Source organism: Phyllobates terribilis, unplaced genomic scaffold (assembly GCF_046119375.1).
Source record: "Phyllobates terribilis strain yellow unplaced genomic scaffold, ASM4611937v1 Scaffold_8__6_contigs__length_399053987, whole genome shotgun sequence".
In the NCBI taxonomy this organism is placed as follows: Eukaryota; Metazoa; Chordata; class Amphibia; order Anura; family Dendrobatidae; genus Phyllobates; species Phyllobates terribilis.
Genome location: NW_027362768.1, coordinates 370,204,068 through 370,276,156, shown reverse-complemented (window position 1 = coordinate 370,276,156; position 72,089 = coordinate 370,204,068). Strand labels below are relative to the sequence as shown.

At 46.7% G+C, this 72,089-nt stretch overlaps 2 protein-coding genes across 2 annotated transcripts; both read left to right on the top strand.

Annotated features, from left to right (window-relative positions):
• The first annotated feature begins 11,544 nt into the window (after positions 1-11,544).
• On the top strand, positions 11,545-30,669 carry RAB7A (RAB7A, member RAS oncogene family). The gene is made up of 6 exons (XM_073644922.1): positions 11,545-11,702; positions 26,420-26,488; positions 27,215-27,341; positions 27,905-28,123; positions 28,242-28,370; positions 29,036-30,669. The coding sequence occupies exons 2-6, from the start codon at positions 26,436-26,438 to the stop codon at positions 29,129-29,131; spliced, it is 624 nt and encodes a 207-aa protein (XP_073501023.1). The 5' UTR covers positions 11,545-11,702; positions 26,420-26,435; the 3' UTR covers positions 29,132-30,669.
• Positions 30,670-49,914: 19,245 nt separating this feature from the next.
• LOC141157523 (uncharacterized) lies at positions 49,915-52,207 on the top strand. The gene has a single exon (XM_073644920.1). The coding sequence runs from the start codon at positions 50,970-50,972 to the stop codon at positions 51,582-51,584; it is 615 nt and encodes a 204-aa protein (XP_073501021.1). The 5' UTR covers positions 49,915-50,969; the 3' UTR covers positions 51,585-52,207.
• The last annotated feature ends 19,882 nt before the right edge of the window (positions 52,208-72,089 follow it).

The following is a 72,089-nucleotide window of genomic DNA, read 5'->3' as shown; positions in this document are numbered from 1 at the left end:
ATCTATGTACTTTTTGTGTTATGTTGAATTGTCTTTAAAAATGCTGAAAATCTTTAATAAAAATACAGTTTAAAACAACAAAACAAAACAAAAACAAAGCTCAACTAACCTACAGCTCCGTGCCGCAGTATATCTCTTCCAGCCTCTTTATAGAAAGCCCCCTCCTGCAGTATATGTCTCCACACAGCCCCTCTATACACAGCCCCCTCATGCAGTATATTTCTTCTCTAAGCCACCTTTATATAGCCCATCCTGCAGTATATCACTCCTCTCAGCCTCTGTACAGTCTCCTCCTGCAGTATATCTCTCCACACAGCCCCTCTATACACAGCCCCCTCATGCAGTATATTTCTTCTCTAAGCCACCTTTATATAGCCCATCCTGCAGTATATCACTCCTCTCAGCCTCTGTACAGTCTCCTCCTGCAGTATATCTCTCTTCTCAGCCCATCTATACATAGCCCCCTCCTGCAGTATATTTCTTCTCTAAGCCACCTTTATATAGCCCATCCTGCAGTATATCACTCCTCTCAGCCTCCGTACAGTCTCCTCCTGCAGTGTATCTCTCTTCTCAGCCCATCTATACATAGCCCCCTCCTGCAGTATATTTCTTCTCTAAGCCACATTTATATAGCCCATCCTGCAGTATATCACTCCTCTCAGCCTCTGTACAGTCTCCTCCTGCAGTATATCTCTCTTCTCAGCCCATCTATACACAGCCCCCTTCTGCAGTATATTTCTTCTCTAAGCCACCTTTATATAGCCCATCCTGCAGCATATCACTCCTCTCAGCCTCTGTACAGTCTCCTCCTGCAGTATATCTCTCTTCTCAGCCCATCTATACACAGCCCCCTCCTGCAGTATATTTCTTCTCTAAGCCACCTTTATATAGCCCATCCTGCAGTATATCTGTAAGAGGGTGTATAGAGATATGCGTGTTGGTGATGACTGTGAGTGGAGGCCACACCTGTAACGATGACATCTGACCACTAGATGTCAGTGACACTCACTGTTGATCTAAATTTTATTAAGTGTTAACAAAACAATACTTGAATAATTTTATGAATGCTGCGATGCAAATAATAGACGAACTGTGCAGTGAAAATGCAATTTTGCTGCTTGAGTTATAAAATACTTTCATTGCATCATTGCTCTGCCACTCAAGCTGAGGATGGATAAAGTTTGTTTGGTGGAGAGGGGTTGGGTTTGCCAGGGAGATGGAGCTGGGACGTGACGCGTGTGGTCTGGGAGCTCCTGGTGGATGAGAAAAAAAAAGGAAGGTCCGGAGTAGGCGAACCTGGTTCCCCCTTTGGAGTGCAGCGGTTTCGTGCTCCTGTGATTGGTGACGTCTGGGACGATAATCCTCTATTTCTGTTCGGTGAAGAGCGCGGGGAAGTGCAACAGTGGGATAACATTGAAAAGAGCCGGCCATCTTGTGAAGTGTGACACGGCGCCCGCGGAGGGTAAAGCACCCTATGTTTTAAACAAGGATGAGGTACCTCATGTTCTTCTTATTTTAAATTCTCCCTGACCGGTCCAACGAGTTAGTTAGGGTCAGCTAGGTGCTGAAACCAATCTAAATGACTAGTCTCTATGGGACGGTGTCAGTGAGGCACGAACTGTGGTCATGTTGTCAAAGACTGTTGATAGAGCAGTGCGAAGCTCAGAAAGGCCACAGTCCGCGGTGAAGCCCCCGAGGCACCCACCTGTCTGGATTGAGTTTCCCGCAGAGCATGCTAATCAAATCAATTTGCTATCGTCTATGTTCTTGTAAATGGGAATTGAATATGGTTGATTATTTTATATGTTATTCTTGTTAGGTGAAGTTTCGCCTCGCTGTACAGCGGAGTTTGGTCATATTGGGATCCCAGAAAGTTTATTGATTGGGAATAGTATTAAGATTGTGAACCAGGAGAAAAGACACATATTACGGCTTCCCCTTAGGAACTAGCCCTCTTTAAGTCCGGACACATTTAGGGGAGAGGGTGGCATTATTGGTCCAAGGGAAGACATCCCCTTACTGGGACCAGGGATATGTGGCTGTTCTCCTGGTAAGAAAAATCAAACACAATTCTTTTGTTCGAGTTGTTGGATTAAAAATTTTACTGTTTATTTTATTCACTTTTCTTCACCATACAAACGGGTGAGTTTTGTTACAATAAATCTTGTTATTGTTTTACCACCGTTTTTCTTTTGAAGCTCATCTGTCCTGTCAGTGGCATCACTGTATCAAAACGGAGTCTCACCCCCGCCGTTAGTAGTCGCGGCCTTTTACATATCACTCCTCTCAGCCTCTGTACAGTCTCCTCCTGCAGTATATCTCTCCACACAGCCCCTCTATACACAGCCCCCTCCTGCAGTATATTTCTTCTCTAAGACACCCTTATATAAGCCACCCTTATATATATGAGATCTCTGCTACTGGAAGTGGAAAGGAAAAACTAAGACAAAACAATTTAAATAATAAAAATATGGGAGGAAGAGAAACCAATCACAAACTAAAATGTTTTTATACAAATGCACAAAGCATGGGCAACAAACAAGGAGAATTGGAACTACTAATGCAGGAAAAGGAATATGATGTCATTGGAATCACTGAAACTTGGTGGGACGATACACATGATTGGAATAAAAGGCTAAAAGGATACAACTTATTTGCAAGAAACAGACTTGATAAACGAGGAGGAGGTGTCGCATTGTATGTTAGAAAAGAGTATATCTGCACAGAGATTGAAGCTTCAGAGACTGGGAGTTCTGTGGAAACTGTTTGGGTAAGAATACAAGGAGAGAACAACGGAAAGGACACCATTGTAGGCATTTACTACAGGCCACCTGGGCAAGCTGAAGATATGGATGAACTCTTTATGTATCAAATGACCAAGTTCTCCAAAAAATATGACGTAGTGGTCATGGGAGATTTCAACTATCCAGACATTTGTTGGGAATCTCTCTCAAGTAAAACTAACAGGTCAAGCAAATTCTTATCCTCTCTTGCTGACAACTTTATCTTCCAAAAGGTAGGGGAGAAAACAAGGGGATCTGCTACTTTGGATCTAATCCTTATAAACAGGGAGGAAATGGTTGAGGAGGTAAAGGTGGCTGGAACCCTAGGAGGCAGCGATCATGCTATTATAGAATTTTGGATAACTAGAGGAGGAAGACATGTGAAGACTCAAACTTCAAGGTTAGATTTTAGAAAGGCAGATTTTAAGAGACTCAGAAAGAGAATAGGAGGGATCCAATGGCTGGATGTCCTTAAGGACAAAAATGTCCAGGAAGGATGGGAAATTTTTAAAAATGAGATTCTCAAAGCACAATCGTTAACAATCCCGAAAAGTAGGAAGAATGGGAAGCATTTAAGGAAACCAGGATGGATGAACACAGAACTTAAACACATGCTAAAAAGAAAGAAAGAAATGTTTATTAAATGGAAAGAGGGAGGCATATCTAAAGAAGATTATAATGCAGTCTGCAGATCCTGTAGGGCACGTATCAGGTTAGCTAAAGCTGACAATGAATTAAGGCTTGCAAGAGATGTCAAAAGCAATAAAAAAGGATTTTGGGGGTATGTCAAAAGTAAAAGAAAAGTCAAAGATGCTATAGGATTTTTACAGGATGAAAATGGAGAAATGGTAAGAGAGGATGTTGAGAAGGCCGAACTTTTTAATTCCTATTTTGCATCTGTTTTCTCTCAGAAAGAAAATGTAACATCAACTGATCTTCACTGTCCTTTTAAAGGAATAGAGGAATCCAAGTTATCAGTAAACAGAAAGATTGTGAGGGAATATTTAGCTAACATAAATGAGTTCAAGTCTCCAGGTCCAGATGAATTACACCCCAGAGTACTGAAGGAGATTGTAGAAGAAATTTTAGAACCACTCTCCATAATCTTTGAAAATTCTTGGAGAACAGGAGAAGTCCCAGAAGACTGGAGAAGAGCAAATGTTGTTCCTATCTTCAAAAAGGGGAAGAAGGTGGACCCAGGGAACTATAGGCCGGTGAGTCTGACTTCTATACCAGGAAAGATCTTTGAACAAATTATTAAACAACATGTATGTAAGTACATGGATAAGAATGAAGTGATTAACCAGAGTCAGCATGGGTTTGTAACTAACAAGTCATGTCAGACTAACTTAATTTCCTTCTATGACAGAATCACTGACTGGGTGGATCAGGGAAATGCTGTAGATATAGTATATCTTGACTTCAGCAAAGCATTTGACAAAGTATCTCACATCATCCTTATTGAAAAAATGACCAAGTATGCAATGGACCAGGCAACTGTTAGGTGGATTCATAACTGGCTTAGTGATCGGACTCAAAGGGTGGTTGTAAATGGCTTCACATCCAGCTGGATGAATGTCTCAAGTGGGGTACCACAGGGCTCCGTCCTGGGACCTGTATTGTTCAACATCTTTATCAATGATTTAGATGAAGGAATTGAGGGTAAACTGATTAAATTTGCTGATGACACAAAGCTAGGAGGGATAGCTAATACTAGAGAAGAGAGAGAGAGGATTCAAAAAGACCTAAATAAACTGGAGCAGTGGGCAGCAACCAACAGAATGGTTTTTAACAGGGAAAAATGCAAAGTACTACATCTGGGCAATAAAAATGAAAAAAGCATATACAGAATGGGAGGAATAGAGCTAAGCAACAGTACATGTGAAAAAGACTTAGGTATACTAATAGATCATAGACTGAACATGAGTCAACAGTGTGATGCAGCAGCAAAAAAGGCAAATACAATTCTGGGATGTATTAACAGAAGCATACAGTCTAGATCACGTGAAGTCATTATCGGTCTTTACTCCTCTTTGGTCAGACCTCATCTGGAATACTGTGTACAGTTTTGGGCACCACATTTTAAAAAAGACATAGACAAACTGGAGCAAGTTCAGAGAAGAGCGACCAGAATGGTGACTGGTCTGCAAACCATGTCCTATGAGGAACGGTTGCAGGATTTGGGAATGTTTAGCTTGCAAAAAAGAAGACTGAGAGGAGACTTAATAGATGTCTACAAATATGTCAAGGGCTGTCACATTGTAGAAGGATCATCTTTATTCTCATTTGCACAAGGAAAGACTAGAAGCAATGGGATGAAACTAAATGGGAGGAGACACAGATTAGATATTAGAAAAAACTTTTTGACAGGGTGATTAATGAGTGGAACAGGCTGCCACGAGAGGTGGTGAGTTCCCCTTCAATGGACGTCTTCAAACAGAGGCTGGACAGACATCTGTCTGAGATGATCTAGTGAATCCTGCTTTGAGCAGGGGGTTGGACCAGATGACCCAGGAGGTCCCTTCCAACTCTACCATTCTATGATAGCCCATCCTGCAGTATATCACTCCTCTCAGCCTCTGTACAGAGTCTCCTCCTGCAGTATATGTCTCCACACAGCCTCTGTACACAGCTCCCTCTTGCAGTATATCTCTCTTCTCAGCCCATCTATACACAGCCCCATCCTGCAGTATATTTCTTCTCTAAGCCACCTTTATATAGCCCATCCTGCAGTATATCACTCCTCTCAGCCTTTGCGCAGTCTCCTCCTGCAGTATATCTCTCCACATAGCCTCTGAACACAGCTCCCTCTTGCAGTATATCTCTCTTCTCAGCCCATCTATACACAGCCCCCTCCTGCAGTATATTTCTTCTCTAAGCCACCTTTATATAGTCCATCCTGCAGTATATCACTCCTCTCTGCCTCTGTACAGAGTCTTCTCCTGCAGTATATCTCTTTACTTAGCCCCTGTACACAGCTCCCTCTTGCAGTATGGCTCACCCCTCAGCCCATCTATTCACAGCTCCCTCCCTCAGTATATTTCTTCTCTAAGCCACCATTATATAGCCCATTCTGCAGTATATCACTCCTCTCAGCCGCTGTACAGTCTCCTCCTGCATCTCCCCACACAGCCTCTGTACACAGCTCCCTCTTGCAGTATATCTCTCTTCTCAGCCCCTCTATACATAGCACCCTCCTGCAGTATATTTCTCCTCTAAGCCACCTTTACACAGCCTATCCTGCAGTTTATCGCTCCTCTTAGTTACCAGCACAATAGAAGCTCCATTCTAGACACATATAAGAGCAGAGTTTTGCTGGCAAGATGCATCTGAGAGTCTGCGCAGGGTCAACCATGAGCTGGAACTATAGGACAGTTCCAGTGTCAATTGAGGGTAAGAAAAGCCTGTGGGGTCATCCTTAGGGGGTAGAAATGTGCAAAATGGGTCATATTTACAAAGTGGGTCATATTGGCACAAATGAATGCAAATATGTATACATAAGACCATATTGTGATTTTGGAAATAACCCTTTGACATGTCTCTCTATTTGCTAATTATTCTTGCAAAGACACTTGATTACATAAATCTCAACGTCTTTATATTTTCAGAATATCTATAATAAAAAATACATTTCTAAAAAAAAATAAAAAAACAGACTGAGACTGTGGTTTGAGCAGAGTTTTTCTTTCAATATAATTAAAGGGGTTGGCCAACTTCCTGGACTTTTTTTTTATTTTTTATTTAAATGCATGCATATGGGTAAAAAAAATTTTTTGCAGTTGGGCTTCATTAAAAAATGTTGCCCGGTTTGGCTCTTTTTTTTTTTCTTCTGCACATTCAACTTTGATGTGTTTTGTGGTCACAAATCAGCTGAGAGGAGCTCAGGAAAAGACAGAGAAAAGAGATACAAATGAGCTCACTGATGAATTCTCAGTTACCTCCTTCTGCAAGCCAGCAATAGACAATGCAAGGCAGAGGCTATAGAAGCCAAAGCCTGAAAAAAAAAACAAGGCCTCAATCGGCTAAAATCATTATGGCTCCTGGATTAAGGATGGAGGGGTCCAAAAGTAAAAACGAAACAGGCTGCAGAGGCGACGGGTTAAGAATGTGACAATGTAGCACAACAAGTAGATCGGCACCGCTCCAAAAACAGACCAAAAAGGACAGCACCAAATTCTGGCCGGGGTGGTGCTCAGCGCAGCCGCCTATGGGTCACCGCCTGCAAAACCGTTTTTTATTTTCCGTGGTATTTTCCTTACTTTTGAGACTCCCTATATATCATAAAGTTCACCTCTAGGGGGAGCCCTAATTATATGAGACAAATGAAGGCGACGGTGAGGAAATATGTCCATTTGTTCCTATCAAGGGACCCATCTGTAGAAGATCCCTGCCAGTCAGCGAGCGTCCTCCTACCAGCGTTACTGACAGTCCTGATAGTCAGCGATCTGAGATACAACTCCTATCTAATCTGCCGCATTACCCCTCCACCATGCTTTACACTGCAGCTCTCAATGCTCACATTAGCTATGGCTTAGCAGACCTCATCAATGAGTCAGAATATAAAAATCATACAAAAATGACCTCAGTAGGAAGTCTGTACTTATGCTTTATGAGACATTTTTGGGGGAAAGTTATCATTTTAGCGATTAGTCCTGACTCCCGCTTAGGTCATTTTTTTTTTTTTTCATTTTTCTTTTCATTTCGTTTTTTTCAGCAAACTTTTGCACCAAAATACACTATAACAATCCGCTCCGATTATTGCATTTTTTTTTTTTTTTTGCATTTTTCCCTTTTTTATGCATTTTTTAGGGCAGAAGCGCTGCGATTCTGTATTGCAAAACACAACTGCATATCACTTTGCTGATACCAGGAAATCCTTCAGGTTTTGTGACAAAACTGCACAGAAAAAAAAGCGCAACAAAAACACAATTTGTGCACTGGAACTTACTTGGGTTTTGGTTCCCCATAGAAGAATATAGGGAATAAATGACCCAAAAACCGCCCAGTTCAATGGCATCCTTACACAGACGGTCATGAAATCACGGACACTTTGCTTGCAGCAGATTTTTTGCAGAAAAAAAAAAAAAACGCAATGGAAAAAATGCAGCATTTACGGTACGTGTGAACACGGCCTGATGATTTCTGACAAGTCTTTTTTGAAGTTCCCTTGAAGACTGAGAAAGTTTTAAAAGTTTTATTCAACATTGTTTGTGGACTTTTTTGATGCGGCTTTGGCAGTGGGCAGGTCTTGGCATTGTGGGGGCTCTGATAAGTGGGAGATGTGGGCAGCGGTGCGCTCCTCCTCGACTTTGTATCTGCTTCATTCCTATTGATCGCAGCCGCAGGATAACATTCAGTTGAACGTTAATGGATTCTGAAAACTAAATGTATTCAGGTGCTGACAACTCCGACAACCGGAGCAATCACTGGGGGGGGGGGGGGTGGAATTATATACTGGGCAGATCCAAGCAGAAAATTGTATTTTTTGCATACAAACATTTTTGCAATTGGGTTTGGTTAAAAATCTTGGCTTCTACAGCCTCTGTGTATCACTGTACATAGCAGACTACAGAATGAGTTACCAGTAAATCAGTCAGTGAGCTCATCCTTCTAGCAAAGGTTGTAACACTTACACACGTGGTCAAAATTGTTGGTACCCCTCGTTTAATGAAAGAAAAACCCACAATGGTCACAGAAATAACTTGAATCTGACAAAAGTAATAATAAATTAAAAATCTATGAAAATTAACAAATGAAAGTCAGACATTGCTTTTCTGCTTCCGCAGAAGTAAAAAAAAAATTAAACTCATTTAATCGGCCTGGACACAAATGATGGACCCCTGAAAATAATGTGACAAAAGGGACATGGTAAATCAAGTTGTGTCCACTAATTAGCATCACAGGTGTCTACAATCTTGTAATCAGTCAGTGGGCCTGTATATAGGGCTACAGACACTGTGCTGTTTGGTGACATGGTGTGTACCACACTCAACATGGACCAGAAGAAGCAAACGAAAGAGTTGTCTCAGGAGATTAGAAAGAAAATTATAGGCAAGAATGCTAAAGGTAAAGGTTATAAGACCATCTCCAAGCAGCTTGATGTTCCAGTGACTACAGTTGCACATATTATTCAGAAATTTAAGATCCATGGGACTGTAGCCAACCTCCCTGGACGTGGCCGCAGGAGGAAAATTGAGGACAAATCAAAGAGACGGATAATATGAATGGTAACAAAAGAGCCCAGGATAACTTCTAAAGAGATTAAAGGTGAACTTCAAGCTCAAGGAACATCAGTGTCAGATCGCACCATCCGTCGTTGTTTGATCCAAAGTGGACTTCATGGGAGACGACCAAGGAGAACACCATTGTTGAAAAAAAATCATAAAAAAGCCAGACTGGAATTTGCCAAACTACATGTTGACAAGCCACAAAGCTTCTGGGAGAATGTCCTATGGACAGATGAGACAAAAATGGAAGTTTTTGGCAAGGCCCATCAGCTCTATGTTCACAGACGGAAGAATGAAGCATATCAAGAAAAGAACACTGTCCCTACTGTGAAACATGGAGGAGGCTCTGTTATGTTCTGGGGCTGCTTTGCTGCGTCTGGCACAGGGTGTCTTGAATCTGTGCAGGGTACAATGAAATCTCAAGACTATCAAGGGATTCTAGAGAGAAATGTGCTGCCCAGTGTCAGAAAGCTTGGTCTCAGTCGCAGGTCATGGGTCTTGCAACAGGATAATGACCCAAAACACACAGCTAAAAACACCCAAGAATGGCGAAGAGGAAAACATTGGACTATTCTGAAGTGGCTTCTATGAGCCCTGACCTAAATCCTATTGAGCATCTTTGGAAGGAGCTGAAACGTCTGGAAAAGGCAACCTTCAACCACGAGACAACTGGAGCAGTTTGCTCATGAGGAGTCGAGAGGTGCAGAAGTCTCATTGACAGTTACAGGAATCGTTTGATTGCAGTGATCGCCTCAAAAGGTTGTGCAACAAAATATTAAGTTAAGAAGATCCATCATTTCTGTCCAGGCCAATTTCATGAGTTTCATTTTTTTTTAAATTCAGTGGAAGCAGAAAAGCAATGTCTGACTGTCATTTGTTCATTTTCATAGATTTTAAATTTATTATTACTTTTGTCAGATTCAAGTTATTTCTGTGACCATTGTGGGTTTTTCTTTCAATAAACGAGGAGTATCAACAATTTTGACCACGTGTGTATCTCTCTTCTCCTGCTTTCTAATCAGTAAGTAGCAGCTTGTTGATGGTTTCCAGGTAACATCAGATTTTCCGATAGAAACAAAGGTGGAGGTGCACAGAAGGGAAAATCCAAAAAGATGAAATAAGACGTGGGGATTTTTGGCGCCCCTGGTCAGACTGGATGTAGAAGATGTCGACCTGCTCTGTGCAGATCCGGAGTGTTGCTTTATACCTGTTGGCAGCTTCTGGGATTTTTTAACAGTTTAACCCCTTAGATGCTGCATCAAACTTGACAGCAGCATTTAAGAGGTTGAAAAAGGGGGAAATGTCCCTTGTGATGTCAATCCGTCCCCCTCCCCCTGGAATATCATATTGGGGTGCAGATGGCATTGTTGGGGCTACTGAGGACCTCCGTGTCCGCCATGTTTGTGCACCTATAGAGGCTGCGGCATCAATACACTGCATTATTACATGAAATCGCAGGTTTGACCCAATAAAAAATGTTAAAAAATGAACATTTTTACAAATATAAAAAAAAAATAATAAAAAATAAAATAAATTAAAAAAGTCTCAATTTTTGCCATCACCATGTGCGGAACTGTTAGTTGGCGCCAGATTCAGGAGCAAAGCGGGAAGAATCGGAAAAAAATGGAAAAGAAAGTGCTGACAACCCGGCAGTCAGGTTCTACCCATTATTTATGGAGCAGATGAACAAATGGGTGAAGGGCTATAATAATATGGAAGGGATTGTTTATCCTCCATGCATACAATCTGGGGAAGTGCATAATACGTGGGGATCCACTGAACAATCGACGCACGAAAATCACCTTTCAGTTTCGGATTTATAACGAGCAAAGATGCGTCCATTATACATACGCAAAACCAGCACCCCCACGACTCAAGTGGACTGACCTTTGCTGCCATAGAACCCTATGGCAATCTAGATTGGTCTCATTTGCATAATGGGGGTGTCCAAGTTCTGAGCCCCAATATACAACCACCACTAGTCAACTGGGCTTAATTTAGAAATGTAGGGTAATCTAGGTTTATCTTTCTAGTACAATGGGGCTGTTCAGGATCTGAGCCCCATAATCAACCCCCACAATTTACATGGACTGAGCTTTGATAGCATACAATTCAATGGCAAGCTAGGTTGGTCTCACTTGCATAATGGGGGGGGGGGGGTGGTGAGGTTAGGGTTTGAGCCCCAATAAAGAACCCCCATAATTCAAGTGGACTGAGCTTATATACTGTAATACTCTATGACAACCTAGGTTCATCCCACTGGCACAATGGGGGTGTCCAGGAGCTGAGCCCCTATTACAGGATACTATCTAACAATGGTTAATCATGACTACTATCAGCATAATGGCAGACTCCAATCACAGCTTATTTATATCCATCCCCAGACAAACAAAAACCCCCTCCCTCTTCTCCATCTATAACTCGGCACCTCGCCTCAGGTAATATGGCGGAGCGAAAGTGACACAGCACATCATGTGATTTGCCATTATCCCCGCCTCCTTCTCAACAGCCACCAATGGACGTGAAGGAATAGAAGGTGACGTCACCAGTCCCATGACTGGTTGGTCACTTCCGCTGGGAAGAGAAGGGTTGGCAGGGAGGAAGCAGAGAGGAGCAGCGGCAGCGGGCCCGGCGGAGAACAGGAGCGGCCCGGCACACGAGCGGACACCCAGCAGCCATCTACTCACCGCGGGTAAGACGAGCGGCGCCTCCCGGGAGCGTGACACGGAGCACCGCAGCGGGAGGGAGGGCAGGCCGCATCATGGTGGACGACCCCCGGGGAGGCCTGAGAGATACACGGAGGCCCAGGGCGGGGACACCCCCAATACAGACCGAGAGAGCCGCGCTCAGCCCTGATATCCCGGGACCCTCCACCGAGATCCCCGCCCGGAGACCCCAATACAGCGTCCGCCCGGGACCGAGAGTGACTGCTGACTACTGAGGGGAGCGGGGGAGGGGCCCGACAACTGCACAGCCGTGCCACAGGCATGGTGGTCACTGCTGCTACCCATCAGACACATGTACAGGAATAACTGCTCTATACTGCCCCCTATGTGCATGAATATAGCTACTATAATACTGCCCCCTATGTGCATGAATATAGCTACTATAATACTGCCCCCTATGTGCATGAATATAGCTACTATAATACTGCCCCCTATGTACAAGAATATAGCTACTATAATACTGCCCCCTATGTGCATGAATATAGCTACTATAATACTGCCCCCTATGTACAAGAATATAACTACTATAATACTGCTCCCTATGTACAAGAATATAACTACTATAATACTGCTCCCTATGTACAAGAATATAACTACTATAATACTGTTCCTATGTACAAGAATATTACTACTATAATACTGCTCCTATGTACAAGAATATAACTACTATAATACTGCTCCTATGTACAAGAATATAACTACTATAATACTGCTCCTATGTACATGAATATAGCTACTATAATACTGCCCCCTATGTACAAGAATATAACTACTATAATACTGCTCCTATGTACAAGAATATAACTACTATAATACTGCCCCCTATGTGCATGAATATAGCTACTATAATACTGCCCCCTATGTGCATGAATATAGCTACTATAATACTGCCCCCTATGTACAAGAATATAACTACTATAATACTGCTCCTATGTACAAGAATATAACTACTAGAATACTGCCCCCCATGTGCATGAATATAGCTACTGTAATACTGCCCCCCATGTGCATGAATATAGCTACTGTAATACTGCCCCCCATGTGCATGAATATAACGACTGTAACACTGCCCCCCATGTGCATGAATATAACGACTGTAACACTGCCCCCCATGTGCATGAATATAACGACTGTAACACTGCCCCCCAGGTGCATGAATATAACGACTGTAACACTGCCCCCCAGGTGCAAGAATATAACGACTGTAACACTGCCCCCTAGGTGCAAGAATATAACGACTGTAACACTGCCCCCTAGGTGCAAGAATATAACGACTGTAACACTGCCCCCTAGGTGCAAGAATATAACGACTGTAACACTGCCCCCTAGGTGCAAGAATATAACGACTGTAACACTGCCCCCTAGGTGCAAGAATATAACGACTGTAACACTGCCCCCTAGGTGCAAGAATATAACGACTGTAACACTGCCCCCTAGGTGCAAGAATATAACGACTGTAACACTGCCCCCTAGGTGCAAGAATATAACGACTGTAACACTGCCCCCTAGGTGCAAGAATATAACGACTGTAACACTGCCCCCTAGGTGCAAGAATATAACGACTGTAACACTGCCCCCTAGGTGCAAGAATATAACGACTGTAACACTGCCCCCTAGGTGCAAGAATATAACGACTGTAACACTGCCCCCTAGGTGCAAGAATATAACGACTGTAACACTGCCCCCTAGGTGCAAGAATATAACGACTGTAACACTGCCCCCTAGGTGCAAGAATATAACGACTGTAACACTGCCCCCTAGGTGCAAGAATATAACGACTGTAACACTGCCCCCTAGGTGCAAGAATATAACGACTGTAACACTGCCCCCTAGGTGCAAGAATATAACGACTGTAACACTGCCCCCTAGGTGCAAGAATATAACGACTGTAACACTGCCCCCTAGGTGCAAGAATATAACGACTGTAACACTGCCCCCTAGGTGCAAGAATATAACGACTGTAACACTGCCCCCTAGGTGCAAGAATATAACGACTGTAACACTGCCCCCTAGGTGCAAGAATATAACGACTGTAACACTGCCCCCTAGGTGCAAGAATATAACGACTGTAACACTGCCCCCTAGGTGCAAGAATATAACGACTGTAACACTGCCCCCTAGGTGCAAGAATATAACGGCTGTAACACTGCCCCCCAGGTGCAAGAATATAACGGCTGTAACACTGCCCCCCAGGTGCAAGAATATAACGGCTGTAACACTGCCCCCCAGGTGCAAGAATATAACGGCTGTAACACTGCCCCCCAGGTGCAAGAATATAACGGCTGTAACACTGCCCCCCAGGTGCAAGAATATAACGGCTGTAACACTGCCCCCCAGGTGCAAGAATATAACGGCTGTAACACTGCCCCCCAGGTGCAAGAATATAACGGCTGTAACACTGCCCCCCAGGTGCAAGAATATAACGGCTGTAACACTGCCCCCCAGGTGCAAGAATATAACGGCTGTAACACTGCCCCCCAGGTGCAAGAATATAACGGCTGTAACACTGCCCCCCAGGTGCAAGAATATAACGACTGTAACACTGCCCTCCAGGTGCAAGAATATAACGACTGTAACACTGCCCCCCAGGTGCAAGAATATAACGACTGTAACACTGCCCCCCAGGTGCAAGAATATAACGACTGTAACACTGCCCCCCAGGTGCAAGAATATAACGACTGTAACACTGCCCCCTAGGTGCAAGAATATAACGACTGTAACACTGCCCCCTAGGTGCAAGAATATAACGACTGTAATACTGCTCCTATGTACAAGAATATAACGACTATAATACTGCCCCCTATGTGCATGAATATAGCGACTATAATACTGCCCCCTATGTGCATGAATATAGCTACTATAATACTGCCCCCTATGTACAAGAATATAGCTACTGTAATACTGCTCCTATGTACAAGAATATAACTACTGTAATACTGCCCCCCATGTACAAGAATATAACTACTGTAACACTGCCCCCCATGTGCATGAATATAACGACTGTAACACTGCCCCCCATGTGCATGAATATAACGACTGTAACACTGCCCCCCATGTGCATGAATATAACGACTGTAACACTGCCCCCCATGTGCATGAATATAACGACTGTAACACTGCCCCCCATGTGCATGAATATAACGACTGTAACACTGCCCCCCATGTGCATGAATATAACGACTGTAACACTGCCCCCCATGTGCATGAATATAACGACTGTAACACTGCCCCCCATGTGCATGAATATAACGACTGTAACACTGCCCCCCATGTGCATGAATATAACGACTGTAACACTGCCCCCCATGTGCATGAATATAACGACTGTAACACTGCCCCCCATGTGCATGAATATAACGACTGTAACACTGCCCCCCAGGTGCAAGAATATAACGACTGTAACACTGCCCCCCAGGTGCAAGAATATAACGACTGTAACACTGCCCCCTAGGTGCAAGAATATAACGACTGTAACACTGCCCCCTAGGTGCAAGAATATAACGACTGTAACACTGCCCCCTAGGTGCAAGAATATAACGACTGTAACACTGCCCCCTAGGTGCAAGAATATAACGACTGTAACACTGCCCCCTAGGTGCAAGAATATAACGACTGTAACACTGCCCCCTAGGTGCAAGAATATAACGACTGTAATACTGCTCCTATGTACAAGAATATAACTACTATAATACTGCCCCCTATGTGCATGAATATAGCTACTATAATACTGCTCCTATGTACAAGAATATAGCTACTGGAATACTGCCCCCCATGTGCATGAATATAGCTACTGGAATACTGCCCCCCATGTGCATGAATATAGCTACTGGAATACTGCCCCCCATGTGCATGAATATAGCTACTGGAATACTGCCCCCCATGTGCATGAATATAGCTACTGGAATACTGCCCCCCATGTGCATGAATATAACGACTGTAACACTGCCCCCCATGTGCATGAATATAACGATTGTAACACTGCCCCCCAGGTGCAAGAATATAACGACTGTAACACTGCCCCCCAGGTGCAAGAATATAACGACTGTAACACTGCCCCCCAGGTGCAAGAATATAACGACTGTAACACTGCCCCCCAGGTGCAAGAATATAACGACTGTAACACTGCCCCCCAGGTGCAAGAATATAACGACTGTAACACTGCCCCCCAGGTGCAAGAATATAACGACTGTAACACTGCCCCCCAGGTGCAAGAATATAACGACTGTAACACTGCCCCCCAGGTGCAAGAATATAACGACTGTAACACTGCCCCCCAGGTGCAAGAATATAACGACTGTAACACTGCCCCCCAGGTGCAAGAATATAACGACTGTAACACTGCCCCCCAGGTGCAAGAATATAACGACTGTAACACTGCCCCCTAGGTGCAAGAATATAACTGGAGGAGAGGGAAAAAAAACAAAACAGCTCACCTCTATGAACCAGCTGGGTGTCTCCGGGATCTGTGATCAGCGCTGCTGCTTGCGCTCAGTAGACAGGTAATAGGAAAGACGATGATCCAGCTCCACAGACTCCAATAGTAAAAACAAATGTCTTTTATTTAGAATTTTTAAAAAATATCCAGATGGCGATAATGTAACTCCAGCTGGTGGAAGAATAATATTAGAAGGGAAACACAGGGGCATCAAAGAGGGGTGCGCTACCAGAAGCGTTTCGAGCGAAGACCGCTCTTAAACTTGTTGTTCATACCAAGCTTAAGAGCGGTCTTCGCTCGAAACGCGTCTGGTAGCGCGCCACTCCTTGGTGCCCCTGTTTCCCTTCGAATATTCTTCCACCAGCTGGAGTTACATTATCGCCACCTGGATATTTTTTAAAAATTCTAAATAAAAGACCTTTGTTTTTACTATTGGAGTCTGTGGAGCTGGATCATCGTCTTTCCTGTTGCAAGAATAGAACTACTACACTGCTGCCCCCTAGGTGCAAGAATAGAACTACTACACTGCTGCCCCCTAGGTGCAAGAATAGAACTACTACACTGCTGCCCCCTAGGTGCAAGAATAGAACTGCTACACTGCTGCCCCCTAGGTGCAAGAATAGAACTGCTACACTGCTGCCCCCTAGGTGCAAGAATAGAACTGCTACACTGCTGCCCCCTAGGTGCAAGAATAGAACTGCTACACTGCTGCCCCCTAGGTGCAAGAATAGAACTGCTACACTGCTGCCCCCTAGGTGCAAGAATAGAACTGCTACACTGCTGCCCCCTAGGTGCAAGAATAGAACTGCTACACTGCTGCCCCCTAGGTGCAAGAATAGAACTGCTACACTGCTGCCCCCTAGGTGCAAGAATAGAACTGCTACACTGCTGCCCCCTAGGTGCAAGAATAGAACTGCTACACTGCTGCCCCCTAGGTGCAAGAATAGAACTGCTACACTGCTGCCCCCTAGGTGCAAGAATAGAACTGCTACACTGCTGCCCCCTAGGTGCAAGAATAGAACTGCTACACTGCTGCCCCCTAGGTGCAAGAATAGAACTGCTACACTGCTGCCCCCTAGGTGCAAGAATAGAACTGCTACACTGCTGCCCCCTAGGTGCAAGAATAGAACTGCTACACTGCTGCCCCCTAGGTGCAAGAATAGAACTGCTACACTGCTGCCCCCTAGGTGCAAGAATAGAACTACTACACTGCTGCCCCCTAGGTGCAAGAATAGAACTACTACACTGCTGCCCCCTAGGTGCAAGAATAGAACTACTACACTGCTGCCCCCTAGGTGCAGGAATAGAACTACTACACTGCTGCCCCCTAGGTGCAGGAATAGAACTACTACACTGCTGCCCCCTAGGTGCAGGAATAGAACTACTACACTGCTGCCCCCTAGGTGCAAGAATAGAACTACTACACTGCTGCCCCCTAGGTGCAAGAATAGAACTACTACACTGCTGCCCCCTAGGTGCAAGAATAGAACTACTACACTGCTGCCCCCTAGGTGCAAGAATAGAACTACTACACTGCTGCCCCCTAGGTGCAAGAATAGAACTACTACACTGCTGCCCCCTAGGTGCAAGAATAGAACTACTACACTGCTGCCCCCTAGGTGCAAGAATAGAACTACTACACTGCTGCCCCCTAGGTGCAAGAATAGAACTCCTACACTGCTAAAAAAATAAAGGGAACACTCAAATAACACATCCTAGATCTGAATGAATGAAATCTTCTCATTGAATACTTTGTTCTGTACAAAGTTGAATTTGCTGACAACAAAATCACACACAAATCATCAATGGAAATCAAATTTATTAACCAATGGAGGCCTGGATTTGGAGTCACCCCCAAAATTAAAGTGGAAAAACACACTACAGGCTGATCCAACTTTGATGAAATGTCCTTAAAACAAGTCAAAATTAGTCTCAGTATTGTGTGTGGCCTCCACGTGCCTCTATGACCTCCCTACAACGCCTGGGCATGCTCCTGATGAGGCTCAGTATTGTGTGTGGCCTCCACGTGCCTGTATGATCTCCCTACAACGCCTGGGCATGCTCCTGATGAGGCTGAGTATTGTGTGTGGCCTCCACGTGCCTGTATGACCTCCCTACAACGCCTGGGCATGCTCCTGATGAGGTTGCGGATGGTCTCCTGTGAGATCTCCTCTCAGACCTGGACTAAAGCATCTGCCAACTCCTGGACAGTCTGTGGTGCAACGTGACGTTGGTGGATGGAGCGAGACATGATGTCCCAGATGTGCTCAATCGGATTCAGGTCTGGGGAACGGGCGGGCCAGTCCATAGCTTCAATGCCTTCATCTTGCAGGAACTGCTGACACACTCCAGCCACATGAGGTCTGGCATTGTCCTGCATTAGGAGGAACCCAGGGCCAACCGCACCAGCATATGGTCTCACAAGGGGTCTGAGGATCTCATCTTGGTACCTAATGGCAGTCAGGCTACCTCTGACGAGCACATGGAGGGCTGTGCGGCCCCCCAAAGAAATGCCACCCCACACCATTACTGATCCACTGCCAAACCGGTCATGCTGAAGGATGTTGCAGGCAGCAGATCGCTCTCCACCTCGTCTCCAGACTCTTGTCACGTCTGTCACATGTGCTCAGTGTGAACCTGCTTTCATCTGTGAAGAGCACAGGGCGCCAGTGGCGACTTTGCCAATCCTGGTGTTCTGTGGCAAATGCCAAGCGTCCTGCACGGTGTTGGGCTGTGAGCACAACCCCCATCTGTGGACGTCGGGCCCTCATACCACCCTCATGGAGTCGGTTTCTAACCGTTTGTGCAGACATGCACATTTGTGGCCTGCTGGAGGTCATTTTGCATGGCTCTGGCAGTGCTCCTCCTGTTCTTCCTTGCACAAAGGCGGAGGTAGTGGTCCTGCTGCTGGTTGTTGCCCTCCTACGGCCCCCTCCACATCTCCTGGTGTACTGGCCTGTCTCCTGGTAGCGCCTCCAGCCTCTGGACACTACGCTGACAGACACAGCAAACCTTGCCACAGTTCGCATTGATGTGCCATCCTGGATGAGCTGCACTACCTGAGCAACTTCTGTGGGTTGTAGAGTCCATCTCATGCTACCACGAGTGTGAAAGCACAACCAACATTCAAAAGTGACCAAAACATCAGCCAGAAAGCATTGGTACGGAGATGTGGTCTGTGGTCCCCACCTGCAGAACCACTCCTTTATTGAGGGTGTCTTGATAATTGCCAATAATTTCCATCTATTGTCTATTCCATTTGCACAACAGCATGTGAAATTGATTGTCAATCAGTGTTGCTTCCTAAGTGGACAGTTTGATTTCACAGAAGTTTGATTTACTTGGAGTTATATTCTGTTGTATCAGTGTTCCCATTATTTTTTTTGAGCAGTGTATAATACCGCCCCCTGTGTACTATACACTCTGCTTTTCTCCTATACGTCTGTTTTCTTCTTTTATCCTGTTCTTTGTTGCACGGTTTCTTACTTTACCATATGATAGCGGTTATATTTCCCCGCTCGCTCTGGATGGTGATGGCGGCCTTTCTGCCGGCAGCGTTGCGTTGTCTTGCAGGTTGTGGGTGTTTTACTCGCTGATGCTTTGTGGACGTCGCCTGTGACTTTTTCATTGTTCTGTGGCATAAACTCCTGAAATGCACGTGGATCTTATATTGGGGGCTGATACGAATCTTATTAGTCAGAGCGGAGCCCCTCTACTCACTGCAGCTTTTTGTTCTGAGGGTCCCGCTGGCCTTTATGTGGGGGGCTCAGTTACCTGGATGGTCTCACAGAAGTGGCCGCTCGTTCGGTCTTTGCTCCTATTGTCCGGTCTCATTAAGCAGCACATGGCGCCCATTGATCTCCATGAATGCCGGCCATTTTGTAAACCTCTTATTGCAGGGGGGTCTCTCAATCATGTCCCCCTCCTCTCCTATATAACTCACACATTTAATCCCTCCCTTCTGTCTTATATTTAGCACGCTACTTTCGCTTTCATATTTTAGTTTTTTTTTTACTTTCGCCTGGATTTTTAAGTTCCATTTTTCCTTTTTTATTCCATAGCCGCCATACTTGATTGTGCCATTGTTTCTTGTCTTTTCCAGGCGTCCTTTGCTTTTCTTGTCGGTGTTCATGTTGTATTGACGAGGAGGGTAATGGAATCCACATCGGCCGCCGCGCTCCGCACCTCGTCCTTCCTCTTCCTCGCTTCCCCTTTCTCACTGTTGTAGGGCTTCTCCGCTTTGGCCTGTCTTTGCTTAGTTGTGCAGTGAGGCCTCCGGCGATCAGCTGCAGACAATCTGGCTGTAAGTGCTCAGTTTTTCCGCTACGCCCCCGTGGGGGGGAATGGTGTATTACACTTGTCATTGGTGGAGCGGACGATCTGTGTTGCTGTTGGGTCCCGATCTGTTTGGCAGCTCATTATCGGGGTGCCTCCTGGTGTACTGCTATGCTGATGTAGTCCTGGAGGGTCTTATTTCTTGGCTGTTATTATTACGACCCCCCATGGCCGGGGGCTCTGTGTTTTGACTCGCAGTGGCTGTAGTTCAGGATTCTGCTGGTGTAAAGGGACCTGGGGAAACGTGACCCGGGCGGTTGGTACATGACACATCCTGACGTTGCGCAATGCTGCGGAGTGCTCGCCGGCTGTTTATTGCTCGGTGATTGGCGGCTTGTGAGGATTTTCCTGATGACGGACGCAGGTTTGTTTTTCTGTTCTCCTAAAAGTCACGAAGGACGGAGCTCCTTGATTTATGGTGGAATCTGTGCGTTATATTCACAGCAAGGTTATTGCGGCATGAAGAGGGGGGGTCCCCTGGTGTTGGACTCGCTAGGTATGGGGAAGCGGGTGGTCCCCTGGGCTTGATTGAATAGGTATGGGGTCCCTGGTGCTAGCTATGGGAGGGGGATCCAATGACAGGACTCGCTAGGTATGGGTTCCCGGGGGCTGGACTCACTCTCTAGGTATGGGGAGGGGGTTCCCGGGGGCCTGGACTGGATGTTGTGGCAGTGGTACTAGACCATCAAGGTGTCACATCGCCCCCTAGCCAGTCAGCAACCAACTATGCGAGCAATGTGGCAGCCATGTTTCCTCCAGTGTAAGGTTATAGCAATGTCTGTCTTTAAGAGGAGGGTTGTCTGTGTATCCTGTACCCCACTCCTAGTCTGTGATGATGTCTTCAGGGGGAGAGACCCTGCCCCCTACATCTGTATGTGACGCCAGCTTCTTACTATAGGGCCGATCTATCACAGAACAGTGTAACAAATGTGAATTGCGCTGAATGGCTGCTGCGGGTAACCACCTGTCGATGTAAATTATTCCTGGCTCATTTTGGATTCTGACAAATCACGTTTTTGTATGTTCCCAGAATAAGACAAGTGCAAATTTTGCAGCTCTGTGTCCCAAACTGACGGCTTGAATAAACCCGTGGTCGGGCCTGGATTGTCCATGCACCCATGTTACTCTCTCCTGAGACCGCCCTGATGCTGTGAATCCACCCCTTGGGGTTAATGTGTCTTCTATTCGATCACTGACTTTTTTTTGTTTTGTGCTATTTGCAATAAAACATGATTTTTGCCAACTACTAAGAGTGCATGCTGGGAGTTGTAGTTTACCAATAACTGGAGATCCTCCGATCGGAGTCGCCTGCTTTCTTGGGCCAGTAACTTTGCAGCAGGTCATAAATGGAGCAGCAGCGGAGAACCTGACGGTCCTCTTCTGCGGTCTGCGCTGTGGCCGACGCTCTCGCCGCGGGGTTTCCCTGCCCATGTGCTGCGGGTTTTCTCTCTGGATCATTCGGCCTTTGTTCACACTGCTGTCCCCTCCCTTGTGACTCAAGCAGCTGATGAACCACATGATTCTCCATACAATAATTAAGTCTGGGGCTACAGATGGCTGCGCGGTTAACCCATCGAGAGCCGCCACATGATCCAGCCTTTTTGCCTCACTTGTATAAATTTATATATATATATTTTAATTTATGGGCCTCATTCCCAAAACGTCTGCACGTGGTGCACAATGGCTGCCCTTCCTGGGGGGCCGCACTGACCCCTGAACAAGGGGGGGGACAGCGCTCACGTAGTGCACATTGGTGCTGCCAGACTTGTGCATGTGCAGTGAACTACGGGTGGTGCTTCACTTACATGGGACTGACCGCTGTTCACTGCTCCGTGTTTGGCCGACGCGGTGCCCCACCCTCTTTATTCACTATTGTGGGGGTCCCACAAGCCAAACTAATAGCTCAGATCTTGTAAAGCATCAGACAGCAGCTTACAGTGCTAGATCTTAGTCCTGATGAAGCTGGTGGACTTATTTTGAAAATCCCCATCAGGATGACTGTATAATTTGTTTGTTTTTTTGTTTTTTTTTCCCCACCGGACATTAAACAGCTCATCCGGATACCAGGATTATTCAGCAATTCTGTCGTGAATTTTCAAAGAAACTGCACCAGCCTCATCAGGTCTAGAATCTGTTTAATCATGCTGCTTTTATTGTGTGATCTGCGGGCAGGTTTGTGGAGACCCTGGATATGTGGCCTAATGCTGCTCGCACAGCGGCCGGGCGCCTGCCTGAGCTTTGTTCTGCTGCCATGTTGGCATAAATTAAGTGTTTCTACTTTTCGCCTGTGATCAGTGCTATGTGTGGGGGAGGGGGCTGGCTGATCTCGTTACCTAAGCCTGCCCCTGTCTGCATTGATGCTGGGACAGAAGCGGGGCTGGCTCACCTGAAATCAGCAGTCAGCCCCCTCCGCACACGGCATCGGTCACAGGCTGATAGAGGAAGCCTTTTCCTGTATCAAACCCAGAATTGGAGCTTCGGGCCACGTTTGCAAAAAGGAAGCAGTCAGCAAGTGATTAATGCAGGTGTTTGCTCTGCTGCCCCCTCCCCTTTAAGCTTAATTGACATAAAATTGGAAACCCCCTTTAACCCTTGCAAGGTTCTGCCGCAGCGCTGCCCATAGATATAAATAGACCTCGGGGAGCTGCATTCCTGGAGGGACATCGATGAGGAAGTGATTCTGGTGACGCGGCTCCGTCCTCATTGTCATGGGCCCTGACTGTATATAATGGTGGGGGATGGGCCGGACCCTTCCTTTATCAAATCTGAGTGACGGGTCCAGCAAAGCGCCTTCACTGCGGCCTCAATCACCGGCAGCAACAATGGGCAGAATCTGACGGTACTGACGTATCGTGCCCGGTGCCAACCTCAGGACAAGGGATGGCTGCCTCTTCATGGACTGGGATGAGCAGGATGTAACTGTACACAGTGACTGCACCAGCAGAATAGTGAGTGCAGCTCTGGAGTATAATACAGGAGGTAACTCAGGATCAGTAATGTAATGTATGTACACAGTGACTGCACCAGCAGAATAGTGAGTGCAGCTCTGGAGTATAATACAGGATGTAACTCAGGATCAGTAATGTAATGTATGTACACAGTGACTGCAGCAGCAGAATAGTGAGTGCAGCTCTGGAGTATAATACAGGATGTAGCTCAGGATCAGTAATGTATGTATACAGTGACTGCACCATCAGAATAGTGTGTGCAGCTCTGGGGTATAATACAGGATGTAACTCAGGAGCAGTACAGGATCAGTAATGTAATGTATGTACACAGTGACTCCACCAGCAGAATAGTGAGCGCAGCTCTTGAGGATAATGCAGGATAATGTCTGGTATGTCCGTCTACTTTCTGGTTCCTGTCCCCGTCTTTCTGGCTGTGTTCGGTGACTCAGCCGCACGTGTCGGGCAGAGCCGGTGTCACATTCCTCTGTCAGGTCAGGCAGGTGTGCATTCGGCTCTGCTGCATCGTCCGGTTGTATAACCTGCGGCTGTTGATGTGACGTCCGCTCTCCTGGTATTTCTGGCCGCTCTCCGGCATTTTTCTCCATTACTCACCTCTGTCCTGTCAGTGACAGTAAATGTTATTTCCGTTGGTCCCGGCCTTGTGCTGCTCACAGCGGACGGCTCGCATCGGGGTAGGGATCTTCTTGTCGCGCTCCTGGACCCGGCTGAGGTTTGTTCTGCTGCTTTACTTGTGGTGCAGGGGATTGCCGAGGCTGAGGGTCAGCAATCTGGTAAGTCGGGGAGCACAGGGCCGTGTGATGTGCAGGGGGGGATATGATAATTAAGCCTATAGATGGGGATTTCTTGGCTTCCGGGGGACACCAAGCCTGTGCATGATGGAGTTTATAAAAACACTTTTCTCTGCAATCAGACCTCTGCTATGGGCCATACAGGTAAGTATAGATTTACTTTTCTATCACCTGTATGCCCATTGTAGAGGTCTGAGATCGCCCAGGGGGGTGACAGATTCCCTTTAAAGGATTGATTGTGACTTGTAGGATTGCTGCTTCCGATAGGTGGCGCTATAGAGTTCAAGTCCTCTTTTTGTCTGAAGAGGCAATTTGCATAGAAGTTTTCTTAAACTTTCCTGTAAGTACTTCTAGGAAGTGTAGAGCCTTATTCTAAGAATGGAGCTGAGCGTGTGGTCAGAAGGATGCGTCATGTCTGAGGGTCACTGACCCTGCTGCAGATATTCAGGGGGTCCCGTGGGGTGGTGGTCCATCTTCTATTCATCCTGATTGTTCGGTTGCTAGATTTCCGTCAGTAACTGGGACTTGCACATGGCTCGTGTTACTCGCCCTCGTCATCAAGTTCTTAGTCACAGTCCTTCAGTTCCTCGAGCACTCGTGTTATTGACCCCACGTCCTCTTGTGTCCAGGAAGAGGAGGATGGGGGTTGTTTACTTGGCCGGAGTCCTATCCCTCTCTCCATGCTGACAAGGACGCGATCGCCGTTTGTATAACCTGTCGAAGGGGCAGAATAATGGCGCTACCAGGAGTGCCTCGTGTCTCCATCAGATGATTGCAAATCCTCCTCCTCCTGAATTGCTGCAATCCAAATAGTGGTCTGATGTGCAATTCCAGGCACTGCCTTTGGACAGGAGAGGCGCTGTTGTGCTCCGTATATTGCATTATCTTTGCACACCTGGCTGCCGCCCGCGGTATGTAGAGCTCGCTGATTTTGCTCAGGTGTGACCGGTGACGGCTTTGTACGTTCACGCTCCTCTGCTCTTAAGACTCAGCCCTTTAATCCTCCTCCCCTGAATGGAGGCGCCGGTGTGCACAGCCGCTGTCATCCTCGCATAGGAGTAAATGGCTGATAACAGGGAACAATAGATTGCTTTGAACTAGACACAACACTCGGAGGAGATCTGATTGACTGCAAGAAAAGGGTCCGTTCATTACAAAGGTCCTAAACGGCGAAGATATTAGAATAGGCTTACTGTATCGGATCAGTGGGCGTCTGACACCCGGCACTGCCGCCGATCAGCAGGTCCTGCGACAGCCGGATGTAAATAGGCGCAATGCCGTACACTCTGCAGTGGCCGTCCTCGGTACTGCAGCTCAGCTCCTATTGAAGTAAATGTGATCTGAGCTGCAGTACAGAGAACGGCCACTGCTGTGTGTGGCGCTGTTCGGTATCTGGCAGCTGGGTGAACGGATTGTGCGGCTGCTACAGGATCGGCCATCAGTGTCTTGTGGACAATCCCTTTAACTCCTTGCCACCAGGTTTTGCTCCCTGTCCTTGTGTTGCATATATTGAGGCTAGGCGAGCGAGCGCCGGAGGTTCAGGAGATCTCATGACAGAAGCTGCTGCAGACCTCTCCTGCCGGGGGGCAGCGGAGACGCCGGCGGTATATAGTGACAGCGGTCAGCTGATTAGTGTACGCAGCACCCGCTGCCGTTGTGAATGATTAATATCGGGGTGACGTCACCTGTTACCTGACACCTCCGCCGTCCTTCCCTGATCTGCCCTCATCTCTGACAACTTGTTTTTGTGCCATTTATTACCCTGGTGTCATTAACATCATGTGAATAGATCACTCCTAAAATACTCTGCACTGCTGTCCAACATGTCCCTTAATGCAGGAGTGGACGGGTCACTGCAGGATTAGCACATTGCTTAAATACTTTGTGCTGTGACACCTTGCATCTGTTATATTTGTGACTTTTGCATCATGGTGCCCACCCCACCCCCACAGCGTTGGTCACAGGGAGGGTCAGACAGAAGGTTTAAAAGGGGGAATCCATCCCTACGACACATCCAGGGGCTGCAGGACCCGATGTATGGTATCGGTGGCAGCCGCAGAGGTCGGCCAGACATGGTGGAAAGCATTTTGTGACTTATTTTCTGAGGGTCCCGCAGTCGTGTTGCTCTCGGTAATCGCTTTTCCTTCTCTCCACAGATTATTTTCTTGAAAGATGACTTCCAGGAAGAAAGTGCTTCTGAAGGTCATCATCCTGGGAGACTCTGGGTGAGCGAGCAGCCTGTGTGATCCTCGTCTGCACCAGATGGAAAAGCTGCGGATTTTACCTGCAGATAAAATCCGTAGTGGAATGCAGCAGGCGAGAGGGGGGGGGGGGGGTTCCACACGGGGATCGTCCTGCAGTGTGCATGGCTAAATCTGCAACGCGTCCATTTCTGCAATTGATCCTTTCCCCAGAGTTTAGAGACAAGATCCCCGCTCTATAGCAGATTAGTTAACTTCTTGGAGATGTGGCTTTTTTTTTTTTCTTTTTTTTTTTTAAGATAGATTTAGTTAAGTATTATTTTAATGTATTTTATTTTTTAAACTTTAATTTATTTTTAAGGTTTTAGAAATAAAAGCTGATTTGGTTCCAGTATATCCATCAGTGCTAGGAGACGGAAACCGCAAAAGTCCTGTTACTGCTGCACTTTACTCTCTGCAGCATCGGCATTAATCACACTCCATAGAAGACTATGGGTTTCAAGGGGCAGTGGGGAATGGCTATTCGGTGAAGGAGGTTGGTCCTAGATTTAGAGTGGCCTTTAGTGGGGTGGTATGAAACTTGATAAAGAGATCTGCTGCCACTCCTGGCCTTAGGCCATGTCCGGTACTGCAGCTCGGCATTGTGAAATAGATTCCAACATATCTGATCACCCCCAGATATGGCTGCAGTCTAGCTTTGCGTATCTGAGCCGTTGTACCCGGTGATGACTCACGGTGTTAATGTTTCAGGGTTGGGAAGACTTCGCTCATGAACCAGTATGTTAATAAGAAGTTCACTAATCAGTACAAGGCCACGATCGGGGCGGACTTTCTGACCAAGGAGGTGATGGTGGACGACCGGTTGGTCACAATGCAGGTAAGGGGTATTTTGGCTTCAGCTTTTTAGGGTTGGGCCAAATTGATCCAATAATATCAAAATCACCTTTAAGGGGGGGTCCTGTCCTCTAAGACAGTGGAGGTGAATGACTGCTGATGTCTGATCAGTGCCGGCCGACCCCTCTAGAGGGGATGTGGCACTAGAAAAGCGGCTTATACTCTTGGACAACCCTTACAATGGCCTATTACGATTCATCATCAATATCAGATTTGACGGGGGTCCGACACTGATGAGCTGCCGGGTGTAATCTGTGCATGGACCTTATAGTGGCCGCTCCGGGTACTGCACCTCGGATCACACAAGAGCTGAGCAGCAGTACCAAGAACGGCCAGTACATGGGGTATGGAGCTGACAAAGGGAGAAGTGAGGCAATAAAGTGACAAAGGGCGACGTAGAGTAGATCTCTGCTTCCTGTGATTGGTGCATTAGTCGCCCGGGAATTAGATTTGGGATCAGACTTTGAGTTTGCACGGAGCAGTGAACCCATCCGTAAGGGGGCACAAGGTGTAAACATCCGTCCTGTACACGTTCCTCTCTTGCAGATATGGGACACGGCCGGCCAGGAGCGCTTCCAGTCTCTCGGGGTGGCCTTCTATCGGGGGGCCGACTGCTGCGTCCTGGTCTTTGACGTCACCGCGCCAAACACCTTCAAAACCCTGGACAGCTGGAGAGATGAATTCCTCATCCAGGCCAGTCCCCGAGACCCGGAAAACTTCCCATTCGTTGTCCTGGGAAACAAGATAGACCTTGAAAACAGACAAGTAAGGGGGTCTTCATAATGTGGGGTCAATGTAACCTGAGGCTAAAATCCTTCATGGTGAATCAGCCCTGAGGAGTTTTACCACTGTCTATGGTAACTTTTTTTTTTTCCCCTTTCAGGTCACCACAAAGCGGGCACAAGTGTGGTGTCATAGCAAAAACAATATCCCGTACTTTGAGACCAGCGCTAAGGAGGCGATAAACGTGGAGCAGGCATTTCAGACTATTGCACGGAACGCACTTAAACAGGTAAGAAATGGCGGCTAAAATATAGAATAAAAAAAATATAGACCTATTCTAGTTATATCACTGCCTCTCTTCTGCTCCACAAATGCTATAGAAAGTGAGAAAATCATCACATAAGTCCTACAAACGTGAACCGTGCCCACAAAACAAGCCCTCGCCCAGCTCCATCGACGGAAGAATAAAAAACAGTTGTTGGGTCTCAAAGTAATGAACAAACTTTTTACCATTAAAATAGAAAAACAAAAACTTTGGTATTGCTGTAATCGTACTGTCCTGGAGATTAATTTTCAGAGGTCATTTTTACCATACAAATAACCCACCCCCTAAATTTTATTTTTTTGCAAAAATAGTAAAATTAATGGTGTCAATTAAAACTACAACCTATCCACAAAAAAATAAAAAAAGCCTCAGCTCTGACGCAACAGTGAAAAATGTTATGGCTCTTGGAAAAGAGAATTGAACACATGGAAGAAAAAAAATTGGGAGCAACAAGGAAGGATACATTTGTTTACCTGTAGCCACCACTAGGGGGAGCTGACAGCATAATTGAGCTCCATGTATATTTTCGGTGCACTGAGCTCCCTCTAGTGGCGGCTGCTGGCAGCCAAGATGTTGTCGTTTTTACCACTAAGACGCCTAACGTGACCGCTTTTCTCCTCCCGCACCAGGAAACAGAGGTGGAGCTGTACAACGAATTCCCAGAGCCCATCAAACTGGACAAGAACGACCGGGCAAAGGCGTCTGCGGAGACCTGCAGCTGCTGAGGGGGGGAGAAGGTGAACCCGGAGTCCTTCACTAACAGATATCACACTTAGGCCTTCGAACATGAGACCCCTCTCCCCCTCCCTGCCCAGAGTGTAAAGGATAAATATTAATCGCCTGCACCCTCTCCAGCTCCCAGGCACCGGTCCAGACGGAAAGACACCTGTATTATAAGCAGATCACCACCATCATCCTCATCATCACCCCCACCCTCCCTGTGGACTACGCGCCCATGTTGGGTTAACCCTTGTCTCGCCAGGCGGCCTGCAACCATCAGCGTCGCAGGCCTCTTTGGGGCGCGCAGCGGTTAACGTGAGATACATTCACGGTCTTGTTTGAATATAAGTTAATTTTTGTGGAGAGACGGGATTTTTTTTTTTTGTTTTTTTTTTTTTTTTTCAATTCTTTTTACAGTTTTGTGTATAATTAACATATATGACATGAAGTTAAATAAACCTTTTAATAGTTCGGTGTCCCTGGGAAGGCGCCCGTCGGGAAGGCCGCACATCCTCAGCGCCCCGCTGTCCACTACTCGGTTCTCTTTGAGTTTTGTATCGTATCTGTTAATTGCTTTATTACTTTTTAACTAATCAGAACTTTTTACAGAATCCATTTCCGATGTAAGGCTTCCTCTAGAGCAGAAACCAGTGAGAATCTTATAGTACATGTTAATATATGCAACCAAGTAAATGTATAAATTAGTGTAAGAATAATATTATTTCTTTGTTGTTTTTTTTTCTTGATTTAAGTAATGAAGCACACGTAGAAACATAAGGACGCCTCCTTACAATGTGCGTGCTCTGCCTGCAAACGTTTTATGGCTTTGTCGGAGCCAGTCTGCCCGTCCTCCTGGCCTCAGCGGGCGCGGGCAGCTGCCTCAATATTCGGCCAATCTGTTTCAATGGGAGCTAGTGACCGCCCCAGAGGAGCCAGGCAGGCAGCTGATAGGCTGAATGCTGACTCCGCCTCCAGCGGGTAGTGTTTGATCAGGCTGCTGCCCTTCCCTCTCCCACTGTCAGTGGCTCCATGACTGCAGTAGGTCTGTAACCATGATGTGAATATTGGACTTTATTTGTATGGTTAAGTACCGGTATTATTACACCGCCATCTTCTTTTTATATAATCTTATCACGTCTGCAGGGGAATCTTGCTACGCTCAGATTTGGGGGGAGTAGATTTCTCCAAATATCTTGTAGAGTTTGAGTGCTATTCCCAATCTGGGGTGTAATATATTTCATTCCTTCCACTGGCAGGTAACATGTAGTATTAGAAGCCCCTCCCCCTTTTTCCTAGACCCTCCCCCGAGGATCAGACTCTTGTTATAAAACCTTCCTTGGCCGTTTAGCTTCCCTAATGTCTGCTTTTTCAGTTTGTAGCTTGCTCCCATATTCCCATAGAGCACTTCTACTACTTTTTTTTGTTTTGTTTTTCTTTTTTACTTGTTTTTTTCTTCTCTTCCATACAGTCTACATTGTACAGTGTAGGCTGGGTTCTTCTGTAAAGATGAAAAATGATGCCAATAAACTTAACAAGAAAAGTCTATGGTGTGTGATTGTCATTTTAAATATGTAAAATTAGCTCTTCCGGAGGAAGGCGGAGTCTCTCTAACTCCTCCTATCAGAGGTTAATACTGGAAGTCGTCCTACAGGCAATGCTCCATGGGAGAAGGCAGGCAAATTAGCTCTCCTCACCTGAACTGTCTCTGCAGTGCCACCTACTGGAGGTGAATGGAAATATGGAGGTAAATATTATTCGTATTCTTCTCCAGTCGCATTCAAAGTCATTCCTGGGGACCACTGGGTGCGAAAAAAAAAAAACAACATTCCCCATGTGTATTGCAAAAGTTTGTAGCACCTACCCTTTAAGTGCCATTGTGCACTCGGTTGCCTGCAGGAAGCTGATGTTGCCGCACATGTTACAGTGCCACCTAGTGGCAGAGGAACATTCTACATTATAGAACGTCAACTGCAAATGTCTCATTGTCACGGGTTTCCTCTGTGTCGGCAGAAGTTCTGTGGGTTGGATCAGACTCTGACGTATGGGGCGTGTGTAATAGACACGTGACCTTTCTGCTTTATTGCCGCGGGTTACTATATTATTTCTGTACATAGTTAAAAAAAAAATAAAAAAAAAATTGGGGAAACTCTAAAATCTTTGTTTAATATAGTCCTGCTATAAAGCCTATATCTTTGTGGTTGGGGGGGGCTCCGCACTGAGCTGCTTGTGAGGATGCTACGTAACTGCTCCCTGCAGCCGCCACTAGGTGGAGCTCATTAAACACATATATAGAGCTTCCATTGATGTATCAATCCATATACAGTGAGCTCCCCCTAGTGGTGGCTGCAGTTAGTCAGAATTTTATCTTTTATGAAGTCAGTGTTCCCTCTATGCTGATGACTTGTGTATCCCCCTTTCCCAATTGTTTGCGCTCTTCTAGATGAGTTTCTTCACCTATTTAATGGAATGTGTAACCTCCACGTTAATCTGATGGGGAATATCGTCATTCAGCCACAATATCTGACGCCCCATTTGTTTTCTGGGCGCACTGCATCGATGGAGCCAGCAGTGTTGTACAGCCGGCACCTGGGTCTACCAGCCGTGACTCTGTTGCCCTGGAGCCGGTCCTAATTGTGTCATCAGTTCTCCTCTGGGAGCAAGGCCCCCTCCCCGATTTATCAGATGATCATCAACATTAACAGAAATAAACATGTGAAATAGATCCCTCTGTGTGTAATGACTCTATATAATAGATCCCTCTGTGTGTAATGACTCTATATAATAGATCCCTCTGTGTGTAATGACTCTATATAATAGATCCCTCTGTGTGTAATGACTCTATATAATAGATCCCTCTGTGTGTAATGACTCTATATAATAGATCCCTCTGTGTGTAATGACTCTATATAATAGATCCCTCTGTGTGTAATGACTCTATATAATAGATCCCTCTGTGTGTAATGACTATATAATAGATCCCTCTGTGTGTAATGACTCTATATAATAGATCCCTCTGTGTGTAATGACTCTATATAATAGATCCCTCTGTGTGTAATGACTATATAATAGATCCCTCTGTGTGTAATGACTATATAATAGATCCCTCTGTGTGTAATGACTCTATATAATAGATCCCTCTGTGTGTAATGACTCTATATAATAGATCCCTCTGTGTGTAATGACTCTATATAATAGATCCCTCTGCGTGTAATGACTCTATATAATAGATCCCTCTGTGTGTAATGACTCTATATAATAGATCCCTCTGTGTGTAATGACTCTATATAATACAGGAGTTTCACTTTTTATATTGAAGAACTGAAATAAATTAACTTTTTGATGATATTTTAATTTTGTGAGATGCATCTGTAACTTGATTAGGCTGGAATACCCTTTTAAAGAAAACCCGTCATTTTAATATTTTCACCGACACCATGCCGAAATAGACCACCTGGAAGAGTTACCATATAGTTACCGCATAACCCCTGTAGGATCAATGGTGCCAGCTGTATGCTAAGTACCACTAAAGAGTCAGGTGGGCGTTGCTGTATGCGGGAGAGTCACTCCAATGTCTATTCCTCCTTTCCAGTCTTGATTGGCATTGTGATGTCGCTCTATATCACTACCAGCTCCCTCCACATCGTGGGCATGCGTGGTCCTGCCAGGTGTACTGTACCCAGCTCCATCACTACATTCTATAGCAAATTCCAAATCCCATTCTCTGCATGTATAGCACTGTTCTGGTGTGAATGAAGCCTACCGGATAATCAGAAGCACAAGATGCCAGTGTTTTAGCACATGCACAGTACATCCCGCCGCACAACATATACAAATGTGTTACTGGGTTAACAACTGGCTCACTGATCAGAAACAAAGATTGGTTATTAATGGAACACACTCTGATTGGGTCACAGTTAACGGTGGTGTACACAGGGGTCAGTGATGGGCCCTCTTCTTTCTAACATTTATTAATGGTCTTGTAGCGGACATACAGAGTACAATTTCAATATTTTCAAGGTAATCAACACACAGGAGGATAATTTAATGTTACAGAGGGATTGATATAAGCTGGAGGCTTGGGCTGAGAAATGGCAATTGAAGTTTATTGTAGATAAATGGAAGGTTGTGAGCAGAGGAAATAAAATGTGTAATTAAGTACTAAATTATAAAACTCACTGAAAAACCTGGGTGGATGGCAAACTCCATTTTAGGGACCAGTGTCAGTCAGCTGCTGCCAAGGCTAATAAAATAATAGGATGCATTAAAGGGAACCTGTCAGGCCCTCCAACCCAGCAGCAGTCACCTATGTATGAGTAAATTCCCTGTAATACGTTATCGAGTGAAAAGAAGGTATAAAAAAAAAAGCATTTATAATGTCCCCGTTTCCTATGCTAACGAGGGCTTTGACTAGTCGATGGGGCGTTAGTTGCGCCAGACTAGTCAGCCCTCTTTCAATGTAATGATATCACTATGGGCGTGATAAGATCATTTGCACGAACGGCGTCATCGCCGCTCATGCAAATCTCGCGCACGTGCTCTGCTCATTCGGACTGCGTCTCTGAAGCCAAGTGTACGCTTCCCGGCTTCAGAGGCGCGCACTGCCCATGACTGGGAGCCATCTTCGGGACATGCACAAGTGCGCCCCTGAAGCTGGGAAGCGTGCACCTGGCTTCAGAGACACAGTGACACTGCCAGAATGAGCTTCTGCTTACCGGGCCCCAGGGTATGATAAGGTATTGTGTGCCGGCGCACCGCCATCAGCAGAGCACATCTCTGCACAGGAAGCCTTCCTGGAGCTCCATGGCCGTCAAAACTGAACGCCATGCATCTCCAAGGGAGTCCCTCCGCCTCTTCTGTGATGCGCTGGTGACCGCAGGTACGTGCACCACTAGCCAGGATACTAGAAGCGGAGCTGCTCCAAGGGATCGTATGAGAGACAAGTATAAAAAAAACTATTTTTTTAATAAAATGAATTCAATGGGTTTGGGGGGGATGGGATGATAATGAAGTGAGGGTGGGGGGCATTGAATGATGATGCATTAGGGTGAGAGTGCAAATAATGATGAATTTTGGGTGGAGGACCGCAAATGATGAATTGAGGGTGGGGGACAACAAATGATGAATTGAGGGTAGGTGGTTGGGCAGAGCAAATACTGATGAATTGGTAAGGGTACAGCAAATGATAATGAATAGAGGGTGGGGTACAGCAAATGATAATGAATTGAGACTAGGGGATAGTAAATTATGAATTGAGGGTGGAGGTGGGAGGGAGGATATGACAGTGAATTGGGGTGGAGGGGGGGTATGTAAATATAATGAACTGGGTGGAGTGGGAGGTACAGAGTGGGGGGCATTGAGTATGCAGGAATGTGACTGGTAATGAATTGGGGGAAACAGCAGAGGTGCTAATTAATTTACATATTTATTGGTTGGGGAAAGTTGTTATTTATAGCTATTGGGGGCACAGTGGTGCATTACAATTCATATTTGGAATGGTGGATTGCATAATAACTAATTATATATTAAAGGTGCGAGCACGTATGTATTCAGCTGTGTAATGTAGAAGTTGGGGAAAAAAGTGGGGAATGTGATCTGGAAGTGGTGCTCTAGATAACTGTTATTTTCTGGAGAGACGAGTCCTGGCTGGAAGAAGTGATGGCCTGTACACTGACACTATATACAGAGCTCCTGTGTATAATGTCACTGGTGATCACTGTATTACCTGTACACTGACACTATATACAGAGCTCCTGTGTATAATGTCACTGGTGATCCCTGTATTACCTGTACACTGACACTATATACAGAGCTCCTGTGTATAATGTCACTGGTGATCACTGTATTACCTGTACACTATACACTATATACAGAGCTCCTGTGTATAATGTCACTGGTGATCCCTGTATTACCTGTACACTATACACTATATAAAGAGCTGCTGTGTATAATGTCACTGGTGATCACTGTATTACCTGTACACTGACACTATATACAGAGCTCCTGTGTATAATGTCACTGGTGATCACTGTATTACCTGTACACTATACACTATATACAGAGCTCCTGTGTATAATGTCACTGGTGATCCCTGTATTACTTGTACACTATATACAGAGCTCCTGTGTATAATGTCACTGGTGATCACTGTATTACCTGTACACTATATACAGAGCTCCTGTGTATAATGTCACTGGTGATCACTGTATTACCTGTACACTGACACTATATACAGAGCTCCTGTGTATAATGTCACTGGTGATCCCTGTATTACCTGTACACTATATACAGAGCTCCTGTGTATAATGTCACTGGTGATCACTGTATTACCTCTACACTGACACTATATACAGAGCTCCTGTGTATAATGTCACTGGTGATCCCTGTATTACCTGTACACTATATACAGAGCTCCTGTGTATAATGTCACTGGTGATCACTGTATTACCTGTACACTATATACAGAGCTCCTGTGTATAATGTCACTGGTGATCACTGTATTACCTGTACACTGACACTATATACAGAGCTCCTGTGTATAATGTCACTGGTGATCCCTGTATTACCTGTACACTATATACAGAGCTCCTGTGTATAATGTCACTGGTGATCACTGTATTACCTGTACACTATATACAGAGCTCCTGTGTATAATGTCACTGGTGATCACTGTATTACCTGTACACTGACACTATATACAGAGCTCCTGTGTATAATGTCACTGGTGATCACTGTATTACCTGTACACTGACACTATATACAGAGCTCCTGTGTATAATGTCGCTCGTGATCACTGTATTACCTGTACACTGACACTATATACAGAGCTCCTGTGTATAATGTCACTGGTGATCCCTGTATTACCTGTACACTATACACTATATAAAGAGCTGCTGTGTATAATGTCACTGGTGATCACTGTATTACCTGTACACTGACACTATATACAGAGCTCCTGTGTATAATGTCACTGGTGATCACTGTATTACCTGTACACTATACACTATATACAGAGCTCCTGTGTATAATGTCACTGGTGATCCCTGTATTACCTGTACACTATACACTATATACAGAGCTGCTGTGTATAATGTCACTGGTGATCACTGTATTACCTGTACACTGACACTATATACAGAGCTCCTGTGTATAATGTCACTGGTGATCACTGGATTACCTCTACACTGACACTATATACAGAGCCCCTGTCTATAATATCACTGGGGATCCCTGTATTACCTCTACACTGACACTATAAACAGAGCTCCTGTGTATAATATCACTGGTGATCACTGTATTACCTGTATACTGACACTATATACAGAGCTCCTGTGTATAATGTCACTGGTGATCACTGTATTACCTCTACACTGACACTATATACAGAGCTCCTGTGTATAATGTCACTGGTGATCCCTGTATTACCTGTACACTATATACAGAGCTCCTGTGTATAATGTCACTGGTGATCACTGTATTACCTGTACACTATATACAGAGCTCCTGTGTATAATGTCACTGGTGATCACTGTATTATCTGTACACTGACACTATATACAGAGCTCCTGTGTAAAATGTCACTGGTGATCACTGTATTACCTGTACACTGACACTATATACAGAGCTCCTGTGTATAATGTCGCTCGTGATCACTGTATTACCTGTACACTGACACTATATACAGAGCTCCTGTGTATAATGTCACTGGTGATCCCTGTATTACCTGTACACTGACACTATATACAGAGCCCCTGTGTATAATATCACTGGTGATCCCTGTATTACCTCTACACTGACACTATATACAGAGCTCCTGTGTATAATATCACTGGTGATCACTGTATTACCTGTATACTGACACTATATACAGAGCTCCTGTGTATAATGTCACTGGTGATCACTGTATTACCTGTACACTGACACTATATACAGAGCTCCTGTGTATAATGTCACTGGTGATCACTGGATTACCTCTACACTGACACTATATACAGAGCCCCTGTGTATAATATCACTGGTGATCCCTGTATTACCTCTACACTGACACTATATACAGAGCTCCTGTGTATAATATCACTGGTGATTACTGTATTACCTGTATACTGACACTATATACAGAGCTCCTGTGTATAATGTCACTGGTGATCACTGTATTACCTGTACACTGACACTATATACAGAGCTCCTGTGTATAATGTCACTGGTGATCCCTGTATTAACTGTACACTGACACTATATACAGAGCTCCTGTGTATAATGTCACTGGTGATCACTGTATTACCTGTACACTATACACTATATACAGAGCTCCTGTGTATAATGTCACTGGTGATCCCTGTATTACCTGTACACTATACACTATATAAAGAGCTGCTGTGTATAATGTCACTGGTGATCACTGTATTACCTGTACACTGACACTATATACAGAGCTCCTGTGTATAATGTCACTGGTGATCACTGTATTACCTGTACACTATACACTATATACAGAGCTCCTGTGTATAATGTCACTGGTGATCCCTGTATTACCTGTACACTATACACTATATACAGAGCTGCTGTGTATAATGTCACTGGTGATCACTGTATTACCTGTACACTGACACTATATACAGAGCTCCTGTGTATAATGTCACTGGTGATCACTGTATTACCTGTACACTGACACTATATACAGAGCTCCTGTGTATAATGTCACTGGTGATCACTGGATTACCTCTACACTGACACTATATACAGAGCCCCTGTGTATAATATCACTGGTGATCCCTGTATTACCTCTACACTGACACTATATACAGAGCTCCTGTGTATAATATCACTGGTGATCACTGGATTACCTGTATACTGACACTATATACAGAGCTCCTGTGTATAATGTCACTGTATTACCTCTACACTGACACTATATACAGAGCTCCTGTGTATAATGTCACTGGTGATCCCTGTATTACCTGTACACTATATACAGAGCTCCTGTGTATAATGTCACTGGTGATCACTGTATTACCTGTACACTATATACAGAGCTCCTGTGTATAATGTCACTGGTGATCACTGTATTACCTGTACACTGACACTATATACAGAGCTCCTGTGTATAATGTCACTGGTGATCACTGTATTACCTGTACACTGACACTATATACAGAGCTCCTGTGTATAATGTCACTGGTGATCACTGTATTACCTGTACACTGACACTATATACAGAGCTCCTGTGTATAATGTCGCTCGTGATCACTGTATTACCTGTACACTGACACTATATACAGAGCTCCTGTGTATAATGTCACTGGTGATCCCTGTATTACCTGTACACTATACACTATATAAAGAGCTGCTGTGTATAATGTCACTGGTGATCACTGTATTACCTGTACACTATACACTATATAAAGAGCTGCTGTGTATAATGTCACTGGTGATCACTGTATTACCTGTACACTGACACTATATACAGAGCTCCTGTGTATAATGTCACTGGTGATCACTGTATTACCTGTACACTATACACTATATACAGAGCTCCTGTGTATAATGTCACTGGTGATCCCTGTATTACCTGTACACTATACACTATATACAGAGCTGCTGTGTATAATGTCACTGGTGATCACTGTATTACCTGTACACTGACACTATATACAGAGCTCCTGTGTATAATGTCACTGGTGATCACTGTATTACCTGTACACTGACACTATATACAGAGCTCCTGTGTATAATGTCACTGGTGATCACTGGATTACCTCTACACTGACACTATATACAGAGCCCCTGTGTATAATATCACTGGGGATCCCTGTATTACCTCTACACTGACACTATATACAGAGCTCCTGTGTATAATATCACTGGTGATCACTGTATTACCTGTATACTGACACTATATACAGAGTTCCTGTGTATAATGTCACTGGTGATCACTGTATTACCTCTACACTGACACTATATACAGAGCTCCTGTGTATAATGTCACTGGTGATCCCTGTATTACCTGTACACTATATACAGAGCTCCTGTGTATAATGTCACTGGTGATCACTGTATTACCTGTACACTATATACAGAGCTCCTGTGTATAATGTCACTGGTGATCACTGTATTATCTGTACACTGACACTATATACAGAGCTCCTGTGTATAATGTCACTGGTGATCACTGTATTACCTGTACACTGACACTATATACAGAGCTCCTGTGTATAATGTCACTGGTGATCACTGGATTACCTCTACACTGACACTATATACAGAGCCCCTGTGTATAATATCACTGGTGATCCCTGTATTACCTCTACACTAACACTATATACAGAGCTCCTGTGTATAATATCACTGGTGATCACTGTATTACCTGTATACTGACACTATATACAGAGCTCCTGTGTATAATGTCACTGGTGATCACTGTATTACCTGTACACTGACACTATATACAGAGCTCCTGTGTATAATGTCACTGGTGATCCCTGTATTACCTGTACACTATATAAAGAGCTCCTGTGTATAATGTCACTGGTGATCACTGTATTATCTGTACACTATATACAGAGCTCCTGTGTATAATGTCACTGGTGATCACTGTATTACCTGTACACTGACACTATATACAGAGCTCCTGTGTATAATGTCACTGGTGATCACTGTATTACCTGTACACTGACACTATATACAGAGCTCCTGTGTATAATGTCGCTCGTGATCACTGTATTACCTGTACACTGACACTATATACAGAGCTCCTGTGTATAATGTCACTGGTGATCCCTGTATTACCTGTACACTGACACTATATACAGAGCTCCTATGCATAGTGTCACTGGTGATCCCTGTATTACCTGTACACTATACACTATATACAGAGCTCTTGTGTATAATGTCACTGGTGATCCCTGTATTACCTGTACACTGACACTATATACAGAGCTCCTATGCATAGTGTCACTGGTGATCCCTGTATTACCTGTACACTATACACTATATACAGAGCTCTTGTGTATAATGTCACTGGTGATCCCTGTATTACCTGTACACTGACACTATATACAGAGCTCCTGTGTATAATGTCACTGGGGATCACTGTATTACCTGTACAGTGACACTATATACAGAGCTCCTATGCATAATGTCACTGGTGATCCCTGTATTACCTGTACACTATACACTATATACAGAGCTCTTGTGCAAAATGTCACTGGTGATCCCTGTATTACCTGTACACTGACACTATATACAGAGCTCCTGTGTATGATGTCACTGGTGATCCCTGTATTACCTGTACACTGACACTATATACAGAGCTCCTGTGTATAATGTCACTGGTGATCCCTGTATTACCTCTACACTGACACTATATACAGAGCTCTTGTGTATAATGTCACTGGTGATCCCTGTATTACCTCTACACTGACACTATATACAGAGCTCTTGTGTATAATGTCACTGGTGTTCCCTGTATTACCTATACACTATATACAGAGCTCCTGTGTATAATGTCACTGGTGATCACTGTATTACCTGTACCCTATATACAGAGCTCCTGTGTATAATATCACTGGTGATCACTGGATTACCTGTACACTGACACTATATACAGAGCTCCTCTGCATGTCACAGGTGATCACTGTATTACCTGTACACTGACACTATATACAGAGCTCTTGTGTATAATGTCACTCATGATCACTGTGTTACCTGTACACTGACACTATATACAGAGCTCTTGTGTATAATGCCACTGGTGATCACTGTATTACCTGTACACTATATGCTGAGCTCCTGTATATAATGTCACTGATGATCCCTGTATTACCTACACTATATACAGGGCTGCTGTGTATAATGTCACTGGTGATCATTGTATTACCTGTACACTGACACCATACACAGAGCAGCTCTTGTGTATAATGTCACTGGTGATCCCTGTATTACCTACACTATATACAGAGCTGCTGTGTATAATGTCACTGGTGATCACTGTATTACCTGTACACTATATACAGAGCTCCTGTGTATAATGTCACTGGTGATCATTGTATTTCCTGTACACTGACACCATACACAGAGCAGCTCCTGTGTATAATATCACTGGTGATCATTGTATTACCTGTACACTAACACTATATACAGAGCTCCTGTGTATAATGTAACTGGTTATCACTGTATTAACTGTACACTATATACAGAGCTCGTGTATAATGTCACTGGTGATCACTGTATTACCTGTACACTATACACTATATACAGAGCTTCTGTGTATAATGTCACTGGTGATCACTGTATTACATGTACCCTGACACTATATACAGAGCTTCTGTGTATAATGTAACTGGTGATCACTGTATTACCTATACACTATATACAGAGCTCTTGTGTATAATGTCACTGGTGATCACTGTATTACCTGTACACTATACACTATATACAGAGTTCCTGTGTATAATGTCCCTGGTGATCACTGTATTACATGTACCCTGACACTATGTACAGAGCTCCTGTGTATAATGTCACCGGTGAGCACTGTATTAACTGTACACTTACACTATACACTGTATACTTTGTACAGAGATCCTGTGTATAATGGCACTTATGGTAATATTAGTATTGTGTTTTTTTTATTAATTATCAGTATTGTAGGATTCGGTCACTATGTGGTGGTAATATGTGATCTGGTCATGGTGTGATGGTATTTGTCCCTTTGTATGTGGTATTATTCGGTTACTATGTGGTGGTAATATGTGATCTGGCCATGGTGTGGCAGTATTTGGCCCCTGTATGTGGTATTATTGGTCACTATGTAGTGGTAATATGTGATCTGGTCATGGTGTGGAGGTATTTATCCCTTGTATGTGGTTTTATTCAGCCACTATGTGGTGGTAATATATAATCTGTCCATGATATAGCGGTATTTGTTCCTTGTATGTGATATTATTCAGTCACTATGTGGTGGTAATATGTGGTCTGGTCATGGTGTGGCGGTATTTGTCCTTTGTATGTGGTATTATTCAGACACTATGTGGTGGTGAAATGTGGTCTGGTCATGGTGTGGCGGTATTTGTCCCTTGTATGTGGTATTATTCCATCACTATGTGGTAGTAATGTGATCTGGTCATGGTGTTATGGTATTTGTTCATTGTATGTGGAATTATTCGGTCATTATGTGGTGGTAATATGTGATCTGGTCATGGTGTGATGGTATTTGTTCATTGTATGTGGAATTATTCGGTCACTATGTGGTGGTAATATGTGATCTGGTCATGGTATGATGGTATTTGTTCATTGTATGTGGAATTATTCAGTCACTGTGGTGGTAATATGTGGTCTGGCTATGGTGTGGCTGTATTTGTTCCTTGTATGTGGTATTATTCGGTCACTATGTGGTGGTAATATGTGGTCCGGGCATGGTGTGGCGGTATTTGCTCCTTATATGTGGTATTACTCAGTCACTGTGGTTATGCGGTGCTAATATGTAGTCTGGTCATGATGTAGCGGTATTTGTTCCTTGTATGTGGTATTATTATTTGGTCACTATGTGGTGGTAATATGTTGTCTGGTGATGATGTGGCGGTATTTGTTCCTTGTATGTGGTATTATTCGGTCACTGTGTGGTGGTAATATGTGGTCTGATTGTGGTGTGACGGTATTAGTTCCTTGTATATGGTCTTAATATGTGGTCTGATCATGGTGTGGTGGTATTTATACCCTATATGTGGTATTATTTAGTCACTATGTAACGGGTCTGGGAGGCGGAACCTCTGAGCTACTATACAAGGGGGCGGTCCTTGTAAGGGAGCGGGTGGCGACCAGGGAAGGCGGGCTGGTAGTCTCAGCAGGTGAACGGGACAGTCTCTGAGTGAACGGGACAGTCTCTGAGTGAACGGGCTGGAGGTCACGGCAAGTGACCGGGGCAGTCTCTAGGTATAGGGTTGGTACGACCTGTGGCGGCTGAAGATAGACGTGAGCTCCCAGGTGAGCAGGCGAGAGTCTCTGGATGAACGGGTGGTCACAGCATGTGACGGCGGAGCCTCCAGGAAGACCAGCGGACAGGCGACAGATGAGTGCTCCCAGGTGAGCGGGCAGAAGTCTCTGGACAGGCGGGTGGTCACAGCACGTGACGGCAGAGCCTCCGGGTAGGCAAGCAGACAGGTAGCAGATGAGCGCTCCCAGGTGAGCGGGCAGGAGTCACTGGACAGGCAGGTGGTCACAGCACGTGACGGCGGAGCCTCCAGGTAGGCTAGCAGGCAGGTAGCAGATGTGCGCTCCCAGGTGAGCGGGCAAGCTGGTCCATAGACAGACTGACAGGAGTTGGAAGGCAGACCGTCGGACCTCAGGCAAGCAGGCAGGTAGCTGATGTGCGCTCCCAGGTGAGCGGGCAGGCTGGTCCTTAGACAGACTGAGAGGATTAGTAAGGCAGACCGTCGGACCGCAGACTAGCAGGCAGGTAGCAAGTAATCAGGCAGGAATCTGGCAGGTAACTGGCAGGTAACTGGCAACGGGACCTGAGGGCTGAAGCACAGGTGAGACACAGGTGCAAACAACATTGCTCGGGCACCTCCATTTTGGAGGAGGTGCCTTATATATGGTAAAGTCCTCCGGCCATTGGCCGGGGACTCCTTAGGACGGCGCGCGCGGCCCCTTTAAGAGGGAGGAGAGCGCGCGCGCGCGCCCTAAGCACAGTGGCCGGGAAGGAGCGCGCGCTGCCAGCAGAGCGGGAGAGGGACGCCGGGCACGGAGCAGAGCGGTGAGGGGAACACCGTCCCTGCCTAGCAGAGGGCAGGGACGCCGGCACTACACACTACATGGTGGTAATATGTAGTCTGGTTGTGGTGTGGCAGTATTTGTTCCTTGTATGTGGTATTATTCTGTCACTATGGTGGTAATATGTGGTCTGGTCATGAAGTGGCAGTATTTGTTCCTTGTATGTGATTTATTTGGTCATTATATGGTGGTAATATGTGGTCTGGTCATGGTGTGGCGGTATTTGTTCCTTGTATGTGGTATTATTTGGTCACTATGTGGTCTGGTCATTGTGTGGTGGTATTTGTTCCTTGTATGTGGTATTATTCGGTAACTATGTGATAATATGTGGTCTGGTCATGGTGTGGTGGTATTTGTCCCTTATATGGGGTATTATTCACTATGTGGCGGTACATAGTGGTCTGGTCATGGTGTGATGGTATTTGTTCATTGTGGTATTATTCGGTCACTATGTGGCGGTAATATGTGGTCTGGTCATGGTGTGATGGTATTATTCAGTCACTATGTGGTGGTAATATGTGGTCTGGTCATGATGTGGCAGTATTTGTTCCTTGTATGTATTATTCGGTCACTATGTGGTGGTAATATGTTGTCTGGTGATGATGTGGCAGTATTTGTACCTTGTATGTGGTATTATGCGGTCACTATGTGGTGGTAATATGTGGTCTGATCATGGTGTGGTGGTATTTGTTCCTTGTATGTGGTATTATTTGGTCACTATGTGGTGGTAATATGTGGTCTGATCATGGTGTGGTGGTATTTGTCCCTTGTATGGGGTATTATTCAGTCACTATGTGGCGGTACTTAGTGGTCTGGTCATGGTGTGGCAGTATTTGTTCCTTGTATGTGGTATTATTTGGTCATTATATGGTGGTAATATGTGGTCTGGTCATGGTGTGGCGGTATTTGTTCCTTGTATGTGGTATTATTTGGTCACTATGTGGTCTGGTCATTGTGTGGCAGTATTTGTTCCTTGTATGTGGTATTATTCGGTCACTATGTGATGATAATACGTGGTCTGGTCATGGTGTGGTGGTATTTGTCCCTTATATAGGGTATTATTCAGTCACTATGTGGCGGTACTTAGTGGTCTGGTCATGGTGTGATGGTATTTGTTCATTGTGGTATTATTCGGTCACTATGTGGTGGTAATATGTGGTCTGGTCATGGTGTGATGGTATTATTCAGTCACTATGTGGTGGTAATATGTCGTCTTTGTCACGGTGTGGCGGTATTTGTTCATTGTATGTGGAATTATTCGGTCACTATTGGTGGTAATATGTGGTCCGGTCATGGTGTGGCAGTATTTATTCCTTGTATGTGGTATTATTCAGTCACTGTGATTATGCCGTGCTAATATGTGGTCTGGTCATGACGTGGCGGTATTTGTACCTTATATGTGGTACTATGCGGTCACTATGTGGTGGTAATATGTGGTCTGATCATGGTGTGGTAGTATTTATACCTTATACGTGGTATTATTTTGTCACTATGTGATGGTAATATGTGGTCTGGTTGTGGTGTGGCGGTATTTGTTCCCTGTATGTGGTATTATTCTGTCACTATGGAGGTAATATATGGTCTGGTCATGATGTGGCAGTATTTGTTCCTTGTATGTGGTATTATTCGGTCATTATATGTTGGTAATATGTGGTCTGGTCATGGTGTGGCAATATTTGTTCCTTGTATGTGGTATTATTTGGTCACTATGTGGTGGCAATATGTGGTCTGGTCATGGTGTGGTGGTATTTGTCCCTTGTATGGGGTATTATTCAGTCACTATGTGGTGGTAATATGTGGTCTGCTCATGGCGTGACGGTATTTGTTCCTTGTATGTGGTATTATTCGGTCACTATGTGGTGGTAATATGTGGTCTGCTCATGGTGTGACGGCATTTGTTCTTTGTATGTGGTATTATTCGGTCACTATGTGGTGGTAATATGCGATCTGGTCATGGTATGAAGTTATTTGTTCCTTGCATGTGGTATTATCCGGTCACTATGTGGTCGTAATATGTGATCCAGCCATGGTGTGACTGTATTTGTCCCTTGTATGTGGTATTACTGGTCATTTTAAAACATTATGTGACACGTTCACTTAAAAAAATATATCTAAAAAGAGTATTGGATATTTTAAGAAATGTTTAATAGGTTAGAGTAGAGTAGGGCCCGGCCAGAAGAGTCTGCCTTGTGGTGGTAGTGGCTTAAAAAATCTTTTGGCCAAAACAAAAGCTGCTGGCTATGTGCGATCTGGTGTTCGATGGGAACTGTTAATGTGTGATTGGTGAGAACGTGGTGTAGAAGTGGAGTTTTTCCAAGAGTGGGCGGTGGGACTGTGGAAGGTTTGAGAGGTGGAGGCATAGGCGGATTATAATGAGGGCAATCCGGTCTACCGCCCGGGGCCTCGGGCCTCCAGAGGGCCCGGGGCTCCTATGGCCAGATTGCCCTCATTATATGTGCGGCGCTGCGGCACATACTGGCAGACAGTGGCGGGGGGGCGCCGGACCGCTGTCCCAGCAGCGGCGCACGGACGCTTCTTCTCCGGCCAGGCCAGCACTGCAGCAGTTAACTTCCCTGTGCTGGCCCGACCGTGTCACTGCTAGGAGACACGGCCCTGTGCGCGGCCGTGTCTCCTAGCTGTGATGTCACGCAGTGCGCGCCCGGCCTGCAGTGCTGCACCGGAGAGGAGCAGCAGGGGGACTGGAGCGGAGCCTGGGGATGGTGAATCTGTGTGTGTGTGTCTGTGTGTGTATGAGAGAGTGTGTGTGTATGAGAGAGTGTGAGTGTGTGAGAGAGTGTGTGTGTGAGAGAGTGTGTGTGTATATGTGTGAGTGTGTGCAGGCAGATATCATTGTGTGATGTCTGTTTATATGTATTTTTGTGTTTCAAATGTGTTTATGCGTGTATGTATATATCTGTATATGTTTGTGTGTGCGTGACTGCGTGCGACCTCCTGCTGTCTCTGGGGGGGGGGGGGGTGCCGTGCGGCCTCCCGCTGTGTATAGATGGCTACGTGCGGCCTCCTGCTGTGTATAGATGGCGCTGTGCGGCCTCCTGCTGTGTATAGATGGCTACGTGCGGCCTCCCGCTGTGTATAGATGGCGCCGTGTGGCCTCCCGCTGTGTATAGATGGCTACGTGCGGCCTCCTGCTGTGTATAGATGGCTACGTGCGGCCTCCTGCTGTGTATAGATGGCTACGTGCGGCCTCCTGCTGTGTATAGATGGCTACGTGCGGCCTCCTGCTGTGTATAAATGGCTACGTGCGGTTTCCCACTGTGTATAGATGGCGCCGTGTGGCCCCCCGCTGTGTATAGATGGCGCCGTGTGGCCTCCCGCTGTGTATAGATGGCTACGTGTGGCCTCCTGCTGTGTATAGATGGCACCGTGCGGCCCCCCGCTGTGTATAGATGGCACCGTGCAGCCTCCTGCTGTGTATATATGGCTACGTGCGGCCTCCTGCTGTGTGTAGATGGCACCATGCGGCCCCCTGTTATGTATAGATGGCTACGTGCGGCCTCCCGCTGTGTATAGATGGCGCCGTGCGGCCTCCTGCTGTGTATAGATGGCTACGTGCGGCCTCCTGCTGTGTATAGATGGTACCGTGCGGCCCCCTGCTGTGTATAGATGGCACCGTGTGGCCTCCCGCTGCGTATAGATGGAGCTGTGCGGCCTCCTGCTGTGTATAGATGGCGCCGTGCGGCCTCCTGCTGTGTATAGATGGCTACGTGCGGCCTCCCGCTGTGTATAGATGGCTATGTGCGGCCTCCCGCTGTGTATAGATTGCTACGTGTGGCCTCCCGCTGTGTATAGATGGCGCCGTGCGGCCTCCCGCCGTGTTTAGATGGCTACGTGTGCTCAATATTGAGTCATACAATTAATGTAAGGCTATGTGCCCACGATGCAGAAATGCTCCGGATTTTTTTTGAGCGTTTCTGCATCTCCCTGGCAGAAAAAACGCATGCGGATTGTACATGCGGATTGTACATGCGGATTGTACATGCGGATTGTACATGCGGATTGTACATGTGTTTTTCCTGCCAGGAACATGCGGATGTGAAGCGTTTTGATCATGCATTTCCGCATGCAGGTTGTCAATCACTTTCCAAGCGATTTTAGCATCACTTGGAAAGTGCTTGACAACTTGGTCACACTATATAAATCCATGCAACCGGCAACCGGCATATATAGTGTGACCGTAAAAGAATGGTAAAAAATAAAAAATAAATATAAAATTACCTTCTGATCGCCTGCCAACGTCAGCGGTCGCATGACCCGTCACATGACTAAATGACGTCACGGCAGGTCCTTTTCAGACCATCGCGAGCTGCCGGGAAGCCAGGATGCATCGGATAAAGACACCGGAGGCCATCAGAAGGTAAGTATAATATTTATGTTTTATTTTATTCTTTTTTTACAGGTTCTATGGTACCCGGGTCCAGAGGAGAGTCTCCTGTCCTCCACACCCGGGTACCATCCGCACATTGAAACATATGGATTCCGCATGTACAGATGCAGTGATGCGGATTCCATGCGTTCCAATGCAAGTCAATGGCGGTGAAAACGCAGGACTTCTGCAAAATAATTGGTAGTGCTGCGGATTTTTCCGCAATGATAATCCGCAGCGGAAATTTCCGCACCATGTGCACAGCACATGCGGATTATCATTGGGGAACATGGCAGACCTTCTACCAAGCGTTTTTTTAAGCGTTTCTGCAGCGGAATTGCTTAAAAAACGCATAGTGGGCACACAGCCAAAAAAAAAATTATTATAATTAATATTGTGCCAAATTAATTTCACGTGATCTATTGCAGGGGATCATGTGATACATCAGGTGTGTGTGTGTGTGGGGGGGGGGGCGCGCCTTCTAAACTGCCCGGGGCCCTTGCTACTCTTAATCCACCCCTGGGTGGAGGCGGAGCTGGGATGGAACCTGTTCGGAGTCTTAAGGGGGCCCGAACATTTTGCCAGTATGGGGCCCTGAAATTCCTGGTGCCAGCCCTGGTGAACTAGAGTGGGTGCAGAGAAGAGCAACCAAGGTTAATAAAGGAATGGGAGACTGCAATATCAAGACAGATTATTAATCTTCAGTGTTCACTTCATTGATTTTGTTTCATCTGAAAAATCATAAATGGAAATTGTCAGGTCATCCATTATGGCTTAGTGGCGGTCTAGGCGGCTTAAAATAATGCGTCTGATCCACATCAGTAACCGTATAATTGACACTGAGATTTACCATGGGGAGATGTGAGTGGGACGTGTGGCCGAGGTCAGGGCCACTAATCGCCCTAGAAATCAGGACATCTGGGGAGCAATAGGAAAAGGGCTCAAAGTGATCTCATGTACCAGGGCCCTTGTCAGATCTCAGGGACAGTGCACACAGGTCTGCCATTGTGCTGTATGTGTGAAGATAAAGAGGCGGCACCTCCTCCACACAATCCATAAGGGCAGTGGGGGGACATTTGGCCCCCTGGATCCTGCTCTCTCTTGCAGGGATACATCACAGTTCTTGGGCTCAGTCGATCAGGATGAGGCCTGTCCTTCTGTTAAATTTAGATTTATTTTTGATGATGTGCACTTCCTCCATCCCTCCACCAGAGGGCGCAAACTGTGTTAGTTCCAAGAAATTAAACCCTTTAATTTAAATGTCCCATTATACCGACCCCCCACGATGGGAGCCGACGGCATCTGTGGGGGGTTCTCTCTGCACCCCTGGTTTTAATCACAGTAAAAACATTGGGGTGACTGAGAAATAGACGGGTAAAGTACAGCCCCCTACCCCTGGCTGTAACATCGACATAGGGAGCACCTTTTATTTTCTGCCTATTGGTGATTTCAGGGGGGATTCTGCAGGGGGGTCGTGGTGGGTTGTAAAGAGAAGCGTCTGGACTGCAGGAATTGGGGGTCGTCGGCAGTTGGGGGGTGTTGGGTGATGGGGTACAGGGCGGCAAAGGTGACAGAAGAAACACAAGTTCATGCAGAGACAGGCTGAGGCTGTTGTTGTTCTCAACGTGGTCCGCTCTGTCAGTACAAGAGCAGCGGTGCAGAGGCAGGAGCGGCACATTGGGAGCAATCTGCAGAGCAGAGAACAGAGATCTGCACAGAGCACTCTACAGAGCAGAGAACAGCAATCTGCACAGAGGACTCTGCAGAGCACAGAGCAGAGAACAGAGCAATCTGCACAAGAGGACTCTGCAGAGCACAGAGCAGAGAACAGAGCAATCTGCACAGAGGACTCTGCAGAGCACAGAGCAGAGAACAGCAATCTGCACAGAGGACTCTGCAGAGCACAGAGCAGAGAACAGCAATCTGCACAGAGGACTCTGCAGAGCACAGAGCAGAGAACAGCAATCTGCACAGAGGACTCTGCAGAGCACAGAACAGCAATCTGCACAGAGGACTCTGCAGAGCACAGAAGAGCAATCAGAACAGAGGACTCTGCAGAGCACAGAGCAGAGATCCGCACAGAGGGCTCTGCAGAGCACAGAGAATAGAGCAATCTGCACAGAGGACTCTGCAGAGCACAGAGCAGCAATCTGCACAGAGGACTCTGCAGAGCACAGAAGAGCAATCAGAACAGAGGACTCTGCAGAGCACAGAGCAGAGATCCGCACAGAGGGCTCTGCAGAGCACAGAGAATAGAGCAATCTGCACAGAGGACTCTGCAGAGCACAGAGCAGCAATCTGCACAGAGGACTCTGCAGAGCAGAGAACAGCAATCTGCACAGAGGACTCTGCAGAGCACAGAGCAGCAATCTGCACAGAGGACTCTGCAGAGCAGAGAACAGCAATCTGCACAGAGGACTCTGCAGAGCACAGAGCAGCAATCTGCACAGAGGACTCTGCAGAGCACAGAGCAGCAATCTGCACAGAGGACTCTGCAGAGCAGAGAACAGCAATCTGCACAGAGGACTCTGCAGAGCACAGAGCAGCAATCTGCACAGAGGACTCTGCAGAGCAGAGAACAGCAATCTGCACAGAGGACTCTGCAGAGCATAAAGCAATCTGCACAAAGCAATCTGCAGAGCAGAGAACAGTAATCTGCACAGAGGACTCTGCACAGAGCAGAAGCAGAGCAGAGGATGGCGCTGGAGCTGGAGGAGAACGTGCCCACCACTGAGGAGGAGGATGAGGGTGATGATGGGGAGGATGAGACCCCCACAGGGAAGAGAAGCTCCAGGAGGAACAAGGGGGCTGCAGCCTCATCAGGGACCTCCAAGAAGAAGGGCAAGAAGAAGAACCAGCCGGGCAGGTACAGCCAACTGGTGGTGGACACCATCCGCAAACTGGGCGAGAGGAACGGCTCCTCCCTGGCCAAGATCTACGGAGAAGCCAAGAAGGTCTCCTGGTTCGACCAACAGAACGGCCGCACCTACCTGAAGTACTCGGTGAAGGCGCTGGTGCAGAACGACACCCTGCTGCAGGTGAAGGGGGTCGGGGCCAACGGCTCCTTCCGCCTCAACAAGAAGAAGCTGGAGGGCGGGGGGACCCCGGAGAGGAAGGCGACCCCCAAGCCGGCAGCGGCCAGGAGGACAAGTGCCAGCAGCCCCGCCAAGAAAAGCCACAAGAAAGCCAAGAAGGAGAAGCCCAAGAAGAGCAGCAAGAAGAAGGCGGCGGCGGCGAGTGCGGGGGGCAAGAAGGTGAAGAAGACTGCGAAGCCGAGCGTGCCCAAGGTGCCCAAATCCAGGAAGGCGTGATGCGCCGACCGCCGACCAGATCGCTTCTGTTCTCGTGTTTGTGCAATGATGTGATCGTGTCTCCAGAGCGCCCCCGAGAGGCGGAGCCCGGACACAACAGCCCGATCCGCCGCCGCCGCCGGGACACAATGTATCCTCCGTCACTATACTCGGAACTTTGAAACAATCCGCGCCTCCTGATTGGCCGGACAGAAGCTGTCACCCTAGCGACGGCGTTCGAAGGGCGTGGCCTCGGTGACAGCTGTGACGTGGCTGGAGGAGCTGCTGGACAGTACAGTGTGACCTCTCGGTGGTTCTCCTTCTTTTCCTTCATTTTCTTCTTCTAATTCTCCTCCTTCTTTTCTTCTTATTCTCCATCTTCTTTTTCTCCTCCTTCGTCTCCATCTTCTTTTTCTCCTCCTTCGTCTCCATCTTCTTTTTCTCCTCCTTCGTCTCCATCTTCTTTTTCTCCTCCTTCTTCTCCTCCATCTTCCTCTTATCCTCCTCCTTCTCTTTGGGACCTTTCATTCCTTTTGTACATTTTGTGTTGCTCTTTATTTTGCACTTTATAATTTTATCTTTTATGTATTTTATGTTTTGATATTTTTTATGCTGAATTAAAAAAAAAAAAAAAGTTGCTTAAATATTTGTGATTTTTATTATTAATAATAATCATTTTACTGATATAGCACCAACGTAGTTTAAATATTTTGAAGGCAGATATTAAGTGCAAACAATGAGGAGGATGGAATGGGAAGGGGGGGGTAACCACCCAATGGGGGGGGGGGCGCACCCCGACCTTGGGACCCACACTGATGTGTAGAACAGGGCACTTTTATCCCTGTAACAATGGAGCGGCGTTCGTTCATCCAACCTCACACTCCATTTATAACAGATACAAAAGTTCCCGTTATGCCGATCTCTGCAGGTCCCAACTGTTGGCCTCCACCAATCAGCGAGTTATCAGCTTTCAACAGGTCGGCAATAACTTTGCTTTATTTTTCCCGCTGGAGTGGCGCTCCTAATCTAAGTTCCCTGCTCCTACTCTTATTCAAACCCGCCACCTCTTCACTTTCTATCCGCGCTGCTCAGGTTCTGTCTCCAGCAGTTTGTGACCTGTCGGATCACTCCATTGTTTGCTGTGCGAGCCGGAGGTCACTTTTCAATGCAAGTCTATGAGGGTCTCGTTCTGGCTCCCATAGACTTACATTAAGCGCTTGTGATCGTTACCTCTGACTTCCGGACAGTCTGAAGTTGCGGTCACAAGAAAGCGCTAATAAAAGGTGAAGACAGCGGCAGGTAAGTATTAGGCTACGTGCCCACGATGCAGATTTAATGCGTTTCCGCGGCACCATTTCCGAAAACGCATTAAAAACGCTTGTTGTCTGCCATGTTTCCCAATGATAATCCGCATGTGCTGTGCACATGCTGCGGAAATTTCCGCTGCGGATTATCATTGCGGAAAAATCCGCAGCACAATCATTACTTTTGCGGAATCGCAGCAAAATCGCCATTGACCTGCACTGAATCGCATGACTACATGTACACATGCGGATATTATGCGATTCAATGAGCGGATGGTACCTGGGTCTGGAGAAGAAGAGACTCTCCTCCGGACCCGGGTACCATAGTACCTGTAGTTAAAAAAGAATTCTCACCTTCTGATGGCCCCCCGTCTGCTCCCGCGGTGCTGCTGGCTCTTTGGCTGCTCGCGGTGGTGTAAAAGGACCTTCCATGACGTCATTTAGTCATGTGACAGGTCACGCGACCGCGTGACCTGTCGCATGACTAAATGGCGTCAAAATTGGCAGAAAAAACGCATGCAAAATCCGCATGCTTTTTTTTCTGCCAGGGAGATGCGGAAACGCTCCGCAGCATTTCTGCATCGTGGGCACTTTAGTCTAAGACTCGGGTCAGGGGACTTTACGTTAGTAGCGCCACTCCAGCACTGCAATAAAAACGCAGTGGTGCATTAAGTAACAAACCATCTCCATCTTGTTTTAACCCTTTCACAACATGCGCCGTACATGTACAGCACATGGCATGTCCCCCCCTTTGATGCGGGCTCTGGTGCTGAGCCTGCACCTTTCCGGGGACATGACAGCTGATCTGTGCCCCTAACAGCCGCGGGTGGAATCGCAATCCTCCCGTGGCTGTTAAGTTAAATGCCGCTGTCAATCTCTAACAGCGGCATTTAACATCGCCGCACCGAAAGCGCGTCACTAATCCTGCCCATCGGCGCCCGTGTCACATGACTATGGGTTGGCATGATAACCCGGTGTCTGCGGGAGACCCCTGTGGTTGCATTGCCGGGATGCTATGAGTGCAGCCTAGTGGTCGGCGTTCATAGCAAGTGAGCGTTTCGGCTACACACAGCAGGGCTGAAGCCATCTGTAACACAGGTGATCGGAGGATCGCAGCTCCAGTTTCCCATGGAAACTATTGAAGCAAGTAAAAAGAAAGACAAAAAATATTTTTAAAAATATAAAAAAAATCTAAATATAAAAGTTTAAATCACCCCCCTTCACCCCATTCAAAATAAAACAATAAAAATAAATCAAATATATACATATTTGGTATCGTCGGGTTCAGAATTGCCCGATCTATCAATATATAAAAAGAATTAATCCAATCAGTAAACGGAGTAATGAGAAAAAAAATCAAAACACCAGAATTACGTTTTTTGGTCGCTGCAACATTGCAATAAAATACAATAACGGGCGATCAAAACATTGTATCTACCCCAAAATGATATCAATAAAAACGTCAGCTCGGCGCATAAAACATAAGCCCTCACCTTGGATTTTTTTTTCACCACTTAAATAAAAAAGAACCTATACATGTTTGGTGTCTACGAACTCATAATAAGCTGGAGAATTATAATAGCAGGTCAGTTTTAGCACTTAGTGAACATGGAAAGAAATAAAAATGTCCACTTTTTTTTGCAATTTCACTGAACTTGGATTTTTTTTCCTGTTTTCCAGTAGATGATATGGTAAAACCAATGGTGTCATTCAAAAGTGCAACTCGTCCAGCAAAAAAACAAGCCCTCACACGGCCATATCGACTGAAAAAATTAAAAAGTTATGGCTCTGGGAAGAAGAGGAGTAAAAAATAAAAGCGCAAAAATGGAAAAGAGCCGTGGCGTGAAGGGTTAAAGAGATGTGCACAGTATTGTGCTGTTGCTCCAAAAAAGAACAATCTTAAAGCGTTACTCTCATGATAAATTCAAAATTCATATAGAAACAAGCAACTGTGCAATTTACTTGGTATTAAAAAAATTCTCTCGAGAAAGGAAACATTTTATTGTTTATAGCTCGTTGCCTGGGTTACCAGCCGCTGCTGTAGTTATCAGAGGTGAACAAATCTATGGCTCCATGAAAAAAATGATACAGCAGTCAGATGACGTTCGATTTCTATGTCACATAGGAGAAAGTTGAGAAACTTTTTATTCTTTTTTCTCCACGTATGAGAAAAACTGCTGACACTCTGACCAAACTCTGATCAGAATGATCGGTCCGTTTTCCTCGCACATGAGAAAATCAGACGACTGAATGAGGCCAAACAATGCGAGCGTCCTATAGATATTCTTTGTTAAAGGGGTCGGTCTGATCACCCAGAGCCTTTAAAATAAACTAGTTGGAGACAAAAATGTAAAAGGTTCTATTAAATTATTGTAGAACTTAGAGCTGAGTAAAGAGATTCTCAGGACCGTGGATTGGCGTCCATGTGGGTGGTCCACGGCAGTCAGACCAGGGTGGTGCGGACCTCCACAGATGGTTCTCAAATGCTGGCATTCTGGACAACTCTTGTCTAAAAGTAATGGATCAAAGGGGTGGACAGGTTAAAGGTAAAATATCAGCAATACTGAGATACATCTTCATAAATCCTTTATTGAGCAAAAAGATTCCTCACACTCAGGTCCGGCGTCCATGTCAGTCCTCCATGGCAGCCGGACCACCGGCCATGCAAAAAGACGGCACAGAGGAGTAGTAATGCCAGGGTCACCGAGGAAGTTCACATTGCACTGCTCCAGCTGCCACAGAACGGACATGGAGACCGGAGTAGGATCCTGCAAATCTTATTGTTCAACTCTACAATATTGTATTGTGTTACAAGTAGTGTTGAGCATTCCGATACTGAAATATCGGGTATCGGCCGATATTCGCGGTATCGGAATTCCGATACTTAATTCCGATACTTTTACAATATCGAATACCGGAATCGGAAGTTCCCATAATGCCTGCGCTCTGCAGTGTCTCTGAAGGATGACAAGCTGGATGGCAGCGCTCAGCTAAGATCCAGCCTGTCATCAGAATGCCATCCCAGCATGGGAGAATTCTCCTGATCGTTTAAAAGCCGGCGGGCGGTAAAAAGCCGCCGGCTTTTAAACAATCACACAGCCCCATACTGCTTCCCCGCAGCCTCCCACACCGATCCTCCGCTCCCCTCGCCACCTCCCATCCCGATCGTAAGTTAGGACCGGGCGGGGAGCGCAGCACCAAGGAGCCGGGCGGGGAAGCCGGCAGTGAAAAGACTTCACCGCCGGCTTTCCCGTTCTGTGCTGCGCTTTCCCGCCGGTTATTTCAAATGAACAGCTGAGGTATCAGGTGATGCTGATCAGCTGTTCATTTGAAGTCGCCGCGGTGCCCTCAGAGGGTTCATGTGAGTTCATGCTTGACTGCATTGCATGAACTCACATGAACTTTCCCACGGTCGCACAGGTCAGCCTCACCTCCCAGACGATCAGCCCGTCATGATTGGTGTGTGTGGGTGTCTGTGCGCGGTGTCTGCGAGTGTGTGCGGGGTGTCTGTGCGATGTCTGCGGGTGTGTGCGGTGTCTGTGCGATGTCTGCGGGTGTGTGCGTGCAGGCAGACATAGGCCGATGTGACACTACTACTCCCATCGGCCTATGTCTGTCCCCGGTCCACTCGTGCCAGCAGGATCAGCTCGATGGGAGCAGTAGTTCCCATCAGCCTGATCCTGCTATATAAATTGCCCTACTGTGTCCCCAATAAATTTTAAATACATTTCATTGGTGGCCAGTGGTTGCCTACAATAAATTAGTTCATACATTACCTGTCCCCGCCGATCGCCACCTAAAATAAAGTAAAAAATAAAAAACTACACCTATACTCACCTATACACCTAATTCCCCGAAGCCATCGATCTCCTGTAATAAAATATAAAATAATAAACCACAACCTTATCCTTACCCCTCCGTAGTAGTCCACGAGTGTCCCACGATGATCTCCAGTTCAGAGCAGCCACATAGAATGTCACCGCTCTGAACCGCTGCCGCCGCTAGAATGATGGGGCCGTAAAGCAGCCCCGTCACTGCATAAGCGGGTTCGCCGGAGTTCAGGCAGCGCTGCTCCAGTCAGCTCCTTTACGGCCCTGCTGTATAGTGAGAAATTCCCACGGTACAGCAGTGCCATAAAGGAGGTCACCGGAGCTGCGCTGCCTGAATGCACTCCGGTGACCTCAGTCAGGGGCTCCCGCTGCCGGGAGCGGACGTGTTCCCGGTAGTGTGAGCTTACAGCAGCCATGCACAGCTGTCACCATCTCCAGATGTGACACCTGTGCATGGGAGATCAGCGCAGGAACGTGGACAGGTAACTATTTTTTTTTTAGTAAACTAAGAATTAAATAAAATTGTGTGTTTTATTTCCAATAAATTATTTTTTTCTGGGTGTAGTGTGTTTTTTCTTTTTAACACTTTGTAGGTTAGTAATGGGGGTGTCTTATAGACGCCCATCATTACTAACCTGGGCTTCATGGCAGCTGGCGCTGACATGAACCCCACCACTATTACCCCCTGCCACCGCACCAGGGCAGCGTGGAAGAGCGAGGCTAAGTGCCAGAATTGGTGCATCCTATGGATGCGCCATTTCTGGGGCGGCTGACGGCTGGTGTTTCTAGCCTGGTAGGGGGCTAATATTCATGGCACCCTTCCTGGGCTATTAATATCAGCCCCCAGCTGTCTGCCTAGCCTTTGCTAGCTATTAAAATAGGGGGGACCCCACGTCATTTTTTGGGGGGGTCCCCCATTTTAATAGCTAGTAAAGGCTAGGTATTCAGCTGGGGGCTGATATTAGTAGCCTGGGAAGCTCCGTGGGTATTACCCCCTTCCCAGGCTTCAAACATCTGCCCCAGCCGTCTGCTTAACCTCCGCTAGAGACTAAAATTATGGGGGATCCCACGCCAATTTTTTTTTTAAATAAATCCTTTATTTTAACACTAAATGACATTTGAGGAGTTAATAAAGATGCAGTCCCTAAATTATTATTTATTTTTTAATTAATTTTTCCCAAAAATTTTGACGTGGGCTTTGCCATATTTTTGTATGCCAGCCAGGTACAGCATCCAGCTTCTATGAACGCGCCATTTTCCGGGGCGGCTGCGGACTGCAATTTGCAGCGGGGGGGGGGGGCCCAGAAAGCTTGGGCCTCCCTGCGCTGCAGATTCCAGCCCCCAGCTGCCTAGTTGTACCTGGCTGGACACAAAAATAGTGCGAAGCCCCACGTATTTTTTTTTTTTATTATTTCATGAAATTCATGAAATAATTTAAAAAAAATTGACGTGGGGCTTCGCACTATATTTGGGTCCAGCCAGGTACAGCAGGCAGGAACGGGCTGCCCCCAACCACCAGCTGCCTATTTGTACCTGGCCGGACACAACAATATAGGGAAGGCCTTTTTTTCTTAATTATTTCATGAATTTCATGAAATAATTTAAAAAAAAAATACGTAGAGCTTCTCCCTATTTTTGTGTCCAGCCAGGTACAACTAGGCAGCTGGGGGCTGGAATCCGCAGCGCAGGGAGGCCCAAGCTTTCTGGGCCCCACCCGCTGCAAATTGCAGTCCGCAGCCGCCCCGGAAAATGGCGCGTTCATAGAAGCGCCATCTTCTGGCGCTGTACCCAACTCATCCAGGGCCCTGGTGCGGTGGCTCACTGGGTAATAAAGGGGTTAAGGCCAGCTTGGCATTATCAGCTGGCCCTAACCCCGAAATTCATGGGGTCACGCCAATATTAGACATGACCACCATGAATTTCTAGTAAAGTATTTAAAAAAAACACAAACACCCAGAAAAAAGTCCTTTAATTGAAATAAACACACAATTCTTTATTGTTCTAAATTAAACCATACTTACAGTCACGCCCATTCCAGCTGAAGCCAACGATCTCCTGCAATAAAAGAAAAATAATAAACCAACCTCATCCTTACCTTCCCATGGATCCCACGACAGCTTCAGCTCTGCTACATCGAGATGACAGGTTGGACCGCAGCAGAACGCTGCCATCCAGCCTGTCATCCCGCAGACACTGAGAAGCGCAGGCATGCTTGCGCTCCTCAGTGTCTCTCTGTGACGGCATAAAGATGAGCCCAGGTCATGTCCAATGAACTCAGCTCACCTCATGCACGTCACTGACAGCGTGGGAGAATTCTCCTGCACTCAGCGCTTCAGCGTGAGAATTTTCCCACGCTGTCAGTGACGTGCATGAGGTGAGCTGAGTTTATTGGACATGACCTCACCTCATGCACGTCACTGACAGCGTGGGAAAATTCTCACGCTGAAGCGCTGAGTGCAGGAGAATTCTCCCACGCTGTCAGTGACGTGCATGAGGTGAGCCGAGTTCATTGTCGGCTCATCTGGATGCCGTCACAGAGAGACACTGAGGAGCGCAAGCATGCCTGCGCTTCTCAGTGTCTGCGGGATGACAGGCTGGATGGCAGCTTTCGGTTGCGATACAGCCTGTCATCTCGATGTAGCAGAGCTGGAGCTGTCCTGGGAACCATCGAAAGGTAAGGATGATGTTGGTTTATTATTTTTCTTTTATTGCAGGAGATCGTTGGCTTCAGCTGGAATGGGCGTGATGGTAAGTATGGTTTAATTTAGAACAATAAAGAATTGTGTGTTTATTTCAATTAAAGGACTTTATTCTGGGTGTTTGTGTTTTTTTTTTTAACTTTGACTATGGGGTTAGTAATGGGGGTGTCTTATAGACGCCTCTCCATTACTAACCTGGGCTTGATGTCAGCTGGCATTATAAGCTGACATCAACCCCAACCCTATTACTCCACTGCCACCGCTACAGGGCAGTGGGAAGAGCGAGGCTAAGTGCCAGAATTGGCGCATCCTATGGATGCGCCATTTCTGGGGCGGCTGACGGCTGGTGTTTCTAGCCTGGGAGGGGGCCAATATTCATGGCACCCTTCCTGAGCTATTAATATCAGCCCCCAGCTGTCTGCCTAGCCTTTGCTAGCTATTAAATTAGGGGGGACCCCACGTCATTCTTTTGGGGGGGTCCCCCATTTCAATAGCTAGTAAAGGCTAGGTATTCAGCTGGGGGCTGATATTAGTAGCCTGGGAAGCTCCGTGGGTATTACCCCCTTCCCAGGCTTCAAACATCTGCCCCAGCCGTCTGCTTAACCTCCGCTAGAGCCTAAAATTATGGGGGATCCCACGCCAATTTTTTTTTAAATAAATCCTTTACACTAAATGACAAGTGCAGTAAGCAATACTGTCACTGTACTTCATATATGTGTGACTGACATGTTTCTATCTATCTAATCTATGTGTGATTCTCTATTCCTTCTATTCTAAATTGTCGGGTACCGCTGCTGAATTGCTGGCCGGCTTTTTTAAAGAGACGGTGCATGAAAACACTATTATTTTTTTTAATAAATCCTTTACACTAAATGACAAGTACAGTAAGCAACATTGTCACTGTACTTCATATATATGTGACTGACATGTTTCTATCTATCTAATCTATGTGTGGTGCTCTATTCTTTCTGTTATAAATTGTCGGGTACCGGTGTATGTGTGGCACCCCAGGGGTCTGGTTTTCCACAGTAATGTAATGTTACGTCTGAGAGCAGGTGGGAGGTCCTTTGGTCAGGGATCCTGTGCATGCCACACCTCCTGCCCAGTCTTGGGAGGGGAAGGACTTCCCCTATATAAACCTGGGGCTGAGGCAGGGTAGGGGGGTTCTGAGAGGAGAAGACAGGGAGCAGAGCTGCTCTATGGGCTCTGCTCCACAGGCAGGCCCTGTCCAGGGGCCTGAGCCTGGAGTCCAGGAAGAGTAGAGACAAGAGCAGCATAGGAAGCAGCAGAGTCACAAGGAGTCAGGGGCTGGCAGCTAAAGAGCTCGCCCTGACTAAGAAGATTCTTTACCGGACCCGGAGTCCGAGGCTGTGGGGACTAACTTCTACCCAGCAGCAGAATCCGTCAGGCAGGGGATTTCAGGTCCCCTGGCCCAGAAGCCTGAAGGCCCGGTCACACGCGTGGGACCAGCACCGCCATCGTGGAGCGGAAGCCATTAGAAGGCCCCGAGTCACCGGCCATACGGGTGAGCACCACACGGTACACTCAGGGACGTGGGCTACTTACATCAGCTTCTAGCAAGGTAGCCAGAAGAGTACAGTCAGCTTGGGAGGCCTACAACTACGCCTGGCCAGGGGAGATCCCATCTGCTCAAGGACTGACCAGGCCCCGTTCGCTAGCAAGTACTCCGGGAGGGTCTATCGTTGTTACCAGTAAAGACCCTGAACGCTACCATACCGTCTCTGAGTGGTTCCTGCTACCCCCATCATCCACGTCGGCTGCCCTGAGGCCATACCCCTCCCGTTGGGGGTTATACTATCACGCTGCACCATCCTTCCACCGGCCTCAGCGGTCTGCCCTGCAGCAGCAGCCCCCTGGCTGCATTCAACGGGTGGCGTAGTCATCAACCATTTTCTACCGCTAACAGACTGCCGTCCAGTTTGACTCCCTGGGCACGGACCGGGTCACCGCCACGAGACTACAACCCTAAACAGATCCGGCTCCGGGTAAGCTCCCGCGTGCGCAACGCAGCGCGACACAGGCCCAGGGGCGCGTCAACTTTGGCGTAGTCGGCAGGATTTCGTGCCCGCAACCACCGGGTACTGCGTGCCTGAAAAGCAAAGACTGTTCAAACTTACTAGTGGTGAAGATTCCCGCCATCTGTGAAGATTCCCGCCATCCGTGGAGTTTTCCCGCCATCCGGCGCCATCTTCTGCCTTCTTCCCGCCATCCGAGGAGTTTTCCCGCCATCCGGCGCCATCTTCTGCCTTCTTCCCGCCATCCGAGGAGTTTTCCCGCCATCCGGCGCCATCTTGGAGACGCCGCGCGGGAAGAAGAGGGGCGTGGACTCCGAAAGCGCGCGAGAACTGAAGCCCCGCCTCACGTCCGGACGTTGCGTAAGGTCCTGGAAGGAGCCCAGCAGACGCCGACGTCACAGGAGCGCGACGCCAGGTCCTCTACCCCGACGATTGACTGCGGAGCCGCGGCCTACGGAAGAGGATCTCCGGAAGGTAGGCCACGGTCCACTAGGGGGGGAGGAGGACACCAGGAACGGACAGCAAGATGGCGGACCGGCAGCAGACTAAGCTGCCCAGCATCGGCAGTGCCCCAGTCGTCGCCGGCCCCGACCAGCGCCGGGAGAAGACGCGTGACGCAGGAGCGGTCGCGGGAGCAGGTAAGAGGAGTCTCCCTGTCCCGGACGCTGCCAGCGTCAGCCTGCTCCCGGGCCCCCTGGTGGAGCCGCCGATTCCGGGCGCTGCAGACACCGACCTGCTCCAGCCCCCGCAACAAGCCCTGCGGCCAAGCTCTCCAGCCCCGGGCGTCATCAACGGCGACCCTCTCCACGCCTGGTCGCAAGGCCTGAACTCCCCAGGTGCAAAAGGACTGTACGCCCTCCACGTTAACCAAGGAGGAGCTGCAGTACTACCAATACTAGGAAAGCCAAGAGGACCCGGACGGGTCTGAAGCCTACACACAAGAAGGAGCAGGAGGATGCCGTTACTGAAGTACGGTAAAGTGGAACTGTACATAGTTACCCGTAGGGGTACTTGTGTTGCTAATTAAAATATGGTCCCCGTTGGGACAAGTGTGAACTGTTCCCGTGTGTCCCCTATCCTTAACCAGGCTGAGGACTGTGAGCAGCCATCCCATCTCCCCACAGGCTGAGGACTGTGAGCAGCCAATCCTTATCCCCACTGGCCGAGGACTGAGAGCGGCCATATCTTGTAAATATTATGTGTTTCCAGTTATTTATAGGAGACCTTGGTGGATTTACCGGGAATCCTTGTATATAGTTGGAGCGTAACCCAGGATGGACTAGAGACTGTTAAGGACTCGGGGTAGGACAGACCCCTACCTGGTTACGTCTCCCTGTGTTGGTGAAATGGACACCTTGCTTTCTTCAGAGACTGCACCCGGTTGCGGACACGCCGTAACCATCTTTATATGTTTTCTTATTGTATTATTAATGTTTTTGCCTTGTTATGTTTTTCTAAATGTGTTTAGTCCCGGAGTACTAAATTTCACTAGGGGGGAATGTGGCACCCCAGGGGTCTGGTTTTCCACAGTAATGTAATGTTACGTCTGAGAGCAGGTGGGAGGTCCTTTGGTCAGGGATCCTGTGCATGCCACACCTCCTGCCCAGTCTTGGGAGGGGAAGGACTTCCCCTATATAAACCTGGGGCTGAGGCAGGGTAGGGGGGTTCTGAGAGGAGAAGACAGGGAGCAGAGCTGCTCTATGGGCTCTGCTCCACAGGCAGGCCCTGTCCAGGGGCCTGAGCCTGGAGTCCAGGAAGAGTAGAGACAAGAGCAGCATAGGAAGCAGCAGAGTCACAAGGAGTCAGGGGCTGGCAGCTAAAGAGCTCGCCCTGACTAAGAAGATTCTTTACCGGACCCGGAGTCCGAGGCTGTGGGGACTAACTTCTACCCAGCAGCAGAATCCGTCAGGCAGGGGATTTCAGGTCCCCTGGCCCAGAAGCCTGAAGGCCCGGTCACACGCGTGGGACCAGCACCGCCATCGTGGAGCGGAAGCCATTAGAAGGCCCCGAGTCACCGGCCATACGGGTGAGCACCACACGGTACACTCAGGGACGTGGGCTACTTACATCAGCTTCTAGCAAGGTAGCCAGAAGAGTACAGTCAGCTTGGGAGGCCTACAACTACGCCTGGCCAGGGGAGATCCCATCTGCTCAAGGACTGACCAGGCCCCGTTCGCTAGCAAGTACTCCGGGAGGGTCTATCGTTGTTACCAGTAAAGACCCTGAACGCTACCATACCGTCTCTGAGTGGTTCCTGCTACCCCCATCATCCACGTCGGCTGCCCTGAGGCCATACCCCTCCCGTTGGGGGTTATACTATCACGCTGCACCATCCTTCCACCGGCCTCAGCGGTCTGCCCTGCAGCAGCAGCCCCCTGGCTGCATTCAACGGGTGGCGTAGTCATCAACCATTTTCTACCGCTAACAGACTGCCGTCCAGTTTGACTCCCTGGGCACGGACCGGGTCACCGCCACGAGACTACAACCCTAAACAGATCCGGCTCCGGGTAAGCTCCCGCGTGCGCAACGCAGCGCGACACAGGCCCAGGGGCGCGTCATATGCGCTGATGAATTGCCGGCTTTTTGCATAATACATTCTACATTATTCTTAGTTGTTTTACTTCATGTAGAATTAACCTACAAGGAAAGAAAGGGTTTATTTTCATTCCGATATTAGTGTCCCATTGACTTGCATTGGTTTCCGGTATCGGCGATATCCGATACTTTTTGAGTATCGGTCCGATCCAATCCGATACGATATTTCCTGATATCGGAAGGTATCGCTCAACACTAGTTACAAGTAATTGCTCCTAGAATCGCTCCCAATATGCAATGAAGGTGCGATCGATCACATATTTCTGTAACGGAGTACTTCACTTGGGACCAGGGGCGTAACGATTGCAGTTGCAGAAGGAGCGACCCCGACCGGGTCATCGCCCGTTTCATCTGGATGTGTGTCCTCAGATGAAATGCATTGCAACGTAGAAACCCGCTGGATGCCTGCATTGCAATACAAGCAGCCAGGTAATCAGAGGCCAGCAGCTGACATCGGCGTGCATGTACCTGGGGCGCATGGTAGTGACGTCATGCACTGCCTGTCACTTGCAGTCAGCTGCCGGCTGCAGAAGAGGACGCCGCACGGCGGGGGAGCGGAGGAAGGTTAATAGAATTGTTTATTTTTTTATGCGTTAAAGAACTGTGTCAGAATGGGAGATATATACACCAGGATGGGGGACATATATATCAGGATGGGGCCAGGATGGGGGACATACATAACAGGATAGGGGACATACAGTGCTGGCCAAAAGTATTGGCACCCCTGCAATTCTGTCAGATAATACTCAGTTTCTTCCTGAAAATGATTGCAATCACAAATTCTTTGGTCTTATTCTCTTCATTTAATTTGCTTGCAAGGAAAAAACACAAAAGAGAATGAAGCAAAAATCAAATCATTGATCATTTCACACAAAACTCCAAAAATGGGCCAGACAAAAGTATTGGCACCCTCTGCCTAATACTTGGTTGTACAACCTTTAGCCAAAATAACTGCGAACAACCGCTTCCGGTAACCATCAATGAGTTTCTTACAATGCTCTGCTGGAATTGTAGACCATTCTTCTTTGGCAAACTGCTCCAGGTCCCTGATATTTGAAGGGTGCCTTCTCCAAACTGCCATTTTGAGATCTCTCCACAGGTGTTCTATGGGATTCAGGTCTGGACTCATTGCTGGCCACCTTAGAAGTCTCCAGCGCTTTCTCACAAACCATTTTATAGTGCTTTTGGAAGTGTGTTTTGGGTCATTGTCCTGCTGGAAGTCCCATGACCTCTGAGGGAGACCCAGCTTTCTCACACTGGGCCCTACATTATGCTGAAAAATTTGTTGGTAGTCTTCAGACTTCATAATGCCATCCACACAGTCAAGCAGTCCAGTGCCAGAGGCAGCAAAGCAACCCCAAAACATCAGGGAACCTCCGCCATGTTTGACTGTAGGGACCGTGTTCTTTTCTTTGAATGCCTCTTTTTTTTTCCTGTACACTCTATGTTGATGCGTTTTGCCAAAAAGCTCGACTTTTGTCTCATCTGACCAGAGAACATTCTTCCAAAATGTTTTAGGCTTTCTCGGGTAAGTTTTGGCAAACTCCAGCCTGGCTTTTTTATGTCTCGGGGTAAGAGGTGGGGTTTTCTTGGGTATCCTACCATACAGTCCCTTTTCATTCAGACGTCGACGGATAGTACGGTTTGACACTGTTGTACCCTCGGACTGCAGGGCAGCTTGAACTTGTTTGGATGTTAGTCGAGGTTCTTTATCCACCATCCGCACAATCTTGCGTTGAAATCTCTCGTCAATTTTTCTTTTCCGTCCACATCTAGGGAGGTTAGCCACAGTGCCATGGGCTTTACACTTCTTGATGACACTGCACACGGAAGACACAGGAACATTCAGGTCTTTGGAGATGGACTTGTAGCCTTGAGATTGCTCATGCTTCCTCACAATTTGGTTTCTCAAGTCCTCAGACAGTTCTTTGGTCTTCTTTCTTTTCTCCATGCTCAATGTGGTACACACAAGGACACAGGACAGAGGTTGAGTCAACTTTAATCCATGTTAACTGGCTGCAAGTGTGGTTTAGTTATTGCCAACACCTGTTAGGTGCCACAGGTAAGTTACAGGTGCTGTTAATTACACCAATTAGAGAAGCATCACGATTTTTCAAATGGTGCCAATACTTTTGTCCACCCCCTTTATTAGGCTTGGTGTGGAATTATATCCAATTTGGCATTAGGACAATTATTTTTGTGTTTTTTTCATTGAAGACAAATTAAATGAAGAGAATAATACCAAAGAATTTGTGATTGCAATCATTTTCAGGAAGAAACTGAGTATTATCTGACAGAATTGCAGGGGTGCCAATACTTTTGGCCAGCACTGTACATAAAAGAATGGGAGACATACATACCAGGATGGGGGGACATACATATCAGGATGGGGCCAGAATGGGGGCCATATATACCAGAATGGGGGACATACATACCAGGATGGAGGATATGTATACCAGGATGGGGGACATACATACCAGGATGGGGGACATACATACCCGGATGGGGGCCATATATACCAGGATGGGGGAAATATATACCAGGATGGGGCCAGGATGGGGGACATACATACCAGGATGGGGGATAAACATACCAGGATGGGCCCATTATGGGGAACATATATACCAGGATGGGGGACATATACCAGAAAGGGGTCCAGGGTGTTTTACATATATACCAGGAAGAGGTCCAGGAAGGGGGATATTAAAACAGGATGGAGGACATTACTACATAATGGAGGATGGGTAGCAACTCGTATGTCCTTATAGGATTTAGAACTCTACAAGGGCGCTTACATCTGACCAACATGCAGGGGTAGGGGACTTTTCCCGGTCCAAATGTTGCACCTAGGCCTATTGGACTCTAGTTACGCCACTGCTTGGGACAGTCCTTTTCTGTTAGCCTCTGTTGACATTTCCATGTAGATATTCCTAAGACAAAACAAACAAATGGAATAACGGATCTGCTGCATCTGTGATGCAAATGGAAGCAAAGGAATCCCGCTAATTGGGATGGGTTGCGGTTCTCAGTATGGAAGACAAAATTTTGCTAGCAAGATGTGAATAGAGCCTTGGAAGAGTGACAGGCATAAGCTGATCACAGGATGCCCTGCTGCTGAGATCCCAGTGATCAGCTGCAGTCTGTGGTAGGACACAGTGAGATGATCAATTTCTCTATAGCAGTCAATGGCACTTGCAGAGGAGATGCAGCACCTCGTACTCTAAGATTTTGCCACATGGGGGTTGTCGTAGCGCCTATGCAGCTAATGGGACATAATGTTATAAAGTGGGGTGAATATTGTGGATCGCATATTGTTGGACATGCTGTGATGTGACCGAAGCACTCCTGGCCCCCACCTTCCTGTGCTCACTTAGCAGTGGCAAACAGACAATGTGCTGATTAATGGGTTGTTCCATAACTGCTGTCTGGGAGCCTACTGTGGGTATTATCTGGTGAGAACAATGGGTGCTAAAAATTGCCTGTGTGATTCTCTATAAAACCTGCTTGTGAGAATAAAAGTTAAGTTCATCTTGGAGACACTGCGCGATAGTCATATTTTATATATCCCAGTGTAAGAAAAGCCTTTCCATGTCAGGGGCCTGCAGAAGAAGATTGGACATCTGCGGATGGGGTAACTAGCTCCCGTCACACTCTATATTCCAAAATTACCGGCAGAAGATGGAAATCCGCCCCTCTCATCATTGGTGCAATGACACCATCAGCACTATGCCAGTTATGTCATCAGGCCCAGGGTCACATGACTCCCCTAATCTGGACCAATAAAAAAGTCCTCTATGGACTGGAAAATCACACAGGGGTGGAGTGTCCTTCTTCCACCAATCACAGTGTGCGACAGAGCCAGCAGATGTCATTATATCACATCTGCTGTACGGAGAGTCAGGGCACCGGAGCAGAACGCCGGGGGAACGGGTGCGAGGTGTATATAGGAGGCTATGTGAGGGCTCGTAGTGTATATAGGAGGCCATCTGAGGGCTCATACTGTATACAGGGGGCTTTGTGAAGGCTCATACTGTATATAGGGGGCTATGTAAGGGCTCATACTGTATATAGAGGGCTGTGTGAGGGCTCATACTGTATATAGGAGGCTGTGTGGAGGCTCATACTGTATATTGGGGGCTATGTGAGGGCTCGTATTGTACATAGGCCATCTGAGCGCTCATATTGTATATAGGGGGCTATATGAGGGCTCATACTGTATACAGGGAGCTATGTGAGGGCTCATACTGTATACAGGGGACTTTATGAGGGCTCATACTTATACTGTATATAGGGGCCTATGTGAGGGCTCATACTGTATATAGGAGGCTATGTGAGAGCTCATATTGCATATATGAGGCAGTCTAAGGGCTCATACTGTATATAGGGGCTATGTGAGTGCTCATACTGTATATAGGAGGCTGTGTGGGGGCTCTTACTGTATGCAAGGGGCTGTGTGTGGGCTCATACTGTATATAGGGGGCTATGTGAGGGCTCATATTGTATATAGGGGCTATATGAGGGTTTATACTGCATATAGGGGGCTATGTGAGGGCTCATATTGTATATAGGAGGCTGTGTGAGGGCTCATACTGCATATAGAGAGGCTATGTGAGGGCTCATACTGTATATAGGAGGCTGTGTGAGGGCTCATACTGTATATAGGAAGCTGTGTGGGGGCTCATAGTCTATATAGGAAGCTATGTGGGGGCTCATCCTGTATACAGGGGGCTATGTGAAGGCTCATACTGTATATAGGAGGATATGTGAGGGCTTATACTGTATATGGGGGGATATGTGAGGGCTCATACTGTATATAGCTTCTATGTGAGTGCTCATACTGTACATAGGAGGCTGTGGGGGGCTCACAATGTATATAGAGAGGCTATGTCAGGGCTTATACTGTATATAGGAGGCTGTGTGGGGGCTTATAGTGTATAAAGGAGACTGTGTGGGGGCTCATACTATATATAAGAGGCTATGTGAGGGCTCAATGTATATAGGAGGTCTTTTGAGGGCCCATACTGTATATAGGTGGCTATGTGAGGGCTCATACTGTACATAGGGGGCTATGTGAGGGCTCATACTGTACATAGGGGCTATATGAGGGCTCATACTGTACATAGGGGCTATGTGAGGGCTCATACTGTATATAGGGAGCTATGTGGGGGCTCATAGCTTATATAGGGGGCTATGTGAGGGCTCATAGTGTATATAGGGTGTTATGTGAGGGCTCATATTGTATATAGGAGGCTATGTGGGGGTTCATACTGTATATAGTGGGCTATGTAGGGGCACATACTGTATACAGAGGGCTATGTGAGGGCTCATATTGTATATAGGAGGCTATGTGGGGCTCATACTGTAGATAGGAGTCTATGTGAGGGCTCACACCGTATATAGGGAGCTATGTGGGGGCTCATAGCTTATATAGGGGGCTATGTGAGGGCTCATAGTGTATATAGGGTGCTATGTGAGGGCTCATATTGTATATAGGAGGCTATGTGGGGGTTCATACTGTATATAGTGGGCTATGTAGTGGCACATACTGTATACAGAAGGCTATGTGGGGGCTCATATTGTATTTAGGAGACTATGTGGGGGATTATACTGCATATAGGAGGCTATGTGGGGCTCATACTGTAGACAGGAACCATGTGGGAGCTCATACTGTATATAGAGAGGTCATGTGGGGGCTCAAACTGTTTATAGGAGGCTATGTGCGGCTCATACTGTATATAGGAGGCTATGTGGGGGCTCATACTATATATATAGAAAGGTTATGTGGGGGTCCATACTGTTTATAGGAGGCTATATGTGGGCTCATAATGTATAAGGGGCTATGTGAGGGCTCATACTGTATATAGGGGGATGTGTGAGGGCTCATACTATATACAGGGAGGCTATGTGGGTGCTTACTCTGTATATAGGGGGCTATGTGGGGGCTCATACTGTATACAGGAGGCTATGTGGGGGCTCATACTGTATACAGGAAGCTATGCGGGAGCTCATGCTGTATATAGGCTATGTGGGGGTTCATATTGTATATAGTAGACTATGTGGCGGCTCATACTGTATATAGAAGGCTATGTGGGGGCTCATGCTGTATATAGGCTATGTGAGGGCTCATACTGTATATAGAGGGCTATTTAAGGGCTCATACTGTATATAGAGGGCTATGTGGGGGCTCATGCTGTATATAGGAGGCTATGTGAGGGTTCATACTGTATATAGAGGGCTATGTAAGGGCTCATACTGTATATAGAGGGCTATGTGGGGGCTCATACTGTGTATAGGAGGCTGTGTGCGGGGTCATACATATAGGAGGTGTCAGAATACTTTATTCTGCTCAATATTAAGTGATACAATTAATATAAAATAATAATTATCAGTATGTTAATATTAATATTGTGCAGAATTAATTTCAGTTATGGTCTCCCATGTGGCCCCTCGGGGAAATTAATTGCCCACCCCTGTTCTAAAGGAAGGTTAGGATTACCCAGTTACTATAATTAAATACTATTTTCACCCAGAAAAAAAAAGTTTAACTTGTCATAGAAAATACATTTTGCAGCAGTAACTCCGCTTAGCTACCAGAACAAATTCGCCTCTGCTACATCAGGTCATTATCACAAATGTAACAGAGGTGAGTTTGACATTTGTTGCATCTCATTGTGATTCTAGAATATATTATCTGTGTTTTTTTTTTACATAGGACTGCATGCAAATCTACCAAAAGAAACTAATAAACTACAAATTAATCTATAGGAAAAACCGATATCATTTGTCACAACTCAGGGATATCACAATCTGAGGATTTTACATAGGACTGCAAGAAATCTACTCTTGGCTATACACAACAGCTCAGTGACACATTCAGCTCTGCTACATCTGTGCTCATTGTTCCCGGCTCATTCCTATAAGGGGCGCAGTAGTTTGGTAAATCCCCCCCCCAGATCCTCATCCCCAGACAGGGTGGGTGTGTGAGCCAGGACCCCCCCACATGTAAAGTGCCAGCATTTGATCTTCGGTGCCAACTTCAGGACCCCCCTCCAGCTGCAGATCACGTGGGGGGCGCTCTGTGTTACTTGCACCAAATTAACCCCCCTCTATCTTCAGCCCGGCTGAGCCCAGACCCCCCAAATAAATCTGCATCTGTGCCTCGAAACCTCCTCTTCAAGTCCAGACACTGATCCCTCTTGCTCGCCCCCGGTAAAGCCCCTTAAATCGCCCCCCAGTAGCATGCCTCCCCACCGCTAGGGCTCCGGCAGGCAGGGGATGCACCGATCAATCCGGGGATTTCAGGGTTAATAAAGCCGATCTCGGTGTCGGTTTCCGTACAGATCGGTAGAGGGGGGTCCTGGCTGCAGGATGCACTGCAGATCCCGGTCCTGGACCTCCGGGGTTTGCAGAAAATGGCGCAGAATTGAGCGGGAAGAAACACAAGTTGCAGGGAAGTGGCGCTGGGAGCTGTTGTTGTTCTCAACGTGGTCCGCTCTCTACGTATAAAAGGAGGCGGAGTGAGGGAGGGCCGGGGATCAGTCTGATCGGGAGCAGCGGAGAGATCGCAGCAGAATGGCGCAGCAAGAAGTCGCACCTGCAACCCCCAGCAAAAAAACCAAAGCTGCCGCAGGGGGCAGCGCCAAAAAGTCCGGCAGCAAGAAGAAGAAGAACCAGCCGGGCAGGTACAGCCAACTGGTGGTGGACACCATCCGCAAACTGGGCGAGAGGAACGGCTCCTCCCTGGCCAAGATCTACGGAGAAGCCAAGAAGGTCTCCTGGTTCGACCAACAGAACGGCCGCACCTACCTGAAGTACTCGGTGAAGGCGCTGGTGCAGAACGACACCCTGCTGCAGGTGAAGGGGGTCGGGGCCAACGGCTCCTTCCGCCTCAACAAGAAGAAGCTGGAGGTGCTGGCGGTGCCCAGGAGAAAGACCCCCAAACCGGCAGCGGCGACCCCGAAGAAGAGGAGCCCCAAGAAAGCAAAGCCGGCGCCCAAAAAGAGCAGCAAGAGCCCCAAGAAGGCGACCGGCAGCCGGGCCGGCAAGAAGGCGGCGAAGAAGG

Coding starts and splice junctions, on each gene's coding strand:
- RAB7A (XM_073644922.1), top strand. CDS start 26,436: ATGACTTCCAGGAAGAAAGTGCTTCTGAAGGTCATCATCCTGGGAGAC. Junction 26,489..27,214: donor ATCATCCTGGGAGACTCTGG/GTGAGCGAGCAG, acceptor TTAATGTTTCAG/GGTTGGGAAGACTTCGCTCA. Junction 28,124..28,241: donor TAGACCTTGAAAACAGACAA/GTAAGGGGGTCT, acceptor TTCCCCTTTCAG/GTCACCACAAAGCGGGCACA.
- LOC141157523 (XM_073644920.1), top strand. CDS start 50,970: ATGGCGCTGGAGCTGGAGGAGAACGTGCCCACCACTGAGGAGGAGGAT.